Here is a 72,089-nt window from a genome sequence, read left to right as displayed (position 1 = left end):
TGCAAAGTTTCCTATTCAATGATTCTCAGTGTTTTCAGTAGGCCTAGTATAAATTTATTTTCGTTCACTGTTCACTGTTATTTCATTGACACAATACACAGTTTAAACATTTTTTGATTGTTTATTCGCAAGATGTTTATTGTGTTTGATGCAGATTGAGCTCTCTTTTGGGATATCTTTTGGAAGTGAAATAATAGTGGATCAACTGTGAACAATGGGTGGCTCAATCGTGAAATTTAGGGTATTATTTGAGCCGGCTGAGTGTCAATTTCAAAATGCCGATAAATGATATGAATCGGGGTCAGTCGCAAACACAAACATGCTCACAAGAACTGCCTAAGACTGAAATTTATCATGATGGAATCAGATTTTTGGTAAAGTTTGTCGTTAAATTTTCATTGCAGAAACATCAATTTCTGGCTCAACTAACTAGACCTCCCCCTACTTAGATAATAGAGATTTAACTGTCCTTTCATTTGGGCTGTTCCTTTCATAACAAAAGTAGCCTATGAACGCCATTAGCCTAGACATCAACAAATGAGGTTGCTTCAAGCAAGCCGCGGATAATTAAAAAGATCATAAAGATTTTTAAGCATTATAGAAAACGTTTTATTTGTAACATTGCTGAATTTGTTCAAAATTAGATAAGTAGCCCCGCAAGTCGAATTTAAAGTCATTTCTTAGAAATAAGCGCAGTTAGGCTATTATGTACACAGACGTAGTTCTTCAAACATGTTCTTCACACATGTTCAAACGTAGTTCTTCTGGACATGCAAAAACATGACATTTTTGAAATGTGGTGTCACAGAAGATACATATCAGCTGGATGGAAAGAAAAACAAATGAATTCGTTTTCCAACAAATAGACGATCAATGCAGTCTGATTAACAACATCAACCTTAGAAAATTGAGATATTTCGGACACATAGCAAGAAGCAACTCGTTGGAAAATTCAATGTTGACTGGGATGGTGCAAGGCAAACGAACAAAAGGACGACAGAAAATGAAATATTTTGACAATATCAAGCAAATTACGGGAATAAAAAGCATGCCGGAAGCACTAATAAAAACAAAAGACAACAAAATGAAGGAAGTTTGTTTGGAAGATCACAGCTGATCAAACTTTGCTTTGCACTTTGCTGCTTCTTTGCTTGAACTTTGTTAGATCAGAGTTGAGAAAGTATTGAGAGCTTCGAAATTTTCAGAATAAACCAGAACTTTTACGTAACAATAAAACAATGAAAAATCCTACAATATATAAAATCTAGCCCCACTTTGCTAAAATCAAAAAGAAGCTGCATAGGCCTACAATAACTTTGTGTGAAAACTGCTAGACTTACGTTTTTACAGTGGACTGACAAAGGCTCTGTACTTAGTGAGACCTAACTAATGAACATCACAAAATGTGTAGGCTACACTAAATCGCCATTGTTCCACAAAGGGAACAAGCATGTTTGACTACATTCTACTTCCCACCAGCATGTATTAAATGTCTTTTTACCCTACATAGAGAACTATATACCTATCTGCTATAAAAAGTTCAGGTAGACTTGGAGCAATTTCAAAACTAGAAATTTTGTTATGGATTCACAAACGTATCTAACCAATTGAAACTTTCATGAAATTGGCGTTCGTAGAAAGTTTCGCATAAGCAAGGTATGTTTTGTTAAAAATCTTTCTATGAATTTTCCAATGGTTCAATAGAAATCGAAGCTCAACCAAAATAATCGAAAAAGAAAAAGCAAACCACTACTATAGGACAAATTGACGTATATTGCAGAGCTTTCGCTACACAAGTACACAAATGTAGCCTCAAGTTTTCTTTCAAATATTATTCCAAGTAAATGAATTCCTGTTTACGTAAAAATAATATGTAGACCTACTTGTGTGGTGAAAGCTTTACATTACTTACAAAACACTTAAAGTGTGGTGCTCTTTATACGTAGGCCTACTGTCATTTAATGTGGTAGCCTACTCCCTGCTTTTTTGGGTGAAAACTCGAAAAATAAAAACATAAAAATGAAAAGTTAAAATAAAAGTATTTTAAAAATTCTACCTGGATAGACTACAAAGAATGACCTGGATAGACAGTAATTTCTGTGAAGATCGGCGTAGTGCGTTATCAATTATTTTCATAATCGTGAGAGAAGCACATCTTGATGTGTTTAGCTCATCACACGTATCTCGGGCAACAGTATGGACGACAGGAAATTAAGCTTCGGTATCCATGAAACGCATGAATGACATATGTTTGTACGTCGAGTTTTTTCCGAATATTGATCTGTTATTAAGTTGTAAAAGAAATGCTTCATGACAGAACTCGCAGCAAACTATTGTTTTCTTACGTCTATTCTAGAGCTGTTGGAAAATAAACTCTTCAAAATGAAATTAATTTGGAATGAAGCAAAATAAAGTTATCAGATAACAAAGTTTAGGTTCAGTTTCGAAACAATAAATTTGAAGTGTTTCAGTGCTGAAAGTAAATTATCTCACTCATAAACATGAGCAGTTGACACATTGTTTCAAATTTGCAATGAAACAAATGTTTTTTTGTTTAAAATAAAACCAAGAAAAATCTTTCATCGAAACAAAATAAGATACTTTTGTTTGAAAAAGTTCTAGTCTATCGCTTAGTTGAGAGACAAACGTTAAGCAAGAAAATGTTTAAAATAATATAAGTTAGGCTACTTTATTGCAAATATAACAACACTTTGGAGCTAAGCACAAACAGTTTTATTTCAGACAACTTGCTATTTTGTCTTTAACTGAATTTTTTAATTGTCACAAACCTTGAGAACTTCCAATAGCCTACTGTAGCCTATTAGTGCAGGCCCTTTGGGGCAAAAATGAGCATCTTTAGGCTAAACGTGTGACACGTTGTTTTTTTGCATTTTTTTGTAGTTGATGAATCTAACTTCAATTTTAGTGGGTGCCGCAACTTTTTGGGTCACGTGATCACCTCCAAATCGGGGATTCCCCCCAAGTCAATTTTGAGCTCTTTTCACGGCATTTTTATGCAATTAGATACGTTATTTTTTTACATTTGGACTGACTGCCACTACAAAATACACGAGATAAAAATGACACAAAATTATGTTATTAATGACGTCATTGTGACGTCATGTATTAATTTTTTGCTTGTTTTTTTCTTATTGTAGTCGCTTGTTTGTTGTTGGTGTTACTTTTTTGGTTACAATAAGTTACCATTGGTTTTTCAACTGATTTGATTAGTATTGAGTGTCAGTACTAACATATTCAAAATATTAAGGAATCCAACTTCCGGAAAGTGGTTATTTTCAAGATAGCTTCCAAGATGGCCGCCAAACCATTGAACATAACAGTAAATTGACCATAACTCGATCATCATATGACCAAAACATGTAGTTTTGGTGTCTATATTTAGGTTTTTATACCCTGTGAAGTCAATGAGACTATTCTCAGAATTGTTGAATTATTTGATAGCCTATAAATTCAATATGGCCATCCAAGATGGCCGACAAACCATTAAAATAACAGTAAATTGACCATAACTCGATCATCCTATGACCAAAGCATGTAGTTTTAGTGTCTATATCTAGGTTTTTATACCCTGTAAAGTCAATGAAACCCTTCTCAGAATTGTTAAACCATCTGATAGACTATAAATTTAATATGGCAATCCAAGATGGCCGCTAAACCATTAAAATAACATAGTAAATTGACCATAACTAGGTCATCATATGACCAAAACACGTAGTTTGGTGTCTATATCTAGGTTTTTATACCCTGTGAAGTCAATGAGACTATTCTCAGAATTGTTGAATTATCTGATAGCCTATAAATTCAATATGGCAAACCAAGATGGCCGCCAAACTATTAAAATAACAGTAAATTGACCATAACTAGGTTATCATATGACCAAAACGTGTAGTTTTGGTGTCTATATCTAGGTTTTTATATTTTGTGAAGTCAATGAGACCATTTTCAGAATTGTTAAATTATCTGATAGCCTATAAATTCAATATGGCAAACCAAGATGGCTGCCAAAACAATTAAAAATGTACAATAATAATGTATTGTTTATTAAAAAACCCGGTAAATTTCCATCACAGGGATTTCTATATATATTTGAGTTAACTGAGCAGGCATAAAGAGCTCATACGATGTGGTCATGTAGACTCTTGACATAATCAGCGTAAAGAAAGCAAATGGATCAAGTATTACTAATGCTCATCGCTGTCACTCTCGATGTCATCGTCTGTAATTATGTGATTGCTGTATGGACACATGAACCAGTTTGGCATGGTCCACATCCAGCATGGTATGGTAGCAAATATCTCCGGCAACTACAGTGAGGTGAACACGATTCGCAATTGTCATGATTGGAACCATCTGATTATTGTCTACTTTCCATCCCCAGTCTAGAGCATCCATACCATCGTCAGTAGCCTACCCATCCTGACCATAATCTGGTAGTAAACTCTGAGGCAGTGGAATTTGGTAAAGGATGATGTAGGTGGCAAACGTTCAAGGTAAACAAAGGATTTAGCTGTTTTAATTTTCTTGACCAATGTATTGTATCGCTGTGTTTCTAGGTTACTACTGCCATCGTTGCCAAACATAACGGTCATAGCTTTGTTTCCAAGATCCTTAATGATGTGGTCTGTCTGATTTGGGAGAATAAAGCAATTTGCACATTCTTTGATTAATGGTTGACTTTTCACTAGTTTCTTGAAAGCGTCTTCTTCCCGATACCAAATATCCTTGACGTTGAATCACAACCGGTGAATGCATGAATGAAGAGGAGCTGTAAGCATAATTATGTCTGGTCCGATGATTGCTTTAAGTTTGTTGATGTCGTGTATCTTGGTTGCGTAAGCCTTTTCGGAGCGGAAGTAGAGGTCTTTAATGTCTGGGTCAGTGTCAGCATAGCGTAGTATCAATATTAAAAGGTCCGTGTCTTCACCAATTAAAGTCGTACTATGTCGATGAGGGCTGTCCATCTGCCGTCTTGACGATGTCAACATCTGCATCACCTGGAGCGTTCATCACATTGCAGCTTCTATTCCTCAGTTGAGCAGAAATTAATCCTTCCTTGTTGGAAGCTCGAGGCAAGAACTGCTCCTTCTTTCCAATGAACTTGGTGTCTACAGTAAAGTGAACAACCGGGTGGACGTTCATGCCGCGTCTTTGATGGGTATTGTCTTTGATAGACGGACCACCATGTCCATCAAAGACCACCGTTGCTAAGCGATAATGACGAATGGTAAAATCTGCATACGACTGTGCAGTGTGCAATAGACCCATAACTGTCTCCAGTTTCAATGGCACTCGATGCAACAAGAACCCTCCATCAAGGACGTAGTGATCGGTTTTCGAGGCAGATTCTTTCACTACTTCATAATCGGCTGACATCACACTGCTGGCATGTTCTGTGATGGCAGTAGCTATTTGAGGCTTATCTTCTGCAAGAAACAAGCAACGATCTGGATGTTACGTGACTGTCACAAGTAATACTCGTCTTCCTCTCAACTGGTTTGAGTTTTTGGGAAATGACAGCAACAAAACTGCGTTATATCAACTGGTTCAACAAGCTGTGATAACTTCAGTCGACCCAAACTTGTTTACGATTGTTGTAACATCGCTAGATACAGCTCTTAACAATCAAACATTGGACATGTCTGAGGTTTTCCCATGTGATCACGAAGAGGCAGACACCCGTATGTTTCTCCCTGTGAACCATGGAAAATCCGACGCCATAGTCAAAACAGTAGGTACTAATGTGGTAATTATTGCAATTTCGTGTTTTGACAAGTTAGAAATCTGTAAACTATGGGTTGAATTTGGAGTTGGAGAAAAAACTTGCTTCATTCCAATCCATGATATTGTTTCATCTTTACCTCAATCTCCGATGATTTGCGCTTCTTTACCTTTGTTTAATGCTATCACAATCTGTGATACTGTTTCGTCTTTGGAAAAAAAGGCTTGGGATTTTTGAATGTTTAATCTTACCGCAATGTGTGGCTTATTTAACTCTCTGAATATCTCAAGCTCACCTAGTTCTATAAATGACATACAAAAGTATGTCGTAGCTTATTATGGCAATGGTCCTACACTGTTAAGTGAAAGGTGTATAAATTTCCACCCCTAGGGGTGGTCTCTGTTTTCCACCCTATGCGTTTGTAGGGTGGATCGTTCCACCAAAAATGGTGGATATTTCCACCCTTGACCAATGGTGGAGATTTCCACCCCCAACAAAATCCACCCTAAACTGTGGAAACTTCCACCCACCCTATACACTTATAGGGTGGATATTTCCATCACAAAAGCTGTAAAATTCCACCCTTCATTTGAGGTGGAAATTTCCACCTCAGCAGCATCCACTCTCAGGGTGTCTAAATTTCCACCCTTTAATAATCATTCTCTATCTCCGCTTGCAGCAGATTGCGCATCAACATGGGTTACTTGACAGGGTTCCATGTGATTTTATGAGCCGTACTGCTTCCATGCTGGCTCAAGGCAGATTGGAAGAGGATGATATGTCACTAGATTATTACCCGATTTATCCTCACTGCCTTATGCAAGAAAGAACACAATCGGTACTATTTTTGAAGTCTTTGGTATGACCCGACCTGGAATCGAACCCAGGGCTACCAGCACCAGAGCCGAAGGCGATAACCACTGAGCCACCGGTGCTCCACCCTTTAGGATGGTCCTATTTTTTACCTTATTCCTTTTGCTTGAAGTGGAAATGTCCACTCTATAATTCAGACCGTTTGTTTATCGCAAAAATTCCGTGTTGCTGTATTTTTTCGTTGTATTTCTACCTCCCAATCCGCCAGGTTGCGTGAAAAGTGTTCCTTGCACAAGTGTTTTTCAACCTTCTTTGAGCCACGGAACACTTTATGTGTCAGCACAACATGGTTTTTCATAGGGATGGTGAGCAATAGGCTTTGGCAATCAATATTTGTTTTGGTCTTGATTCTGTAAGTTCAAAGTTAGTCATTCGATATTTACATAAATTCACAATCCTTATATTGTTTTGCATCACTGTGTTTGTTGTTTCCGATGGTGAGCCAAACGTGCAGTCAGCATCGTCAAAAACCTGAACCACCGACAAAATATGATCGTACCCTACACATGAAAAATAAGTTAGAATATTTTCCGATAGATTCGTGGTTCAAATTCAATTGCTAGGAACGCTGAACGCTAATAGAAATAGGAACTCTATCAAGCTTAATTTGCAAAAAAAATTATTCCAAATTATTCATATTCGCAAGAAATCATATAACGTTGCATTAAAATTTAATTTAAATTAAAAAAAAGAATGATTACCGCAAAGCTACTGATGCTATACGTTAATTGTCTCTATTTTGTGATGTGAACAAATTTCAGATGGGTGGAACAATCCACCCTTTCCTTCATTCCACCCTTGCCGCGAGAAATAACCACCCTCAATAATTTCCAACTCAGCCTATCCACCCTCGTTGTTAACAGCGTGTGTATTTCCACAGTTTAGGGTGGATTGAATACTAAACGGTGGAAATATCCACCATTCTTTTCGCTTTCCACCCTTGCCGCGAGAGATTTCCACCCATGGAAATTTCCATCCCAAGGTTTCCACCCTTTTGATTAACAGTGTACTATCACGGATGTAGACGAATGCCGTTATACGATGTTTACGAATGGTTGCACTATTTAAAAGCTGCCACCAACGTCAGCTGCTCTGATGCAGCATACACGCAGAGCGATATATCAAGCTGAAATACGGAAATCAAGCCTCGTAAATGTTCAGCAACTACCTTCTCCTTTAGCTTGGGGTTGGAAACATAATGATGCAAGTCAGCTTGTTCCGTTTTGTCAGTCTACTTGTGGCTCTCGATGTTCCTGTAAGAAAAAATCCATAAAATGCACAAGTCTTTGTTCATGCGAGTACGAAACATGCAATTCGACCACAAAATATCCAATCCTCTCTGATGTTTCATCTCCAATCCACATTGACGTTTCATCTCCAATCCACACTGATCATTCAAGAAATGCTTTTGACTTTCTAAACTCTATCTTGTAACTTGAAAAAACTTGTCGTACACGAATTTTTTTAACATCAAATTACGTATGGTAGGAATTTAACATCGAAAACCGCTAGTTTTTTCATCTTGAATTAACAGTGTTAAGACTCTGACATTGCATCATCTGGGGTCGTGTATTAATTTGATTTGTAGATCATAATTAGGCCTACATATTGTTTTAAATTTTAAAGTGTCATGACCAAAAGGGAAATTCACTCCTGGTAGCTGCTCTTCTGGTTATTCCCTTGATGACGTCGTTATTGCGTCATACTGTACTGGAATTATTGTTATTGCTTGCAATTGTAAAATTTTAAGCATTTGTAAAACTTATAATGAGAGTATTTGATCGCTTTTTTTGGAATAAACTTACCTTTGGTTCCTGAATTTGAAATTGTCTAGTTTTAATAATGTAATGATGACGTCATAAAAGATGCAATCATGACGAAACTACTTTTAGGAATTGTAAAATGGTTTTAGTAACCGGTACTCCAACTAAAACCAACAGCAAACGACCAAAATAGGTTAAAAAAGCAAAAAAATATATGTGATGACGTCACAATCACGTCATCAATCAAATTATTTTGTGTTTATTTTGTCTCACTTATTTGTATGTGCTTTTTAAGTTAAAATATACAAAAATCAAATATGTAATTGCACAAAAATGACGTAAAAAGAGCTGAAACGTGATTTCTGGGGAAATCCCCGATTTGGGGGTGATCATGTGACCCAAAAAGTTGCGGCACCCACTAAAATCAAAGTTGGGTTGATCAACTGCAAAAATATGCAAAAAAACAACGTGTAACACGTTTAGCCTAAAGATTCCCCTAAGGGCCTGCACTATATAGACCAGGGCTTCCCAAACTGGGGGTCGCGACCCCCAAGGGATCGCGTAACGAACTTCAGAGGTCGCAGAAAGTATACCAATTTGCACAAGATACTGCATATTTGCACTTCTGTGCAAGATGCTATGAAAGTTATTAACTTTATTAAGAGTAGTGCAACCAATAGGCTGCCACTATTTTTGAAAATTTCTGAGGTGAGATGGAGTCGGAGTTAAAAACTGTTTTACTGCATCGCGAAGTGAGGTGGCTTTCAAAAGTCAAAGCTTTAAAAATGGTTAGCCAATTGACGTTGAAAACCGAAATCGTGATTTTTCCAACAGAACAAAATTCAGTCTTGGTCCACCATTTTTGCAATGACGTCTAGCTTTTGAAATTATGCAAAATATCAGATTCTCTTGAAAAACTGAACGAATTTAATTTGTCCCTCCTAGGAAAAAACATCAATATTTTGCATTGCAATCTAAAATTGATGCGTTTATCAAAAAATTGAACATCTAGAAACAAAAATTTCAAAATGATTTATCTGAAATGTTCTCACTTCGCCAACCGTTCCAGTCTAAACAACATTGAAACCGCCCTGAGACCTGCATTAACAAACACTGAGCCACGGCTGGACTTGCTTTGTTCACACTGAATAAATGTGTTTGCTTTTCCGTTTTGTTTCCAGTAGGCTGCCCATAGGCTTTGCTATTATGGTCAGCAATAAATAAAAACAAACTGAACTGAGAACGGTAAATTGTTTTTGGTTTTCGTTAGATTCAAGTTTTTCAATAAATATCTCAAATGTATATTTCGCACTGTTCGTCATTTTAATCGTAAAGGCCTAGAAACGTTTTAGGACAGGGGTCACCAACCTTTTTTGCATGCGGGCCACTTTGGCACTAAGGAGAGCTGTGGCGGGCCGCACTAATACAATTTTAGGTAGGTTGACTCTCATGCTAGAAAATAACAGATTTCGCACCCAGTATCCAGCGTTACATGTTGTTAATATTTGTCTTAGAATACCGCAGCAACACAATTAGTCGAACAACGCTACAATTAGTCGAACAACCAGGCCAAGCTCGTTTAGCAACACTTTTGACTTCTTTAACAATGTTTAATAAACGAGGCCACTTGTTTTGCGCAGTTATAGCGAGGCGAGTGGTTTCATCAGAATATTCATCGCCAAGCAAGAGTGGTGTTGTCACTTCGCTTCACAAATGATATCTTGCAATTAACAATTTCAGCAAACAAGGAAATGTTTGACACATCGCAATACAGGCAAAAATAGTGACCTGCAAACATATCTCCAATAACAGGGAAAAAGGCACCAGGCACCATGAAACAAACGTTTGTGGAAATCAGCGAAAAATCGTAATTCTATCGTAATTCATGAACAGTCTTCCCTCAAAAAAAGCAATGAGTTGGTTTTTCATCCTTTTTGTGAGAGTCTATAAAACCGTCTTTCTTTTATTATAGACAACTGTCACATGTGGTGCTTATTAGCGTGGCAAGAATTTGTTGATTAACAACATTTTGCAGTACTTGCTTTGGCAGTACATATACTAAAATTGGAACGATTCAGAGAAGATTAGCATGGTCCCTGCGCAAGGATGACACGCAAAATCGTGAAGCGTTCCACGTTTTGCCAATTTATTATAAATTGAGTTGACACACCGACCTATTTTGCCTACAAAAACTTGCATAAAGAGAATACTGCTCGTGAAACACAATAAAGGTGAAACGCACACTAGTGTTTACATGATATTTGCAAACTTAACACTTTGCTCCTCAAAGGGAGGCCGGATTTGGCCCCCCCCTCATATTTCCTTTAATTATTTGAAGCACAGTAACGCCATGCACTTGGTTTTTCTTGACTTTTCCTAAAATTGCCAGGCGGATCTGATGATATTAAATTTGATGCTAAAAGTTGTGTAGTTTTCTTGTAAATTCAAGATTTTGGTGAATTTTTGCTATTTCTAGCTAACTTCCAGCAAAGCGTGAAATGGATTACATTGCGATGACAAGCCATAAGCTCATAATTGCTTCGTGCATCGATATGCGCGAGCAGAGAGAAGCATTCTCTTGCTTTCTTTTGTTTGGTTTGACCTCAATAATACAAAGCGCGTTATTTCTTATGCTACAAAGAAAAGCCAGTGATCGCAAAGCTGTTAATTAGAAACAATAATAGCAAACGTTTTTTGCGTTATCAGCTCTACAAAGAAGAATAGCAATCCACGATCAAAATAGTAGACTATGGAGGCCACAAACTATTCAAAACAGTTGTTTCAAGCAGATAATATTCATTGACGAATAAAAAACGTTACAATAAGAAATCTTCTCTTGGATAAAGACACGAAAACTTGGTTTCGAAATAAACGTTCTATGGAAATGCTCTCATTGACAAAACTTGCAATTGAGGAAATGTATCACTGCAAATGCTTTTGGGAGAAGCCGGAGAAATAGCGTTTTTGCAAACAGTAATTGTGAGATACTCAAAATTATGAGATAGGCTTCATTTACACGTAGCAGCTAACTCGATGGCGTCCCTTCACTGATTTATGTCGCCTACTTGTTGTTATGTCCTGTATTTTTGTTTCACAGTGCACTGTGTTTTGTTCCAAAGAGCGCAAAATAAAGATGATAATGCTTCATCTACATTACAAAATATTTTGTAATGTAGGCCTACAAACAAAATGTACAATGTACACAATGTACATTACAAAATATTTTGTACTGTAGACGAGGCATAAAGTTAGGCGTCACATAAGACAAACAACAAATCAGCTTTCTTCATCATTGATTCAACATCTGAATACGTTGCGCCAATGTATAAGAGGCCGGCTATTGTGAAGACCCGCCATTTAGGCTATAAACGATCCGATTATACCAAAAGTGGGACAAACTAGTGGATCAAAGAATGAATAAACAATGCTGAGAAAACTAAATCTAAGTGACGAACAATACCGATGTCTTCATTTATCTTGGAAAAATGCTGCCCAAACTTATCAACAAAAAATACCGTAAATAACGGCAAGGATCCCGAAAGCAGAATTTGCTCAACTTTGGCATGAATTTAGTCAGACATCTACAGTAATAATTCCACACATACAATAACGGGCTCTCAACTGCTGTAAGATAACACGATGGTTCTGGTTCTGGGCGATTTGTGTAACAGTTTAGGGGAAGACACTACTTGAAATGATGCACCACACAAAAGATTTTCAATGAAGACTGAGTCTAAAAACCGATGTGGATTGTGCTGCACAATGACTTCAAGTTCAGGACAGACAAGGCACAAAAATATCACGATAAAAATAAAGACCTTGTGGGAGATTTTCGAGAATCATAACACGATGCAAATACCAAAAACGCATGGTTTGCATGCTGCTCTAAGCTGGCCGGCAACCACAAAGGTAGACAATACAGGCAGTTTATAATTCGATAACAGCGCAATAAACATTATAAATACGTAAACCGACAATTTTCTTTTACAAACGTTTTACGTCTAATAGTAAATTTTCCCTCAACAATTTTTTGTGAAGCACTTGCAAACCACGGTTTTATAAAATAATTCATCATTATTATTTTTTACTTCTCGGATATTGTAAAACGTCATCAGCAAAATCACAAAAAAAATTTCATTACTTCAATGTAGTAGGCCTAAGAATTTCTTATAGAATTGTAGCCACGTTGTTTCAACAAAGAAGCCATTTTTTAGCAATATAGAGTTATAGAAAATAATTTGCAATCATGCAAATGGTTGGAAAGAATCTAGGAAGTCTTCTCACAATCTGGCACAAAATGATTATGTTTATTGTATCTCTGTAAAATGTTTTACGACAAACTTTGAAGCTTCGTTATAATCATTTTTATCTTTGAAGTCAAAAGTTATTTTTTTTTTTTTGGCCAGAAACATAATCACTGCCTTGCTGATGTTGTCGATATTACGCGTATTTTTAGTGCTTCAAACAATAAGGACCCAGTCAGCAATCCAGTCCTTTTACATTGATTCAACATTTGTAAACGTTAAATTTATGTAGATTTGCTGACTGTGGGTTATTTCACATTTCCTTTGTTTACGCACGTTCCTCAATTCGCTGTTGCATTATTTCGACGCTGGCGGCAATTCGCTGTTGCATTATTTCGAATTGATTGACACAATCTTCAATAAAAAGTGAGCTTCGAACTTAGCTTTGTTGATATAAATGCTGTATTTTTTGTGGATGTAATTTATGAGTCATGTTTATAAACACCCGTAAGCGAAATGACTTATGATGTGGCCTGCATGATATTTGTGATGCGACTTGACACAAATCCACAATTTCAAAAGCACCTAATTTGAACTTAGAAATTTCAGATAATTTCAACAACTTGTTCAACTGTCTTCTCTCTACTAAAAATATTCATACTACAAACTCAATTGTAGACCTAAATACACAAACGAAGATGTAAACAGCTATTCAAGCAGGCTAAGGTGTTACTTATGAGAAATTTGGTTCCATAAAACTAGAAGCTAGCCATGAGTTTGGGAATGCATTAGTTTAGGATAAAAATGTAAGACAACAAACGCAGTTTTGTTTTTTTTTCAAATTCGTGTAACAATGTTACTTTGATTGTAACTATTTTAGAATCAGTGAGTAGCTTACAATAAGATTTGCTCGCAAGTCGTAAATTCTAATCAATGCAATGATTCGGCACACCGCACACACACTTCGTGCGTTCGATCGAGCTCTTTGTTATTCAGAAGTTTGCATGAAATCGGATTAGCACGGTAATTAAATAGCGGCAAGTTAAATCAAAATTGTCGTTTTTGGGTACCTTTGCAAAAATTGAAATATCAAGTTTAACATATAAAATTTTAAAATAATGACTTTTCAAACTTATATACAAATGATTTGCTTTCACACCAGTGCAACTTCTGTTCAAATAGCATCAGCGGATAACACGTAACAGCTGATTGAATTTGATCCAAAAACGGCCCCCCCTTGAGCAGTTAACTTCCAAAAAAACGTTGAAAAGCAAAGGGTTAAAATAAGCAACTCTATGCTCACAGAAAATCAAAACCAGACGTTTTAATCAACCACTGGGTCAATGTGGCTGGACATCGCATTGGAATAACTTTAAGCAACCCCCATCTAGAACTAGGCTATAATCTGATTGGTCGGTCGGTGGAATCGTAATCATTGCGAAAATATGCTTCCCAGAAAGTATTTTTTGCCTTCGTGCTCTTTAACTCCTCAAAAAAAGTATTTTGGGTTATACTTGTACGCTGATACTTTCCGCGGGCGGCAGCGATACAGCGTGGCGAGCCGCATGCGGCCCGCGGGCCGCCAGTTGGTGACCCCTGTTTTAGGAGATTAAAAGGGGTCGCGAGCACAAAAGTTTGGGAAGCCCTGGCATAGACTGCTTGTTCGTAAAAGAGGTTTTAAAGCATTAGGCTACATCTACAAAAGATTAACAATCATCTGTTCTGTCTGGAAAATAAACTACATTTGCAGGTAGTTGCAGAATTTCATAGGATTGCTGCTAACAGGAAAAATGAAAAAAACTACCCCACGTGATATCTTCCTGAATGTGCCAAATCTCATTGGTATGTTTATCAATGATGTTATATAGGCTATAATTTTCTACTAGCATCAGACTATGGCGTGGTTATGATATTTGCTTCAAGTACCATGGAAATGAAATATGGTGTCATTTAATTGTTGTTAGATGTTTTGTTTACAGAAATTGCAATCGCTAATAATGATTAACTGCTAGTAACTCACTAGCAAATTGTTGATGCACAAAACTCACTGTACAATCCAGATACGGTACAATAGCTAGCACCCCACTTTACTGGTTTACTAGTTTAAAACCACCACTTCGATTCCGCTTTGACAATAAAGTGAAAAAACAAGCTATAAATTACAAACACTTTCGGCTATGCACATGTTAGCCTGCTATATCAAGTAACAAAATGACTGATCCTATACATAATTTGAAAATACATAGCTGATCTACATACAACGATTCGAAAAAAGAAATACACATCACAATCAAGCAAAGACGATTAGCAGATAAGAGACACTTGTGGCACACAGCTGCCTATTGATGCAAGGATCGCAGGATTGTATGAGCAAATCCTCATGGAAGTAGTATCAAATCCGGTGAAGCGTTTACTTATAATTCTAAAAGACTCCAGAGGTGGTTTATTGTTCAAACAAGTTTGGCAATCGAGTGCATGATCTGTATGGCACTTTTTCAGTTTTTAGAGTAGTTTAATGCAAGGGGTTATGTTTTTGCTCATTTTATTGTATTACTGCATGTGCCCGCGCAGTTGTTAGGTTGTATTTGTCATGATTCAAGAAAATCGTTTGTTTATCAAAATTGTATATTAGCCTACATGATTTCATCATCCTCGAAGACGAGGGATAGCCATCATCATCATCATCATTACAGTATAGGCTACTGTAGTATGGTGGCATTACTAACTCTCTAACCTATCTCAGGTTATGTCAGAATCATTCTAGCCATCATCTCCTTTCATTACATGGGTACTGATCATATAAAAGCGGCTAGCTGTTATTTGTTGAATGTATTTCTTGACGAATTTGATGGAATTGCCGCACGACTTCTGAATCAAGTAAAATGTTTTCACTGTTTGTCATAAAAAACTGTACTTTAAATTTTAGGATATTTTTGTTTAAATGGAAATATTGAACAGCTGGTTGAAGTAGCATACAATGATTTTTGTATCTTTTTGTGAGTAGACTTTAACTCTTTCCAAAGAGTCGTATTTATGTCATAACCAGGGCTAGTCCTGCAAAAATATGTAGGCCTACAATTCCAAAGGGTACACAACACTTTGACTCGGCCAACTTTATGAGAAACTATTGACTTCGGATGACTTGTGGCAAAGAAAATTCGCCCCAAGGAAATTTTACCGCGAGACCATTTCAGGCAAAGTCTATTTTCCATTGAGCACATGTTGTCTTTAACAGCAGTTATTCATGCTTGTCATTGTTGATTGTTGAATTTTCATCACAAAATATTTTTACTGATTCTGACCGGGCTCAAGGGACTATGGAGAGGTAAAACCTTTCACTGACTGATGCGCAATACAAAGCCTCTCGTCTGTTACTGGTCCTCACAAACCAGGCGAAAGGACATGCTGAAGGGAACTTCAGCCTCTACTTGTGTAGGAAGACCGTCCCAGCTAAAACCTGGGCGACAAGGAAAAATCGCTGGCAGCAGGGCGATGGATTTCTTGATTTATAACAGTTCTGAACCTTTTCTATTTAACTCCAGGATGAAATATGGCTGGGTAATAGTATGAAATGATTTTGTAATTTTTATTGTATCTATCTTAAAAATAGTCCGCCATGATATCCTATCCGGCATCTTTTACCTCATATTGCACATGTTTTACCGCTTGGATGAAAATCTTTTTAACCTCATTCGCCTCAAAAGTAAATCAAAGACTACAATAAGCTTACGAAGTATCATAGAATTTCAATACGCCGATGGTAACTGTGTAGAAGTATTGAGTGAAAACCACCCACAGAAAATTCCAAATAGGCTCCATCAAGCAAACAAGGGGCTTGGACTTAACGTTAATATTAACAAGACTCAAGTTCTATTTCAACCACTTCTCAAAAATCGTAACAATGCTTTTCCAAAAATCCTTCTCGATGGTACACCTCTAAAGAATGTGAAGCACTTTTGCTATGTAGGAAGGAAAATTTCAGATAGCGTTAACTTTCAGGATGAAATACAACGTCATTTAAACTGTGCTCGCACTGCTTTTGATAAACCTCGCTCACGAATGTTGGAATATCATAACATACGAAAAGATACAAAGCTCGCTGCTGTTTACAATGCAGTATAGTTCTCACAACACTACTGCATGCTTCCGAAACTTGGACTACCTACCGGAATCACATTACAACTGTCGAAAGATTTCATCAACAATGCTTGCAAAAACTCCAAACATCAGATGGAAAGAAAAAAAAAAAAAACTTGAGCGTGCTACAAGAGGCTGAAACAAGACGCATTGAGTCCTGCCTTATTTAAAATCAACGCAGATGGTGCGGGCATGTAGTGCGAATGCCAGATCAGCATCTTCCAAAGCGAATGCTTTACTCAAAATTGGCTTGGTAGGTGGACACAAGAAGCCACGTAAAGATTCTTTGAAGAGTAATTTCCAAAAGGGCAATATCAATTGCACAAACTGGGAAGAAGCCGAAGAAGACGCTACTTTGGAGATCTTCCATTTATGACGGTGTTGCTGCGTTTGAGAAGAGCAAATCTCAAAAGTTAAAGGAAAAAAGAATACAAAGAAAAAACGTCAATTACACCCAAACCCAACTCTCACAAAGGATTTTAAATGTCTCAAATGTAACTGAATTTTTAAAGCCAGGGCTGGACTCATTAGCCACTTGAGAACTTTTTGTTAGTATTTAATAGCGAAGGCCATCATCCACAAAGATGGGGGATAACCATCACAATGTTTTAAAGAATAGTTATAACACAATACAAATATCATACTTTGCGTTGAATCCTCACCACAGAATAATTATTAATTTGAAACTGTTCTAGCAGTAATTTGGATGAAAAGGTGTTGATAAGATTTACAATAAATTTTGTTAATTAGCTTTAATGAAATTTGTGAATACAGTTTTATAACAAAAAATAGAAGTTGGAAGGTCTCTGCGTACCGCTATATGCCTAGGCTACCATAGGTTGAGAACTACTGTCTCAGTCTGAGTATTTTAAAAATTTGTAATGGTGTTATATTTAGTCGCCATCTCTGCCTGAAGCAGATTGGGCATCAACATGGGTCATCTGCCTCCATGAGTCAGGGTTTTGAGCTATCTCGCCCAGAATCGCCAAGTGTTAATTATTATTATTTATTTTGTTTGCCGCAGAGTACGAAGTTTGGAGCGGTGTTAGACATGTTGACCGACCGAGTAGCCAACGCCTGTCTTATGGTTACACTAGCTGCACTCTACCCTGCGTATGCCTTTTGTTTTCAAATCAGGTAGGCTAATATTTTCTTTTCTACCAAGACAGTCTACTAGTCATTCGTTATAGCTTACAGTGATCGTACAAATAACTTGTGACAAGTATGTTTTGAGTGTGCAAAAATGTATAAGTAGATTTTTTCATAGTTGTGGGCTACTTCCTTCATCATATCCAATCAGCTTCCTGACAAACACGACTTCACGTGCTGATTATGTGAAAATTTACGCTGCAACTGCATTAAATAAGAGTGTCCATATTCGAATAAAACATGAATATCCTAAGCAAAAATCAAAGGCATACAATTGGCGCCTTCTCAATTTCCCTCCCGCAGAAGGGACACAGCTGTTTAGGCACCCATTCATTTCAGTCTGTTTAATGTTTTTTTACTATTTAATAAAGAAAAGTGCTGCTACAGAAGCTCAACAATCAAAAGCTTAAAATTAAATCATGCGAGGCTGTATTTATTGCATCCCAAACCCCTGGATGCGTGCCCATCTCCTTATAGGGCCAACGCGTACTTAGTTCGTGCAGCGTTTTTCTGCTTGTAATTTTAAATGTACTTTTAAATATGTAGCCTACTTTATTTTGTATTTTTGCAAAATTTTCTCTGTCGCTTTGCTTGCCTTTATATTTTAGCTAACCGGTTAACCGGTTAATATACAGCAACTGTATGAAACCGCTCTTTCAAAATTTTTAAAAACAGTGGCTTGTAAAATCATCTAACGTCACACAGTTGATTGTCAATGTCCACACATGCCATGTAAATGAAAAAGTAGCCTAACACATTTTTAATTATTCTGCGACATAATTCTTATGAAGCACATCGCATCGATTGTTAAATCGTGTAACCAACCTACAGGAGTTTTGTTTCTGTGGATCCGATTTTACAAGAATTTGTATTATCACATTTTTCGCTATTGCCATTTCTTGATCATAAAAAGTAGCTCAAGATAAATGGTTTTTGCTTTCAAAATGACTGAATTCCGTTTCGATATCTCTAAAGTTTAATCAATTCAAAGTGTGCACTTGAATTCAAAACTTCTCGACTGAATCCCTTTATAGTCCCTATAGTAGGGACGTTGTGCACTTCTGTGATTTTTAGTGTTAAAAGTGATTAATTTTTGCTTTATTCATTTTCAGAAATATTGAAGGATGACAAAAAATTATAGTTTCAGGTTTTTGACCCTTTGGAGAAGGGGCCAGGGTCCCCAACTCTAGTCTGGTAACAATTTATTTTATTACGCATTTTGACTCTAAAATTAGGTTTGCATTCGTTGAATGAAATGTTTTTTGTTCGAGTGCAATGTAGTTAATGATAGGTCAAAGGTTCAAAACTATAATAAACAAACAAAGGAAATTTTTATTATTTTTATGATTTTCTCAATTGCTTTCAAAAAGATATGAACATGTGCGATTAATGTTTGTTTGTCGATAAATACATTGAACGTAGATTTTGAAATCACATTATTTTACAAACATGGTATTATTAGGAATGTTTTAGCATAAAAGTATTGTCTTGCTGGAGTAGAATGAGGAAAAGGGGCCCACTCTAATTTTTTTCACTATTTACAATATTTTTCAAGTTTATTACACATAGAAACACAAAACTACGCAACAAATTAAGTATCGAACGTTTTCGACATCACAAGATGTCCTCTTCAGAAATAATATACATACAACCAGTGTTGGGCGCGATAACTCATTTTTCAGTTAAGCGTTAACGATAATCGATAAACGAAAAATGCCTAAAGCGATAACGATAAACGATAAATCAAAAAAAAGTTTAGCGATAACGATAAACGATAAATTATCGCCGATAATGTCCGATAACGATAATTTTTTTTTTTCTTGATTAGCGCTGCCCCATCCCATGCAGCACAAACTGTTTTCATCAACATGACGAAAAATTGAACATAATACACACTGTAAAGGGACAAAACTTTTTGTAAGTTATGCATGAATAGAATCGCAACAGCGGCAGTGGGTATCGAATCTTCAACCTCTTGATCCAAAATCAAACCACTGAGGTAACCGCCGTGCTTATAATTATACCTTCAGATACCAGTTGGATGCTTTTATCAATTGAGTTACACTGCCGCTTACGTGCAGTAAGCAAAATAATTAAATCAAATGAAAATACCATAAAAAATTCCAAACTTTGTATTTTGCTTTCTGCTTAAAGGGTTGTTTACAGCAAAGTCAGCAATAATTGAAAAAATTCCAAAAAACGCCAAATGCTTGAAAATTTATCAGTAATCTTAAGCGTTATTGGTAATAAAAATGTGCATACACTGTGAAATCCATCAAGCTTGTGAAATTTGATAATGGATTTGCCTAGCGTCTTATATGTAGGACGGTTTTTTTCTCAAAAAGTACAAACACAATTAGAAAAAAAATAATTGTGATATGTTTTTAGGTCATAATTATGCAATATTTAAATTTTCCGAAATTTTTTTTAAGTAGCCTACTTTTATTTTCGGCACAAATGGGTTAACTTTTTAAGTTAAATGGCACTTACGCATTTGGTTATTGTTTTTGGATTAAAGTTATATTGCCAAGCTAGAAAAAAATCGATCATACTGTCTATTATTATTATTATTATTATTTATTTGCGTCAGACAAAGTTGTCCATATCCAAAACAAAAACAAGGAAATAATACACAAACTGCAAATGCACAAAGGTTACAGAGAGCCACTTTGGATGCCGTCAGTTTAAAAGCTCACTAAATGGGCTATCTACTGTTACAAATTTATATACAATGAGCGTTGGAAGAATTAAAAGTATTCAGAATGATAAAAACAATCAGGTGACATCAGGTCTGATATAAAGCGATTTGAGGAGTGAATGCAACGGTTGATAAACGAAAACATGTTTTTCCTCAATAAAGCATCAAACGTTGTTATATTATACATTACTTGATATTCACGGGCACTGACATAACGAGGCAAGTTGTGCAATATTCTAAAAGAATTATTGTAAGCAACACGTAATCGTTTTATACTAGAAGATCTAAACTTGTTCCACAACTGGGATGCGTAAAAGGACATACAATAAGAGCGAAATACAATGTTTTTCACAGCGAGTGAGCATTCAGCAAAATGAGATTTTGCATTGTTTGCAGCACAGTAGGCCTACTGAGAGCGTACCTGCCTTGAAATATCATTTTCATCTGAGAGAGAACTTTCAATAAATACACCCAGGTATTTTACAGAGTCTGTGAACACAATTTCAAATTTCCCTAGATATAGCAGAGGAGCACGTGAAAGATAAAAGTTCTTTGGCGAAAATAACATACCAAATGACTCTTTAGAATTGAAAGTAATTTCATGTTCAACAGCATACTTGTGGCAAACATCTAACAAATTTTGTAAGCCACACAAACTAGGCGAGATGCAGCAAATGTCATCAGCAAACATAATATGGTTTAGACAAGAGTTGCCAACATAGCAACCAACTTTTGTTTTATTGAGCTCATAAGAAAGCTGATCAATACTATAACCGATCTTGTGTTGTTATTGTGTGTGAATTTTGTCTTTTAAACTGAGTTTGTGACGTAACCGCACGTCTCAAGGCAAGTTCTTGCAATTTTAGTTAATCTATACTCATCTAAAGATTTAATGCACTTAAAACAGTAAGTTTCATGTTTTGACGAGAGAGATTTTATTTTTTTACGACAATTACTAAAAACTAACACTTCCAACGAAAAAAGAAAACACAAGAATAAAATAGTTGATAGTGAGGTGGCGTAAAAGACCATGTTTCCGATGTAAAAGCGGCCTCGTATTGCGACACTTTCACAAACCACTTGCCAATTTCTGTCGCTTCGCTTCAAAGGAATCTGTACCGCCTGTGCGCTTACATTTTCATTGTAAAATTCACTCGCGATTGCCGATTGCAGCAAAACAACAAGAGACTTGTTGCATGCATTTCATTGCATTGCAATTTGCAACTCTAAAAATTATTGTGTTGTCAGGGCCGTCGCTGCAGAGGGGCGTGCCCCCTCCCCTGACAACGACCTGTGCATACACACTTCAGGCACTGAAGAAGAACTGGTTTTAATTTTAGTTTCATTAACTAGGTGGCTAGTAAAAATATTACTTTTCATGGTCTTTCCACTTGTGCGTTGGTCCGAAATAAAATTTATCGGCGATTAAATCGGCGATAATCAAATATTGCCTTTGGCGATAACGATAAACGATAACTGAAAAAATAATTGAGCGATAACGATAAGCGATAAAAATTTATCGCCGATAAATTATCGCCGATAATGCCCATCACTGCATACAACTTAACTACATCTGAATAAAATACATTGGTTAAACTAAATCTATAAACAGGAAAAGACAAAAAACTGCACAGTACTTCTGACTAGCTCAAACTCAACCATAGGCTGATGATTACAAAAGGTGGCCACTATCAGCCTTCAGAATGGCCAGCTTTTCAGCCAAACATAGGCCACAATTGTTACGACCACCACCACTATAAGGCCGAGCACAGCTGTGGATGGACCAAGTTATTTGAGAATCAACACCCTTGTCCTTAAGGTCCCAAACTGCCTTAGATAGTTCGGTACTGTTTCGTTTAGACCTATCCATGAAGGTACATTTATGGTTGGAAAAACGTCTTCCTATCTTCATGGATAGGTCTAAACGAAACAGTACCGAACTATCTAAGGCAGTTTGGGACCTTAAGGACAAGGGTGTTGATCCTCAAATAACTTGGTCCATCCACAGCTGTGCTCGGCCTTATAGTGGTGGTGGTCGTAACAATTGTGGCCTATGTTTGGCTGAAAAGCTGGCCATTCTGAAGGCTGATAGTGGCCACCTTTTGAACAAGCGTTCGGAACTCGTTAGGCTGATGATTATGTGATCTGTTTAACACCTTTTGATGCAGTTACCTTTGGTTCTCGTGGAGCCTATCGTTGAGTTTGAGCTAGTCAGAAGTACTGTGCAGTTTTTTGTCTTTTCCTGTTTATAGATTTAGTTTAACCATTGTATTTTATTCAAATGTAGTTAAGTTGTATGTATATTATTCCTGAAGAGGACATCTTGTGATGTCGAAAACGTTCGATACTTAATTTGTTGCGTAGTTTTGTGTTTCTATATGTAATAAACTTAAAGATATGCACAATATTGCCTCGCAAAAAGCAAAACGCACCATATGTGTGGTCTGGCAGTATAGAAAAAATTGACAAGACAACGTTGATAGGCATAGCCGTAGGAGATGGGGGGGCAGGGGGGCGGTCGCTCCCCCGCTGAAAAAAAAACGCCGCGAATTTGGGCAAAAATCTGCACTTATTTGGGCAAATCAATCTTATCATGATATTTCGACATTTTACCAGTTTAGAAACTTTACGTAATTGTTATAATTTATGAGATATATACATTAATATTTTCCAATCAATGTAAAATGCATTTTCATCGATTTTGAAAATTGTTGCATGTGGTATTGCAATTTGGGCACAATGATAAGTTTCGATTCAACACCACCTGCAAAAAGTAAAGTGTAAAAGAACATAATTGGCAAGCAAAGTTAAGCTTATTAGTACCGATATTCACCAGCATGTACATAGGCTGCATTTCTTCACAGGTGAGATTTCTAAGCTTGCTGGGTAGCCTGCTAATAACCTTATGAGGTTTTTGCTTATTACTTTATGTGCATTTTGTATGTAATATATACATTAACATTTTTCTTTAAATGTTAAATGTAGTGTCATCAATTTTGGAACTTTTGTATTTGTTATACAGTATTGCAATTTGGGCAAAATGTTAAGCTTCGATTCACGATTCAGTATATATCTGCAGAGTGTCAATGTAAAAAAATGCAATTAGCAAGCAGAGGTACCGGTAAGCTTATCACTGAAGTTCATTTGGAATTAGGATATACACTACAGTACATTTTTTCGCTGGTGGAATTTTGAAACCCTGCTTTGTACTGGTAATCTTATGAGGTTTTTTGCTTCTTTCTCTATATTCTACTAATGTATGATAGCCTATTTATTTGTAAAAATATTTGGGCAAAAATGTTCAGTTATTGGGCAAATCAATCTTACCATGAGTTTTCAAAATCTTTCTAGTTTAGGAATTTGTTTATAGTGTTGCATTTTGTATGAAATACATTAACATTTTTTTTAAATGTTAAATGTAGTGTCATCAATTTTAAAACTTTTGTATTTGGTATATTGCAATTTGGGCAGAATATTAAGCTTCGATTTAGTATATATATGATATATCATATCTGCAAAATGTAAAATAATGCAATAAGAAGGCAGAGGTAAGCTATTACTAATAATCATTAGGATATACACATTTCTTCATTGGTGGAATTTTGAAACCCTGCTTTGTACTGGTAATTTTATGAGGTTTTTTGCTTCTTTATCTATATTCTACTAATAAATTTATTTGTAAAAATGTCCAGTTATTGAGAGAATCAATCTTACCATGAGTTTTGAACATCTTACCAGTTTAAAAACTTTGTATATTGTTATAGTGTAATATTTTGTATGACATACATTAAAATTTTCCCATGAATGTAAACAGTGCCATCTTCAATTTTGGAAAATATTGTATTTGGTATGTTGCAATTTGTGGAGAATGTTAAGCTTCGTTTTAGTACCTGTGAATTTTCCAGTGTTTGATTTCATGTTTTTGTGGGCTACAGTTGAATTGTTTTCTATAAAAAGAATTTTTTGTATTAACTGCTGTTTGTGTTTACTGGTCCTAGGGTTGATATGCTCAGCTATTTACCATGAATGACACAGTATGATATTATAGCAATCAATGATCAAATATACAGGCAAGTGTTATGTTGTTTTGGCATCCAATTCATGCAGTTAATATATCGGGCAATGTAGATGTAGTATGATATTGATGATGTTGTCTGTATTTTCTGGCAAGGATTGAGTTTGAAACTACTACCTATAGGATAGGCCTATGAGTTGTTTTAGTTCAGTGCCTACGATTTCAGTAGTTGCTTCATCATGAACTTAAAATATCTTGGTAATGATGTTAATGAAAAAACATTGGCTACAACTTCACTGTAATGAGATCAATATTCATACTAATTAATAGCAACTTAGCTTTCTTCAAAGGTGCAAATTTGATGCTCATAGTATGATAAATTGTCGAATTCTTTTCAGGTTGCAAGGTTTTAAGTAGCATGGAGTAAGTAATGTTACTTTAGTTTGATGAGTAAATAGGTTGTCATTTTAGATTTTTTCAATGCAAATTTACAAACCTTGAGTCTTGAGATTTTGAAATGATCTGAGGGCATGGATATTTAGCCACTGCTGTCCAGTTATTGTTGAATTCTCAGTTTAATTTGTTGTTGAATCCAGTTAGGCCTGTATATATATATACATATTTTTGTGCCACAAGAAAATTATTTCAATTTGATGGTTTATTAAGCGTAAAGTTAATTCAGCCTTGTTTTGCTGCCTGTGTTTTTATAGTACACTGCCAAGTTGATGAATGTTTTTTGAATTTGATGACTTATTTCAATTTGATGGTTTATTTAGTTTAAAGTTAATTCAGCCTTGTTTTGCTGCCTGTGTTTTTGTACACTGCCAAGTTGATGATTGTGGAGTTCTTAGACTACACTATCTCAGAGGTTGTGAGTAATATTGTGTTTTTCACAATATGTTTGCAAAGGCAAAATTTGGGCAAAGTTTGGAAAATTTGGGCAAATTTTGTTCGCCTCCCCAAAATTTTTTACTCTCCTACGGCTATGTTGATAGGTCCTGGCAAAATATATTTGTCCAATAAGAAAGAGAGGCAAGAATTTCTAACAAAACAATCTTGGATAGTAAGTCGCAGCTGAACAAATACATTTTTATCATTGCCTTTGCACTTCACAAGTAGTTGTTGCCCATGTCCAACAAGTTCTTCTTGACCGTGTTAGCCCCTACGATTACCAAAGTATTTTAAGTACATGTTATTTAAAGCAAACAGCAGTATAACCAGTGACATAGCTAGAAAGAAAATTTTAGGGGGACAAAAGCAACTACTGAGGGGGGAAAACATTCTAATATTTTAAATAAAAAGTTTATTTTAAAATATAGCCACTGAAAATGCAGCCAAACATTATTTTATTAAACGTTATTAAATATCCAATATAATGTCATCAAAACGTTACAATGGCATTAAAAACCAATTTTGAGGAGGAGGGAGGCAAGATGGATTTTGGAGAGGGGGACGATTGCTTCCCCAAGCCCTCGGTGGTGGCTATGTCCTTAAATATATTTGTATTTCAACTTTGCAAAAGCTGCACCATAGTAGGCCTATCATTAATTAATTATTATCATTAACAACCAATCAAAATCACCTTTACCTTCCTGTGTTTCAGTTTCAAACAGGTCAGGTAGCCTATGTGTATCTATTTGATTGTTAGCATAATCTTCAAAATACTCACACATCTCAATGCAGGAAAAGTTTTTAGAAAAACAAATACACTTGCGAAGTCATCCTATTTTGCAACCACGCTTCAAAAAGTTTTATATTGCTTCTGGGGTAGGGGTTTAAACAGTAAATAGATATTCTGAAATGAAAGGAGTTGCCAGCCATAATTAGTTGGGAAAGGAAGACATGTAGTTTATGACATCCAATTGATTTTCTCCATATCATGTCAATGAAACGTGATTGCCAAATGTACAATAACAAAGATGAAGAAGTTGTGGGGCGACCTTCTGCACCACCATTAGAAAACAGGAATGAGCGGACTTCTTTTTTTACTTTTGTTAGACCCGTAAGATTTATACAATAAACGGACGAAGCATTTTAACTGCGCACACATTTTTTCCCTGTTAAATATGAACAACCCAGAGAATTGAAGGCACCGAAAATCTTTTTGTCGTAGTTCAGGAGTATCTTCATGTGGATCCCTTGCTATTTTAGCAAACTTTCTTGTCATGTCACTTCCGGTGAATGCGTGAAAGCCAATCGATGCTGTTAAGTGTGGTTCACCGATTGCATCGCAAATAACTTTGAAGGATATTTTTCTTCTCTTTTTACCTCTTCCTGTAAGAAATGTAGTGGCAGTAAGCAGTTATAGTATTATAGTCCAACCAAAAGGATAAGCACATCTATATCTGGTAAATCAATGACAACTTTTGCATGTTTGTCAACAGAAAAAGTGTGCAAAATTAATAAGGTATCTGCTTCTTCGTAGTCGTGAATATATTTTCAGAAACATGAAGATTTCCTTTCATCTCAGTTTCCTATGTCACAAGAAACTTTTAAAGTTGATTTGGATGAGCTCGGCTGTGCAGCACGCACTTTTCAGCCAAGTATTTTGTAAGTTCAGATCAGGGATTCAGATTTAGTTTTAGTGTTGGACAGACAATCCTTTCAATGAGATTTTCTGTATGCATGTGTGCAGTCTCACACAGTAGGCTACAATATGTTGATTATCCTCTAGTCCGCTAGCTACGCAATTTTTTTTTCAGTGAAATACTGATGTATCGATTAAACAACAACCTTACTTAAAAAGAAAAAGTAATGTTGCACAGTGCTTCTTAAAATAACTCTGCAAAGTGGCTGCATGTGTTTATTTGATCAAGTTTCTGAATCAGAGCCATTCCATTAACAATGATAATTTTTGTGTTGAAATTTCAGTGAAAAATGGAGACATTGTCAGTGCAAGTTTCACAAGAGGCAATATGCTTTTTAATTGCACTTTTGGTAAGTTTCGATTGACCAATTTAAAATCATCTCTCGAGGCAGATCTGATTTTCAAACTAAGATCATGGAAGCCTCAAGAATCAAACGTAACCATCCATCTCTCAACCTCAGTTATTCGCCTGTGGCTCATCGTTCCTTTTTTGTGTGTTCTAACTGTTTGTCAAATGCCCGTGGTTTACACTTCATGTGATCTGTTTCCCACCGTCTAATTTACTCGTAATCATTCTTGTATCATTTTTTCAGTTTGTGCTTTTGAGTCCGGAGTGTCGTTACAGTTATAGTGCAAAGTCAAATTTATCTTACAAATTTTCGTTTTATATATATTGCAGATTTAATTCCTGATGAAATCACACGTAGGCCTACGTGTTGAAAACGTTTGAGTTATTATGTTATATATTTTGTTTTGTGTGTAATACATTATGTTAAACCCGCTAAGGTGACTTTGTTTTGCTTGTCTATTGTTCAAAAATGCAAACTCTCCACCAAAGCTTTATCATATAAAATTGCCTCTAACAATAAATGCTATTAATATACCACAAAAAATGCTCAATGCCAAGCAGGAAGGGCAAGCAAAGCAAAATACATCAAATCCAGTTACTATTTTCAAATAACCTCTCCAGTCTGTTTCACTCTCACTGGAGATCATCAGCAGGTTCTTATTCAAGTAGAAGAACCTTCTGATTAATTTTGTTTTACAATTTTCACCATAGCCTACAATCCTTCCGATTTCGACTTGCATGGCAACAAAACAATAATCGCTTGCTTTGCCAAGAATGGGTAGGTTTGCATTTGTGAGCACCAAAATTCTTCCACAGTTTTTGAATGAAATTCAATGCGTAATAACTCTTTCGATCTCAAATCAATTAACTTAGTTAGATCATCTTTACTGAGATCGTCATCGCTAATGTTGTTCAAGTCAAAAAGAAAAGGATTTCGAATCCATGTTTTAACTTCGTTCGGCAGGTGTTCTAAATTAAAATAACGTTGATATGAGATTTGCAGGGTTTCCAAGTATGCGCAAAAATTTTCTCTCATAGAGATCAAAAGAGTACATTCTCTTTGAGTTTCATCCATCAAGATAAGATCTTCTAGCATTGAAAAGTTAGCATAATTACCTGCTTCCAATCTGCGTTTCCAAACCGGCAACTTGGCTAAAAACGCTTTCAGTTTTTCAGCTGCATCTATTATTGTCAAACCTGGTCTTTGAATGCCAAGATTAACATTGTTAATATGACCGAACATATCGGCTAAGTAGGCCATGCCGTATAGAAAACTTTTACTCTCAAACAATTTTGAGAGGGGACTTCCTTTTGCTTTCAAAAGAGTTAATACCTCATTTCTTAGCTGCTACAGTCGTTTTAAAACTTCTCCTCTAGATAACCAACGTACCTCAGAACGATACAAAAGTACTTCGAAATCTGATCCTGCTTCTTGACAGAGCGCTTTAAAAGTGCGGTGGTTTACAGCTCTGCTTTTGATTAAATTAACGACTTTCATGCAATTCGTCAGAATTTCTTTGAGATTTGCTGGTAAAGTTTTTGCTGCTAAGGCGTACCTGTGCAAGTAGCAATGGGTAACAACCACGCGAGGAGCTTCGTTTTTTACTAAAGCAGCAAATCCGGATTTGTTCCCGAGCATAGCTGGTGCTCCATCCCTGCATATAGAACAAAGCTTTTTTTTCAAAAATTATCATCAAGGTAATCATGGACCCCCAAGGGGTCCGCGAACCCCAGGTTAGGAACCACTGTTTTAGATGATGACGTGTTTGGCAGATCAGAGATATTGGGTGATTATTTTGTCCGCGGAGAACTGATTGTAGAGGATCATGTCTTTTCTTATCTCTAGGCTGTAGGCCTAATCAGTTTTTCAGCATATTGCCGCTTACCCAAACACTTCCATATTCTAAGTGCAAAGAATTGCTTTGTAACAAGTTGCGTTACATTGTCGTAAGCAGGGGCGGCGCCAGCCAAAAATGAGTGGGGTGGACAAAAATATTTCGAGGTAATATACTACCGTAAAGTATGGTCACTAATACTGTATTACCGATTGCGATGTGATTCACTGCAGCTCGGTTGTGAAATTTATTGAAAAATAAACAAAAGAAATTGCAAGGGGGCAAAAGCTCGTTTTCCATTGAGAGCACTCTGAATTCTGTACAATAGAGTAGATAAAACGGAAATGATCCGTTTTATAAAGTACGAAGGTATCAAAAATTACCAAAATCTTGGTGACATAAGCTATCAAAATTCAGTTTTCGCTGGTTATAACCAGTGTTTTATAAGGCGTTTTATGGGGCCAAGCGCTGCCATACATTTCCTCTGCGGTCTATAGAATTGCCGACTATACGATGTTGATGTTAGCAAGCATTTCGTTATTTCATGTGATAGAGCTGCTGCAATGATAAGCGGCCTCATAAAAAATTATTGGGTGGCCCCTTAAGCAGAATTTTAAAAAGCCTCGCTACTACCCAATAATACTTATAGCCATAGGTTAAGAATCACTGCATTCGCACTGAGGTCTACTGAATTCGCACTTAGGTCTACTACTTTATATGTGAATAATAATAGCAATATTAAACCATTTAAATTAGGCTAACATGTGCAAGGTTTAAATTTTTTCGACAACTAAAATAAAAATTTCCAGCTTCGCTTTCATGACTTTTAAAATGTTATACGCTATTCCGATATTATAATGCTTTACAGTTTTCTATCACTAGTTTGTTCTATTAAATTTCAGGTAGGGAAGTTGGCCTATACCGATAAATTGAAACTCGAGCAAAAGAATACTGCTACATAAACTGTAACAACATTACTGTAGGTAGCCAATAGCCCAGTGGTTCTTAAACTTTTTGAGACACGCCTCCCTTTTACAATTCTAACAAAATTCGCGCCCCGCCTTGTTTCAAAACAAAAAACATTAAGCAGAACAGCAATTCGTTTCCAGGTAGTTTGTATTAATGCTAAGGATGTATCTATTTTTTGGATACTAAATATTTAATTCGAGGATTAGTAGCAGAAAATGCACATCTCAGATCGGCTTCACGGTCAAGTTTGTGTCTATATTTTGTCTTTAGGTTATGTTCATGAGAGTAGAAAAAACATTTCCGCACAAGTAAGTGGATGAAAATGGAAGAAGTGTGCGTATAGCCACAGCACCCACACTCTTGTAAATGTCTGTACATGTTTCACTCAGAACTCAGTTAGTGGCATTGCTTTAAAGTAGTTCCTTTCAGTAGAATTTCATGTTAGCTCCAAGAATTCCTCTTGTAAATTGTCTGTGAGTTTCTTCTCCCGAGCTATCATGTGAGCAATTCCGAAAGACCCTTCTACAACTTCCGCCGACAACGATTGGCGAAAGCACTCGCTGCTTGCAATCTTTCTTTTTTTAAAAGAATCTTTCTTGCATTGGAAAAAAGCTAAAGGTTTATTTTGATGGTCAAGGTGTTTTTTTTTTCAAGATGACGCTGCGAGCAAACGAGTTGGTCTCAAACCGTCGTTGATCAGATTTTGAATACATATGACACATTGTGGTACAACTTGGTCTTTTACTTATTTACTATGGCATCTATGAAGTCAAAATTTAAATAATCTTCGTCATACTTTCTCCCTTTTCCACTCATTTTATGTCAATAGAATTGATTAATTAAAAATAAACCTAATTAAATCAATGTTAAAAGAAAAAAGTTTACGCTTGTAGAGTTCGGGATACTGCTGCACTTCTAGCCGCTGTCACCTATCAGTCAGCCGCTGTCACCTATCTATCAGTCAGTGAGCCTCACACGCCCCCCAAGGAGGGCGCGCCCCTAAGTTTAAGAACCACTGCAGTATAGCCTAACTGGGATAACTCAATGCCATAGCGATCAGAAAGCGATAAACTTACCAAGCGTGCCAAAACATGGGCAAATAAAACAAAATGCAGCATCTTTCGAAGTCGAGTACTCCACCCACCCAAACCCTGAGTATGAATACCATTTCGTTTGAAATCGGTAATTCTTTTTGCACTGCTCCGACTGCGGAAAAACTATCAGTGGCTGAATCGGGCCAGATTTAACAACAAATTTGCGATTATCGCTGTGTATCACTTCAGACGCCGGATCCCTTTCAGACATTTCGATAAATAACAAGACAGCAATATTCCAATTACCTCTTCGAGCCAAATAAAATTGACCTTCACTTAAACTTAACTCATGAATGATTACTGATTTAAGATTTTGACTTCTGAGGGTGGCCAGCATCGACTCTTTCCATTAATCTATATTTTGATTGTTAACTCACAATTACGGAACAAACAAAAAAACGTGGTGAACTAGCAAATACCACAAAGCTTGTGTCTCAGCTGTGACGTGACAAAAGCCATCACCTCCAAATGGTAAAATTAAACTATACAATCATCAATCAATACAACAGAGCGGCCGATAACAATGAAGATTCTTCATTTCTTCGTATAAGTCAATACTGCAAAAGTAATAGTAATTCATACGTAAGAAGTTGAAATTAATTTATGACGCTGTCACTAGGCTCCCCTAACCCCCCGCATACACCCCCCAAGTTTTCTCATCGGATCTCGACGAATGAGAAAATGACTCTAAATACGAGTGGGTGGACATATCCACCCCAGTCCACCCCGTGGCGCCGCTACTGGTCGTAAGGTATTAAAAAAAATTAAAAGGTTTTTAAAATAACTAAAATTTGTGATTTTACTAGAGTACCGTTTCTGTCTTTTGAAGTCACCCCATTTGTAGCCTTCATGTCCTGTTTGATACGAATTAGAGGATAGGTAAGGTCGAAGGAAGAATTTAATTTCTTTGTGTCTAAAAAACATCTCATTCTAACGGATGGTTTGTCCTAATTGGTCATTTTGGAGATATTTTTTTAAGTTACAGTTTTTAATTAATGTTTTTGTATGAGGTATTTTTCCAATCGTGTTTCAAGCTTTTCAGCTTGGAAAGGATTTAAAGTTGTCCATCGTGGAAGCTAACGTTGTTGAAAAAAGTGACAGAAGTTAGTGACTTGTGCTATATTTGTTTTATTTGTGTTTGCAGCCTTGGTATTGACATTGTGAGCCACTGGATGCACATGCACAGCTTGGTTATAAAAGGGGCCGATAGTCACAAGTCTATGGACTTCACTAGCAACCCTATCTTGCGGATATACTACACATCAAGTGTAAGCGGCCAATAAAATACCAGTCCATCTGCTGATGGTTTTCATTCTCTAATAAGATATCTTGAATCAAAACATTCTGTTATGCTCGTTTGTTTGACTTGTGGTTTTTACGCCATCTACTGTACAAAATTATTTTTTCTAAATAATAATTGTAACATTAATGTAATATTTTTTAATTACTTTTTTAATGAAATTTTTTTACTCTTAAAAAATTATTCTCTTTAAGACTAATAAACCTGACGACTTATGATTTCCTGCAGTTAGTATGGATAGGGTAAATTAGTTAATATTTTGTTTAAAAACGCTGTAGGTTTAGGCTATCTTATGTCAATACTAGTCAGAGATGAGCAAGATCACCAGTTTTGGTAATCTTGAAAAACTAAGATCAAGATCACCAAGGATATGTAATCTTGAAAATCAAGATCATATCTTCAAGATTACGATCACTTTTTTGTCTAAGTTGTTGAAAAACTGTAGTTTTTGAATAATGAGGTTGCATAAAAACAAACTTTACTAGTAAGCAAATCTCGTCAAAGGTATGGTTGGGTTTGATAACTTTTGCTTTTAACTACTCAATGGCTGGTCTAAGACTTGGGACTGTTGCTACTAGGCCAATCAATCGTTGTCATAGTTTGAGTAGAATTGCAACGTCACACCCAAGGACGAGGGTTATTAAAGTACGGTACATAAAGAGTCACAAAATCTTTAATTAGTTTTATAATTTTTATTTCATATGAAAACCCCTTTGAACCACACCATTTTTCACCGAGTTTTTGATTTATGTGGAAAGCCTTTGTTCGTGTTACTAAATAGTTTCAAGCTTCACTGGATAATATCAACATTTACGTAATTATATCAATATTTTATATCTTATTGATTTTCAAGATCAACAAAATTTACACAAAAAGAGTGATCTTTGATCAAGATCACCAAAGTTAAAGTGATCTTCAAGATCAAGCTCTTCTCTGCTTATAGTCAGAGATGGAAAAGATCACCATTGTTGGTGATCTTGAAGATCAAGATTACCAGGTTTATGTGATCTTAAAGATTAAGATCTGATCACATTGTGATCTTCAAGATCAAGATTGCGCTCATCTCTGCCTATAATAAACTTGGTGACCGAAATATTGTGAAATCCAAGAACATATTATTTGATGTTTTCGTAGAAATTATGTCTCTTTCCTTACTTTTCATTTCAGCCATGCCTTTCTATCATGTGTATTGGCAATGAGGTATTTTTTATCATGCTTTACCTTCTCAACTTCACCGAAGGACCACCAGGTAAATTTATACTGTTTATATTATTTAAATTTATATTTGGTGCACCATTGCAAGATTTTTTTTCTCCAAGTCCGTCGTTTCGTTTGCGTTCTTTTATGTTTTTCTGTTTAGGTTGCGCTTTTTACGTTTTTTTTTGCATCTCATCGTTCTTACTGCTTTTGCTTGCAATCTAACGTTCTTGATGTGTTTCTTACGGTGTCAGACAAATTGTTCGTAAGCAATTGTTCGTAAAGCAGATGTTCGTAAGCAATTGTTCGTAAAACAATTGTTCGTAAAATTAATTCTTCGTAAAACAATTCTTTCTAAAGCATTTTTTCGTGCATGCAGTTAAAATTTGATGTATACGAAGAAATGCTTTACGAAGAATTGTTTTACGAATTTCATTTTACGAAAAACAGTTTACGAAGAATTGTTTTACGAACAATTGCTTACGAACGATTGCTTTACGAACAATTGCTTACGAACAATTTGCCTATAACCGTTTCTTACTACCCTCTTTATTGCGTTTTAACTGTGTTACTTTGTTTATTGATTTCTTATTGTGTATTGCAGCCCCGGTGGTGATTTACAAGTATCCATTTGGCCTTCAGAGAAATTTGAGTTTGATACTCTTGGTCTAAAGCTTCCCGCATTAGGTCAACAAGTGTCTAATTAAGAAGACAATTATTTTTTCTCGTTTTGATATCAACTAGTGCAATAAACCTTTTATCAGCTAAGTGGGTAGTGAAATTGTACACAATAACTTTGAGTGCTTGGATCGTCAGGTATTTTTAAAATCTACCAAGAACCCCCACCAAAATCCAGAGTATTGATGTCGTGATTTTCTTTATTGCAGTGGCTGGTATTGGCCTGGTTCACATCATTTTCTACCTGAGTGCCCCTATCATGACTTTGAAAACCCTGATCAGTATCATTCAATTGGTGGAGGCTTCCATCAGGATTGCCAGCATTGATGCCGACGAAAGGGACAAGGAAAATTGATGATAATATAACCAAATTAATACATTATATTATGCGAATTCAATTAGCCTGATGGCGCTTGTACTTGAAATTTTCTTTATTTCGTGTTTTTGATAATTTGATTTGTTTACCGCTTTGATCACAAATGTCTGGCTTCCCTGCTTGGACCATTACAGCTTCTAACACTTTATGCCGCCCTTGGTCTCGATTAACATTTCAGTGGTTTTCTAGAACAGCTAGTTCTATAGGCTACGTAGGCTAGTCCTACAACCATTCTGTCAAAATTGAATTACAGCCTTTTTGGTACATAGCCTACTCAGTTTGTTTTTATGTCTGAGCATCACAACGAAAAACAATGTAGTGCATCTATGCCAAATATAACAAAGGTCTAGAAAAAGGTAGAAGAGACAAAAAGGCAAACTTAACGTGCTTGATACCGAAACAGGACAGTCATTTTACAATATGGCACGGCCGCAACACTTTTACTTCTGGAGCACATTGTAAAGCAACTCGAGGTCACCAGTGTGAATAAATAGTTCTGTGAGCTTCCTTTTGATCCGGGCTTACTTCCGGTGATTGAAGATTTACATTAATTGGAAGAGAAGGCAAGGTAGCTAGTCTTCGTGTCCCCCTTCAGGCATGTCTTTAAGTGTTCTGCCAAAGATGCAGCCGCATTCTATTGAGCGGTGTCGAACCGACACCCCTTTGATTTCGATTGCCGTTCCAAGTCTTTCACCACTGGTAATGCTTTCACTGGTAATTCACCACTGATAAGTTACCCTACAGCTGCTAACGCAGTGTTTCCAAACTTTTTTAGACTTTCAGCACCCTGCAAAAGAGAAAATTATTTTGTGACGCACCAAACAATCTTTGACCTCGAATGCAGCATCTTAACCTTTTCATTTCAACACTTTAAAAAAATGATAGCTATTCATAATGGTATTCTTCTTTGCTTCACGTTCAGCCTTGTTGAGAAAACTAAGAAGTTCGGTTGTTATGTGTTCTCACAACTGATAGTTATACGTGCTCACTTTCAGAAATCAGCATAATATTGATAGCCTAACACTTCAATTTTACTTGAACATCGAATGCGACTGTAAAATTTTGACAGAAAAAAAAGTAGAGTTTGCTTATATCAAAGTCAGTGTAACCTCTGAAGTGAAACAATACTGACCGGGTATGTAGTGAGCTCACCGATACTGACAAATCCATATTTGACATGTACGATTCAAAATAACCTCGCTTTTTGCAATAGCGTGGTTGATGGTTAGCTTTAGTTTGCACAAACCAACGTATAGGCTACATACAACCGCTAGGTGAAGCATTTCGAGTGCTTTCCTATTGCTAAAGCCCAGTGGTGCCGAAGTAAGGGGGGATGGGGGGATATATCCCCCCAATATTTTGGCAGTATCCCCCCAATAATTCAGAAAAAATATTTGCTATGAAGTTGTACTTCGATTTAGTTGTTTGCAAGCATCTCGAATTGCTGTTGTTTTTTTTTTATTGATGTTTGATCACAGTTCTAAATTGTCCTGGATTTGACGCCAGACAACGAAGTACCTTAATTCGTTGAAGGTATTAAGGACGAGTTGGACCAGGCCACTGCACTGCAGTAATGAAGAAACTGCAGAAACATATTTGGGACTTGTGCTGATTTTGAAACCTTTGGCATTTATAGAGCAATTTAGTATCACGTTGCAAGTAGAAAAGCTTGACATTGACTCTTGTGAAGAGCTGTTTCAGACCCTGAAAATCACTCGAGAGAAATAGCGTGATTCGGAGTTTGAGAACAATTACAAAAATGCAGTTTCACTTCTGGAAAAGTTTGCTGCTAATTTTATCACGCCCTTGCAAGCACCACGGCAAAGAAGAGTTCCTGAAAGATTGGGTGGAGGCTCGATGGAAGCTACTGCAGACACTCAACTGCATTATAAAATACTTTACAATCAGTTCATGGACAGAGTTATCTCCAGGGCCGTTGACAGGATTTCTCGGGCCCGGTACCTATTTATTTTCAGGCCTCCTTCATCGAAAATGTTATGATATAAAGGTTGTGTACAAACTTTTATTGATGTGCTGTTAAAATGAGGATGACACATGCCGTTCAAAGTAGAAAATTAGAAATATCATTTATATATTCTCAAAGATTTGTTGTATCCACGAATTTCCCCAACTGTGCAAATACGCGTTAGGGATTTCTCCGTAAACCGCAAAATCCTTGCTCTCAATCACGATCTTCGTCGGTATGTTTAAAATTGTTAGAGTTTTCGGTTGAAATTAATTCTTTGTAAAGTAGAGTAGCCCTAGGAGAGTAAAACATTTTGGGGGGGCGAACATACTTTGCCTAAATTTTGTCTTTGCATATATATTTTTAAAAATACAAAATTACTCACAATCTCTGAGAGTCATCAACTTGGCCGTGTACGAAACACAAGCAAAAAAAACACGTACAACAGCAAAACAAGGCTGAACTTACTTTAATCTACGTTCATAGACCTGTCTGTGTCCCAATTGAATAAACCATCAAATTAAAACATTCTTGTGTATCACAAAAAACAAACAGTATATTAAGCCTAACTGGATTCAAAAAATTTGAACTGAGACTTCACCAATAACTGGATAACAATAGGCTAATTGCTGAATATTCATGTCACCAGATTATATGACAATCTCCAGCCCAACTTCAATAAACGGCCTGGCCAAAAGTAGCTCAATCTTTTCAATTCAAAGATAGTCCAAAGACTCAACTCAATATTTGTAAATTTGCATTGAAAAAAACTAAAATGACAATACGTTTACATTACTTATCAAACCAGTGTAACATTACATACTTCATCCATGCTGCTTCAAATCCTACAGCCTGAAAAGAATTTGACAGTTTACCATGCTATGTGCATCAAACTTCCACCTTTGAACAAAACTACTTTTGATACGGTACCAAAAATATTGATATTATATTACAATGAAATCATAGTCAATGCTTTTTCAGAAGATCATTACAAAGATAATCTTACTTCACAATGAAGCAGCTAGGCCTACTCAAATCACAATTCACAAGCACTGAAGAAAAATGACTCCCAGTCTCCCAGATAATAACTTCAAACTCAATTGTTGCCACAAAATACAGACCACATTACCAAAACATGACACAAAAATAGCACTGTTTACAGTGCCTGAAATATTAACTGCATGAATTGGATGACAAAACAACATATATAACATGTGTCTAGTGTCTTTATATTTGATAGTTGTTGCTCTAATACTGTGTCATAGATAGTAAATAGCTGAGCATGTCAACCCTGGGACTGGCAAAGACAAACAGCAGTTCATACTAAAACATTCAATATAGAAAACAGTTAAACCATAGCTCACAAAAACATGAAATTAAAGCCAGGAAAATTCACAAGTTGTTTCCATTTAATATACTTTTTCACTTTGTGCATAACTATAGTTCAGTGGTTTCCAACCTGGGGGTAAATTACCCCCGGGGGGTAATTTGCCTGTTTTTGGGGGGTAACGAGACCCGATTTAGAAACAGTGAAGCAAGTGAAGGTTGTGAACTTTATAAAAGCAAAGGAATTGAACAGCCGTCTTTTCAAAGAACTGTGCAAGAAGATGGAAGAAAGATACGAAGCATTACTGTACCACACAGATCGCCTTACCGATTACTGTACCACAAGTAGCCTACGATGGCTGTCTCATGGCAAAGTGATAACCCGTCTGGTCGAACTTCGTGAGGCTGCCCATGTTCTTCGGTAAAAAAAAAGTCCGACTTGGCTGAATACTTCTCTAACCAACAGTGGATTTCCCAGCTGTACTATCTGGCTAATATCTTTGGTGAATTGAACAAAGGCAATCTTTTATTTCAAGGCAAGAATGTAGGTAATTGTGATCGACACCAAAGTAACCGTAGCAGCATTTATATCAAAGGTTAAATTGTGGAACAACCGAGTTGGAAGAGGCACAGTTTCACACGCTTGACATGTAGCCTACCTCGAAAGCAATGGACTTGATTTGACAGCGGCGTTGAAGGAAGACATAGCTGACCACTTAGGCCAGCTAGCCAAGAAAATGGACAACTACTTTCCGAATTTGGACACGGCTAGTCTCCAATGGTGCACTGAGCTCTTCACATGTGATGACAGCCAGGTGGATGATGACGACTTTCCGACTAAAGAAGAATTTATCACTCTCCGAATGAACTAGGAGTTGAAACTTGATTTCAAGGGGGAAGGTTGGAACCCTTCTGGTTTAGCAGACTCCAGGGCACAAAAACATTAGCGACACATGCATTAAATATTCTGACATCTTTTTCAACAACGTATGATTATGAACAAAGATTTTCAACTGTCTTGGGAATGAAGACAAAGAAGCGCAATCGCCTGGATGTCGAAAGCGACGCAAGAATCGCCCTCAGTACCACAAAGCCCAGTATCACAAAGCTGGCGGCTGAAGTCCAGGCCCAACCTTCCCATTGAATGTTTACCACGCATTTTTATCTTGTATTCAGTATTGTATTGCATTTTGATTGTCATAGTTAGCCCTTTGAAACACATAGCAAATCCCTGATAGCAATAAACACTTTTGTTTTTGAAAATTGATCGTGGGGGTAGGCTAATTGGCTCACTTCAGGGTGGAGATTAGGGTAACAGCCAAAAAAAGGTTGGGAACCACTGCTATAGTTAGTGGCCGGGATCAATGCTCACAAAAGTGGTGTATATGTGGCTTCACAACTGTTGATTATTAAAGTTTATAACAAATGCTTATTTTGTTTGACCATATCTCAAAATGATAAGCTATCTTTGTAGTATTTAAGTCAAGTTTTGCGAGCACAGCATAGGCCTAACTCATGGTAAAATTGACTTATCTAATAATTGGATGTTTTTGCCCAAATGATTTTTATAATCAACTACATTAGTAGGATATTGAGAAAAAACAAAAAACTTCATAAAGTTACCAGTACCCAGTAGACTTTTAAATCTTACCCATGAAGAAATGCAGCCTACATGTTAGTGAATATCAGTAGTAAGCTTACCGGTACCTCTGTTTCCCAACTGTGCTTTTCTACAGTTCTATTTTGCAGTTGTCGAACCGAAACTTATCATTCTGCCCAGATTGCAATACCACATGCAACAGTTTTCAAAGTCGGTGATAATACATTTACATTCATTGGAAAATATTGATGTATAATATATCTCATAAATTACAACAATTATATTAAGTTTCTAAACTGGTGAGGCGCCGAAACATTGTGGTAAGATTGATTTGCCCAAATAACTGGACATTTTTTGCCCAAATTTGCGACATTTTTTTCAACGGGGGAGCGACTGCCCCCCCCCTGCCCCCATCTCCTACGGCTATGTAATGTAGATGCAAGTAGCTAGAAGTGATTATCACCAAAAAAAATATATATATTCAGAATTAAAGAGTGGGTGAAGATAAATATTTCGTGTTTTTGAAAAATTAAATCATGGTTAGGGAAATCACTATACCCAGAAGGGAGGCCTGGTACTTTACCATCTGACGGCTGAAGTGGCTGTTTTAACCTTTGATGGCAATTCCTTTGGATCTGATTATATTAAGATCTTGATAATGTTTGAAGTCGCGGGGAATCTTTTAAATCTGGGCCCCCTAAATATTCCGGGCCCGGGTCCAAAAGTACCACCTAGACCCCCTGTCAACGCCCCTGGTTATCTCTGAATTGACCGAACGGTTTGAAAGCCTGAATTCCGATTCGACAAAGAATAAAGAACTTGCACGAATTTTCAAGACCGGCTTAGTTCCTAAAATGGTCAAAAATTATCCAGAGCTGAATAGCAATCAATGGGTTATCAAATTGATTCATTAAGCAAGGTAACAGGAGAAAAATCTCTGTACGATGCTAAAAGAGCTTACCAGGCTTTGTCCGAGTTGGAAAAACATCTCTATTCTCAAATACTCCAGCTGATTAACCCTTTGAAGGTTGGGGAGGCTGTCAATTCAACTTTTTTGTATCAACAGTTGTATCCAGTGGCGTACGCAAGGGGGGGCCATTGGGCCATGCCCCCCCCCCCCCCTTAAAAATGTTTTAGTAGTTAACGACGTAGATTAATGCATTTAATATGTTTTGCATTGCTCTGTCAAAGCAATTACTGTAACAATGTTGTTTTATAAACTAAGCCAATACGAAATACATGGCCCAATCCACCTACCCCACCCCAGGTATGCCAATGTAGCATAGTGTTCTGTAAGCCTATTATAGTGATTAGTGAGAGTGAAATGGATAAAGTCTAAACTAAAACCACACTGGGATATCATAAAGACGTCTAGGATATCAATGGCCAGTGGCATAGCCAAAGGGGGGGGGGGGGTGGGCCTTGGGGGTTACAACCCCACTTTAACACGCGTGTGACGTCACGATATTGAGAATGATGCTTTCAGTTTCTTTATGCTTGGGAATGATGGTTTTAGTCTAAAAAAAACTTGCCTAATTTTAAACAAAGCTGCATTAAAAGAGCGAGTTTTGCCAATACCAAACATTCAAATATCTCAGCCAGAAATTAACAACAAGAAAACATAGAGACTTAGCTTTATTTCCGAAAAATGCAGAAGAAAACCTGATCTTATCCTTTTGCTATGCCACCTGACAGCACCATTTTACAGGAATATTCATACCCACATTTTTGTTGAAAATGCTCTCAGAATGCACAGTAATTTTTCAAAAAATTCTTAAATTCAAAGTAATTTTTCAAAATTTTGTGGGGGAGGCCCCCCAGACCCCCCGCCGCTGGGTGTCATCTTAAGCGAAAACGCCGTCGGGCTTCGCTCGCCGGTCGTCAAAACCCCCCCTTTCAAAATTCCTGGCTACGCTACTCTCAATGGCCCCCCCCCCCCCCCTTGAGAAAATCCTGCGTACGCCACTGGTTGTATCTCTAAAACCACTGAGGCTGCGACTACGAGATTTCTTGACTTTTCCTAACTTTTATTCACTTCTATTGAGCTGAAATTTTGAGCGAATAAAGGTTATAAATTGAGAGATACATATAATGCATTTCTCATCACATCCTTTGAAATATTTCATATTCTATTGTTCAAAATTTTCCCAACAACTGGATGAATGTAATTAATTTGGCCCATGTCTCGTTAATCCTAACTGTTTAACAGCGTGAAGGGAATTGGCGGTATGTAAAATTATGTAAAAATTTTTTAATCACAACATATTGCAATGCATGTTCTTCATTACTCTACCAAAAAATAATGTGTAAACTCACGCTACAATTACAGTCATAAGTCACCTCAACATTTCAACGTATATGAGCAGTTCTAAAATTCACATAGTTTTAATTTTTGGATGTGCTCAGCGTGAATAATTTTATAAAGTGAATCCAAAATTTTGAAACCGTGCCTTAAAAAATAACAGAGATATCACTCCTAAAGCATAAGAAGAATCGAAAGCCCCACCCCCAAACTGAGCAAGACTCAAGGAGCCCAACCTTCTAAGGGTTAAGATCGTCTTAATTTTCCCGGTAAGCTCTGCTGCTTGTGAGAAGTCGTTTTCCAATCTTCGTTGATTGAAAACCTGGCTGAGAAATACTTTGGGACAGAAAAGGTTGAATGCTAGCATTGTTTGCAACATTCACCAAAATATTCTTAATGACATCAGCATAAATGACAGTACTAATGAGTTTTCAATGCGCACTACCGTAGGACGCAATATGTTCGGTTGTAACAAGTTCTTGTGATGTGTTTGAAAGTTAGTATTTTTGTCATAAATTTGCAGATGTTCTTCTGTAGCATCGATTGTTTTCAGTCTTCTGACTAGAGACTTTGTCCAATAGTGCACTAAGTGTAGTGATTTTAGTAGCCTAAAGGAGAGGGCAAGAAGAAAAGTATAACTTCTGTTTTTTTGTATTTTTTGGAAAAACCTAATATTCATTGGAAGGTCATAGGTTTCGAATCCCGCTGGAGGTACCAATTTGTCGTTGCTTGTTCCTTAATCTTGCAGCAGTCATTCACAAGAGCACTGATAGCGTTTTTATCTCCATGATTTCTTGTCTGTATATTGTGTTGTCAGCAGCTAATTTACCGAGGTCCGGTGATTATTTAAGAAACTTAATACCAGTACCACTAAAATTGTGTATAAAAGTATGCATCCCCCCCAATGTTCAAAATCGTCTAAAATTTGATAAAACTTTGATTTATCCCCCCCAATCCTCAACTAACTTCGGCACCACTGCTAAAGCCTTTGTAACGTCTGAATGCATAAACAATACAGTTACCGTACCCTAGGTCGAGGGTTTACTCTAAGGGTTTCAAGAAAAAATAATTGAAAAAGATAGGCACTGGAGTTTCAGGCGTCTCGCGTCCTCCCACAAAATGGCTGGCGATCCCCAATTTGAAAATCCTTGCAATAGAATCTATAGAAGGATTTTATTACTTCACAGCCAGCAATGACAACTGGGTCACATCTGGGTGAGAAATGGGCAATATTTTAGGCCACAACCAGGCTACCCAACTGGGTACCAATTAAATTTATCCGCGGATCCTAGTCCTTATCCAACTGGGCAGGCCAATTTGAAAATGTTTGAAAAAATGCTTCTCAACTGTATCAAACTTATGTCCTTTAAAATCTGAATCACAGACCGTTGCGATGCGCCAATAAACCTGACGCAACAATCTTCGAATTCAGAGGTAATGAAAGCAGCTTTTGTTCTAGGTGAATGACTAAAACGCGTTTTACTCGACCGGACAGGTGAATAACGTCATAAGTCTATATTCACAAATTCACAACTGTATTGGCCAGATTATACAAGATATATAACAACATAGGGTAGATAGCCTATACAACAATCTTATATAAGATAGGCTACGTAGTTTCTTGATAAAAAAATCTCATTAGCTCACCCCCAATAAGTTGGCATGCTGTCATTATAAAAAAAATGGTGCATAAAATTACCAATCTTTTAAACTGGTGTGGGAAATGCAACTCAGCCTAAATTCAGTAAAATGTCTTTTTGTAAAATGTCTCTTTCAGTTTCAAATGGACTGTCCAGAATCAACCTACATTTCACATTAATCCTTGTAATTTGGTGTGAAAGTAAATCTTTACAAACCACCCAAAAGTGATAGTAAGGGGATCAGAAGAAACAGTTGTTAAGAACAAGTGCATCCATGTAGGCTCCAACACGTGGTAATATAGTGATGGACAGTGTAAAAAGTGGACGCATAGAAAATGTGTCAAGAGCTACAACTGGTCACAGCGGTAAACTATATATCTCCGTGGGAAAGTTGTAGGATAAAATTCCCAAATTCTTCGTCTGTATGCGATGACTGAAAAAAAAAACTCTTCTGAAAAGGTCTTTCACGAATTGTATTTCAAGAAAACACAGCAACACAGGATGTTGAAAAAAGAGCGCCACGTACGCACCAACGACAAACTGTCACCATAAACAGATTTCCAGATAAATAACGGAAAGTTCGTTGTGTTATTACCCAAGGCAGAACTGTTTAATATCTGATCAACTTTCACAGCGACACTCTACAAAATGAGAGAATTGATTGCGATATTTCAAATGCACGTAACCCGCCTCTATGACGTAACAGTCCATATGCATTGTTAAGCAATTCCACAGGTATTAAAAATGATTGATGCAATACCTTATCATTCAAGATGATGCAATAGTTTATAATTCAAGATGATGCAATAGTTCACAGGTGTTACAAAAGAATGATGAAATCTCTGCTCATTTTTTAGCAATATTCCATGACGTAAGACGCCAGGTTAAGTAGACTTTAACGGTTTTATGTGACGTTTGATTTGGGGAGCGATTGTTCGTAACAACAACAAGATAGGCAAGTGTTTTTTGGAAAAAAAAGTAATAAAGAACAGCATTTGGTGGAGAGTTGCGATTAAGGTTTCTGCCATTTTCTCAGAAAGGCTTGAGATTTTTAGGTGGATGGAAAGAGCAAACGAAGATACGAAAATTAACATGGAAAACAGATGGAAGATGAGACAGAAAAGATTGGTTAAAGGTGGGATGCGGTAAAAAAAGAAGTTACTCCCCCTATTTTGATGGTGTCAAGTTGATTTTTGTTACTGTAATAAGCTCTTACGCAAGAGCATAGGCATTTCCCTTAGGTCAGCTGCACCACTGTCGTACTCGGGGTGTTGCTGCATTGACTGCAGCTGTGTATCATCATCATCATTTTCAGCCTGTGAGAGCCCACTGCAGAGCGTAAGCCTTCCCATTTTCATGCCAATTTACATGATTATGTGCTAGTTGGTACCAATTGGTTGTATTGCATTGTTTATCAATGTCGTCCCTCCATCTTACTTTTGGTTTTCCTTTCTTTCTTTTGGTTTCTCGTGGTGTCCATGTTGTTAATTTTTTAGTCCATCTATTGTCCTGATATCTTGCTATATGACCTGCCCATGACCATTTTAATTTCTTGATTGTGCTCAATATATCTCGTAATTTTGTTTGATTTCTGATCCATTCGGCAGTCTTTTTGTCTCGCCATGTTAAACCCATCATGATTTGTTCATGTGCTCTCTGCATAGTTCTTAGATTAAGTGTTAATTTCTTTGTAAGGTTCCAATTTTCTGCACCATATGTAGCGGTTGGAAGGATGCATTGATCGTAGACTTGTTTCTTGAGAGAAAGAGGCAGTTTTGACTTAAATATTGAACTTGCTCTTCCGAAGGCTTGCCATCCAAGTGATATTCTTCTTTTGATTTCATCTTCTTTATTGGAGTTGGTTGTAATTTTTTGGCCAAGATATATATAGTGATCAACTTTTTCGCTCCGTCCAAAAGAATATTACTGTCGGTGTCTGCCAGTTTGTTAAACATAACTTTCGTTTTGTTAAAGTTCATATGAAGGCCAAATTTTTTGATTTCTGTATTGAGTTCACTTAGCATTGTTTGTAGTTGTTTAGGTTGCTCAGATATAAGGATAATGTCATCAGCAAAACGTAAATGGTTTATGTATTTACCATCAATTTTGATTCCTTTTTCTTCCCGGTTAAGTTGCTTAAAAATTTCTTCTAAGGTTGCTGTAAAAAGTTTTGGAGATATTGTGTCACCTTGACGTACCCCTTTTTGAATCTGTGTATAGGCAGCTGTGTATAGGCGGATTAATATCAATTAGTCGGCTGCATAGCCAAGTGGTGAGAACCCTGAAGCGGCAATCGAAAGGACGCCGGTTCGACACCGCTCGAGCATGCGCTGTGTCTTTGGCAGGACACTTAAAGGCATGCCAGAAGGTGGACACGAAGATTGGCTTGCTTGCCTTCCCGTCCACTTAATCTAAATCTTCAACCACCGGGTGTAAGCCTGGATACGACAAACAAACAAAAAAAACACAAATAAAACAAACTATCAACTAGTTAGAACTCCCATCATGAGTTGTCATGACGCTTTGCTCTAGAGTCGCTGTGGCCGGCGTTTTGTACAGCTGCTTCATCCGGCCGCTGTGCGATTTGTTCCCCGTCTTGGCTGTATTTTGTTATATCCCGTGGTGGCTAACTGCTCCTGAACCATCAGCTGCTCCAAAAATGATCAACTGTTTTCTAAGATAACCTCATAAGCAAAAAAAAGTTCAGGTTTTTTGCTAAAGGTCGGGGGGCAAATGGTGCACCCTAACGGATATAGCGATATTGACAGGTGTTACGGCCAATCTCTGTACAAATCAAACGTCATATAAAACCGTTCAAGTCTACTGAATATTACGTCATGGAAGTTGCTAGAAAATGTGCCAAAATTGCACCATCGTTCATAGACTTGTGTCAAACTTGTTTGGACTTGTTTGGGCCTGTTTAAACAGGAAATATTACATCAGCTTTAAACACCTGTTGGAATGACTTCATAATTGTCTTTCATTTATTGCGTCACAGTTACTTTCTACGTGAATTTGAGATATTGATATCTATTTTGGTCATTCGTAAAATGATTGTTTGAAAGTTGGCCGCACATTTAACTGTTGGCTTAGTGCTTGCTAGCTGGACAAAGGTTCCGTCTTTTAACCAAGTAATCTGTTCTGTAGTGACAGTTTTCAGTGGTGTACGCGTTGCACCCCCTCGTTTTCGGTAGCCGTGGGCTAATTTTTACAGAAATACACTTTTTGAAAAGAAGTTCAAGTGTGTGTTTCTTCGGTCATTATATGCAGACGAAAGGATCCGGGAACTTTAAGTTACAATTTTCCCACGAAGAAATTATGGTTTACCGCTGTGACCATAAAAAATAAAAGACGAAGTTAGTTAGTTGGTAGGCCAAGAAGCACTTAGAAGCAAAGAAATAATAAAAGAAGATCTTATTGGTTGGTAGTCTAAAGAAGTAAAGAAAAGTAAAGACATTTATTCTCAGTTTGGTACAGAAGAAAAATAACTTTGACATTTATTGGCAAGAAAGGAGATTAAAGGCAATCCATCTGTGCTTGAAGATTCAAGTGGAAGAATCCAAGCAAGTTTTGTGGACGTTTGGACTTCACATACTCGTACAGCTACGGTATCGTGCATTTAAATTCTTTTTTGTATTTTTACGGTCTTTGCAGTTAAGTTTTTTATAACTACTGTAATTTGTGTGTTTGTGTAACTTAATTTTTTAATTGTTAAATTTAGCCCTAACATTTAATATGTCTACACTCGGTGGTGACAGGGACTCGACCGCCGTCGACTCGACTGAGTTTAAGCCTGATGATGTTCTTTGCGGTCGGGCAGGCCATTCTGGGGAGGGACCCATTAACGATGAGGCTAAGTCAGTTCGAGAGGCCCGGCATCTTAGACGGGATATTTTGACTCAAATTGGGAAACTTTCTGTAGCCCTAGGTTCTTTGAGTGATAAGCAGGAACTGTTAATTTTTAGATCTAAGTTATCTACTTTAGAAGAGGAATTACGGCATTTCCATGCTCTTTTGAGTAAAATTGTTAACTCTGCAATCTTGGCAGAACTTCGTGATAGGGTAGATCCCGAATTTAACTCGTTAAAAAATAACTTCGAACAAAAAGAAAGTGAGTTCTCAGATAGGTTGGATGCTGACATACATCCTGAGGATAGCGCCTCAAATGTAAGCACTAGGATGTCTGAGAGCTCGTCACGGATAGTTGCACAAATTAACCTACAGTTAAGACGAGAGGAGCTCCAGATCCAAGCTGAGGCCGAAGCAAGAGCTGCTGAGGCCATCGCAAGAGCTGAAGCCATACGAGCTGAGGCTGCCGCGAGAGCTGAGGCCGACGCGAGAGCTGCTGAAGCCATACGAGCTGAGGCTGCCGCGAGAGCTGAGGCCGAAGCGAGAGCTGCTGAGGCCGCACGAGCAGAGGCTGCCGCGAGAGCTGAGGCCGAAGCGAGAGCTGCTGAGGCCGCCGCGAGAGCCGAAGCTAGAGCTGCTGAGTTCGCACTCAAAGACGCTCAGTTGAGGGCCGAACAACGTAAAGAGGTAGTTTTAGCTGAATATCGTTCTGAGTTGGGCTCCCGGCGTAGTTCTAGGAAGGGCTCTTCTAGGCATTCCAGAAGTGAACATCAATCACAGTTTAATTTACCTAACCTTTTCCAGACGCCTGTTCAATCTGTAAGTGGACCTGTACAATCCACATGTTTTCCAGCTGTTTCAGGAGGTCTCGGGGCCGCGGCTAAGGGTCTTCCGAAGGCTGTAGAGCCAAGGCCTGCAAATTACAACCGAACTCCTCCCCCAGAGCGTACAGGTCACGGGGCCGCCATTAGCAGTAATGCTTTGCCCCCTTCACAGTTTTCAGCGCCGCTAGTTTTTGATCGCCCAGCTACACGTAATTTGGGTGGTTGTGAGAGGCGTATCGCGTCTCCTGATTTTAACGTGTGTGAGGATCGTGATCGGGCTGTGCATGTGACTGAGCCCACTCAGCCCCTTAAGGGATATAGCTTGTCTTCTCCCGCTAAATCGAGTTCTCAACAGCAGGATTGCTTTTTTGAATACCAAAATAGTAGGACGTTCTTCGATAAGGCGGCCTTGATTGGTTACGATGGTAATAATATGCCATTTGTCTTCTTTAAAAATCGTGTTATGGCCTTGATGGCAGCTTCGCCCTTTAAGGGAACTCGTTTGACTTTGTTGCAAGCAGCTTGTGTTAGAACAGCTGCACAAACGATTGCTAATTTGGTTTCTGACACTCCTGGCTTGTCAGAGGAAGACAGGATAGAAATGTCGTTAGCTCGCTTGTCCCAACGTTTTGGAGTTCGTGGAGGTCTTTTCGCAGAACCAGAAATTAGAAAGTATCGCTATGGTAGCAAATTGACTTCTATCTCTTCCAGTGATTTGAAAGAGTTTAAAGATGAATTGTCGCAGTGTTTGCTTTACGCGAAAGCTTATGGTCAGCGTGATAAATTAGAAGGACGTTTTGTTTTGGATTTGGCTAAGCGACTCCCGTTTGACGCTAAGCAGCGTTATCTTGACTTTTTAGGTGATCAGTATGGTGGCACTGAGGAACCTACCTTTCAGAGTTTGTTTGAATTTGTAGTACGAGAGGAAACGCGCAAGTCGACTGATTTTAGCATTATGCTAATGGGCGATTCTGGTGAGTCGCAGCAATTTAAAAAGTTTGGCAAAGGAAAATTGCCTTCATGTCCGGTTAGGCAGACGTCGGTAAAACCCCATGATAATGTGATTTCAGGGAGTTCGCAGTACTCGACTGCTGTTGGCGCACCGCGCGGCGGTGTGGCCAGACGTAGTGACATACCGGCATGTTTTTGTTGTTCATCACGTGGTCAAGTTGAATATCATTTTTTGTCTAATTGTAAAGAATTTTTGCGCTTGACACCTAAAGGTCGGAGAGATGTCATTGTGAAAGCTGGCAAATGCTTGAATTGTTTGCGCCAGCGTATGGTTAAGGACTGTAATCATGCAAACAACTGTCGTCAGTGTGGGCCTAACAACGATAGGAAACACTATTTTCTTCTGCATGATTTTTATGTGACGTCACGTGATTCTCTGGATTTGGTCGGTAAAGATGATGCTGGTGCCAGAGTTCCTGTGCGTAATGTTAAGATTGGAAATGTTAAAGCAGCCTTTAACCGCGTTACTGCTGCTCGTGTTTTGAATCCAATGACTGGCAAATCGAAGTTGGTGTATTGTCAGCATGATCCTGGTTCGCAGTTGACCTTTGTTTCGAGTGACTTGGTGTGCGAACTTGGTCTTAAACCGTATGATAAAGCGTCGTTTAAAATGGATACTCTGGCTGGTCAGAAACCTACTTGTGCTGACCTTGTTAAACTCAACATCCAGTCGTTAGAGACTGATGAACTGTTTTGTGATATAACCTCGGTGGTTAACCCAGCTTGGGCTGACGATGTTAAGACTTTACCACATAAGCAGGATTTAAGTAGTTTCCGTCATTTTCATGACGTGAATATGTTTCATTTGAATGATTGTAGTACTGTAGATGTACTGATTGGCAATGACAACGCTTATTTGATGTGGGCAAAAGAAGAACGTGTTGGTGAAAATCGCAGTGAACCGCATGCTTTACTCACTCCTCTCGGTTGGTTGGCTTGTGGTGGTAAGTCACCCTTAGTTGAAAGCGTTGCTAAAGTGTGCAGAGTGCAGACGTCTTCAGAGTCGGATGTCATCTCTGGCTTTCAGCGTAAAATTGAGTCTCGCGATATGGAAATAGCAGACCTGAATAAAGTCATTCAGGATTTGACTTTGCAAAATGAAACCTGTGAATTGTCTCGCAATGATATTTTGGCTAGAGAACTTGTCGAACCGAATATTGAGTTGAAAGATGGTCGATTTGAGATACCTGTTTCGTTGAAGGAAGATATTGATCTACCTAACAATTTTGTGTTGGCGTCAGATAGAGCTTTAAGAAAGTCTGCTGCTTTAAGAAAGAAGGCTTTAAAACAACCTGAACTTCGTGATTTCCTTACTGACACCATGAAAGATCTTAAATCTAATGGCTATATTGAGCGTGCTGGTGAAGCAGGAAATGTCAAGGGATTTGAATGGTATTTACCATACTTTGTGACGTCACAATTAAAAAAGCGCATTGTTTACGATGGCAAGTCTGAATTTCGAGGAACTTGTGTTAATGATGTAATGTTTTCGGGTCCTGACTTGTTAAACCCTCTGGTAGATGTCTTGGCTAGATTTCGGCTTGGTAGATTTGGTCTCATGGCTGATGTGACTAAATGCTTCTTTCAAATAATGTTACCTGAGTCGCAAAGGGATTTGTTTCGTATATTGTGGTTTGAAGATGATGACCTTGAAAGTGGAAAGATTGTACCATTTCGTTTTTGTGTACACCCTTGGGGAATAAAGAGTAGCCCATATATCGCTTGCTTGGCTATAAAGAAAATGGTCGAGCAGAACCCCAGCGGTGCTGGTGAACTAACTCTCTGCAATATTGCAGATAATATGTACATGGATGATTTTATATTTTCGGCTGATAGCTTAGAGGAAGCTCAGCAAATCACTCATGAATCAATTGCTTTGTTTGATAGCCGTGGGTTTAAACTTGTTAAGTGGAGTGCTAACAAGGAGGCTATGATTGTCTTGTCAAATTTGGATAATGAGATGCTTTCACCTTTGATTCGTGACATTGACTTTCAGACTGAAAATATGACTTTGCCATCAGCGAAGACATTGGGTTGTGTGTGGCAAACCGAGTCTGACGAGATGCGTATCGCATGTTCCTTAAAGCCCTTAGCTAAACACACGCGCCGAAGTATGCTCAGTCAGCTTGGACAAAATTTTGATCCGCTAGGCTTTGGAGCGCCATTTTTTCTAAAAGCACGCCTTATACTTCAGCAATTGGCGATAGACAAGTTTGATTGGGACACCGAGGTCCCTGATAGCTTTGTTAAAGAGTGGGAGTCGTGGCTTCGCTCTTTGGACCTGCTTAAGGATTTTTCGTTACCGAGATGGTATTTTGCAAACTCTGGTGTGTGCAGTCCTGATGATATTGTTTCATATCAATTGCATGGGTTTAGTGATGCTTCGAATCAAGCTTTCTCTTCTGTTGTTTACTTACGTAGACTGGTTAACGGAGTTCCGAGTGTGTCTTTCGTTCTGGGTAAATCTACCATTGTTGTAAAAAATCAGTTTTCTTGGCCGATAGCTAGGAAAGAGCTTGTTGCCGCTTTGAATACAGCAAGACTCGTGAAGCAGGCCTACGAGGCATTGAAGATGCCCGACTGCAGTAAGTATTTTTGGTGTGATTCTCGGACTGTGTTGCAGTGGGTTAAGAACCCTGATTTACGTTTGAATAAGTTTATTACGCGTCGAGTTGAGCATATTTTATTGTTGTCTGGAGCCCAGGATTGGCGTTTTTGCCCTACCGATATGAACCCAGCTGATGTTGGCACAAGGCCAAATCTTATTACAAAGAAAGAGTTTCGAGAGTTGTGGTTAAATGGTTCTAGTCTTCTCTATCAGTGTGAAGAAATTCCATCTGTAGAAAACCCCACTCCAGTACCTGTCCATAGCCTATATCTTCGTGACGAAGAGGGGTCGCTTGACGTTGGACAGGGTGGCCTTCACAGATTGATCGAGGCCGCACCTTCTTTGTATGTTATGAAAAAGAGAATCGCTTATTTGGTTGCTTTTGTTGAATTTTTGTGCTGTAAAACGAAAAAGCGTAGCTTTATGAAGCCAAAACTGGACGCCTCTTATCTTAATAGAGCCTTAGACTTAACTGTGAAGTTTGTTCAGAAAAGCGTGTATGGCGATGTGTTACATTTAATGACCAAACGATCGCCGGATGCACTTGAGGAAGTGATAAAGCGGGGTAGTGTTGGCGCTTCGCAACGTGAGAAGGAACGCTTGAAAGGATTGCGTTCACTTAAAAAGTACAGACCTTGTGTAGATGATGCTGGTGTAATCCGCATTGAAGGGCGCTTAAGTAATTCTCCCGAGATTTCTCTAGAAGCAAAGCATCCGATTGTTTTGCCTTCGAAGCACCCCTTCACTAGGCTTGTTGTACTGTCGCATCATAATCGAAATGCGCACTGTGGAGTACAGCACACTTTGTTGTCTACGCGACAGAAGTTTTGGATCGCTAATGGTAATGCTTCCGTGAAGAGGTATCTTAATGATTGTGGTGTATGTGCGATTGAGAAAGCTCGGCCTATAAGGCAGCTCATGTCTGATTTACCTTTGTCTCGCACAACTGCCCATAGGAAACCCTTTTTTGATTGCGGCTTGGACTATCTTGGACCACTGACCTTTGTTGAAGGTAGGAGTCACAAAAAAGCTTGGGGACTCTTATTCACATGTATGGCATCTCGCGCTATTCATGTTGAGCTGGTTACGTCATTGTCGCTGAGTGAATTTTTACTTGCCTTTACAAGGTTTACAGATTTACGTGGGCAGGTTAATGCTATCTATTCCGATAATGGAAGTACCTTTCAGGCAGCATCTAAGAAGTTACCCGAGTTGATAGAATCAGCTGAATTTCACAACGCCCTGAGACAGAGAGAGATAAACTGGGTATTTATACCTCCATATGCTCCGGCGCAAGGTGGCGCCTGGGAAGCAATGGTAAAACAATTTAAAATTGCATTTTTTCACATTTTGGACTCTTCAATACGTAAGCCCAGTTTTATTGAACTGCTTACGTACACCAGTAGTGCCGTTCGGATCGTGAACGAACGCCCTTTGGTACCTTTGAGTGACGACCCTAGGGATTTTACTGTCATCACCCCTGCCTCACTTTTGACCCCATACTTAGACCCATACTGTGCTGTTGGGCAACCACATGATCGTGACCAATTAAGAAGGGATTATCGGTTCAATTTGTCACTTTCTCAGCAGTTTTGGAGTAAATGGATCGATTTTTACTTGCCAGGTCTTCAGGGCCGGAAAAAATGGCTAAAAATGGCCGAGAATTTGGAGCCTGGTCAACTTGTAGTGGTAGGATCTCTCCAAGACATTGGTAAACGTGGGAAGTATCAACTTGGGAGGGTGCATGAGGTAATTCCACAAATTAGGAAAGGGAAGCCTGTGGTTCGTAGAGCCAAAGTTGCCGTCTGCAACTATGATGAGAGTACGGGGAAAGTAAAAGTAGACTACGTGTTGAGGGATATTTCGTGCCTCGCCCCCGTAAAGAACACCTAAGTGTTAGGGTTTGAGCTTGGTTTTGTCTGCGGTGGCCGACCCTTGTCTGAGCCCGGAACAGTCGGTTATTAGCGCAACCATTGTATATAGCGTCATTTTAGCGTGTACCTATGGTACCAATTTCATGTATCGTGTATTATTTCGTATTGCTGTTCATTCTTTGCATGCCCTTTGTATTTGCGTATTAACTTAAACGTGAGTGATTCAAACAATTTGTGTATCATGTGTTTTTATTCATTGGCTCACGATTGTCCTTCAATTCTTTTTTAGTTATGCCATGTTAGACTGTCATAACTAGGGGCCGCTATGTTACGGCCAATCTCTGTACAAATCAAACGTCATATAAAACCGTTCAAGTTTACTGAATATTACGTCATGGAAGTTGCTAGAAAATGTGCCAAAATTGCACCATCGTTCATAGACTTGTGTCAAACTTGTTTGGACTTGTTTGGGCCTGTTTAAACAGGAAATATTACATCAGCTTTAAACACCTGTTGGAATGACTTCATAATTGTCTTTCATTTATTGCGTCACAGTTACTTTCTACGTGAATTTGAGATATTGATATCTATTCTGGTCATTCGTAAAATGATTGTTTGAAAGTTGGCCGCACATTTAACTGTTGGCTTAGTGCTTGCTAGCTGGACAAAGGTTCCGTCTTTTAACCAAGTAATCTGTTCTGTAGTGACAGTTTTCAGTGGTGTACGCGTTGCACCCCCTCGTTTTCGGTAGCCGTGGGCTAATTTTTACAGAAATACACTTTTTGAAAAGAAGTTCAAGTGTGTGTTTCTTCGGTCATTATATGCAGACGAAAGGATCCGGGAACTTTAAGTTACAATTTTCCCACGAAGAAATTATGGTTTACCGCTGTGACCATAAAAAATAAAAGACGAAGTTAGTTAGTTGGTAGGCCAAGAAGCACTTAGAAGCAAAGAAATAATAAAAGAAGATCTTATTGGTTGGTAGTCTAAAGAAGTAAAGAAAAGTAAAGACATTTATTCTCAGTTTGGTACAGAAGAAAAATAACTTTGACATTTATTGGCAAGAAAGGAGATTAAAGGCAATCCATCTGTGCTTGAAGATTCAAGTGGAAGAATCCAAGCAAGTTTTGTGGACGTTTGGACTTCACATACTCGTACAGCTACGGTATCGTGCATTTAAATTCTTTTTTGTATTTTTACGGTCTTTGCAGTTAAGTTTTTTATAACTACTGTAATTTGTGTGTTTGTGTAACTTAATTTTTTAATTGTTAAATTTAGCCCTAACATTTAATATGTCTACACTCGGTGGTGACAGGGACTCGACCGCCGTCGACTCGACTGAGTTTAAGCCTGATGATGTTCTTTGCGGTCGGGCAGGCCATTCTGGGGAGGGACCCATTAACGATGAGGCTAAGTCAGTTCGAGAGGCCCGGCATCTTAGACGGGATATTTTGACTCAAATTGGGAAACTTTCTGTAGCCCTAGGTTCTTTGAGTGATAAGCAGGAACTGTTAATTTTTAGATCTAAGTTATCTACTTTAGAAGAGGAATTACGGCATTTCCATGCTCTTTTGAGTAAAATTGTTAACTCTGCAATCTTGGCAGAATTTCGTGATAGGGTAGATCCCGAATTTAACTCGTTAAAAAATAACTTCGAACAAAAAGAAAGTGAGTTCTCAGATAGGTTGGATGCTGACATACATCCTGAGGATAGCGCCTCAAATGTAAGCACTAGGATGTCTGAGAGCTCGTCACGGATAGTTGCACAAATTAACCTACAGTTAAGACGAGAGGAGCTCCAGATCCAAGCTGAGGCCGAAGCAAGAGCTGCTGAGGCCATCGCAAGAGCTGAAGCCATACGAGCTGAGGCTGCCGCGAGAGCTGAGGCCGACGCGAGAGCTGCTGAAGCCATACGAGCTGAGGCTGCCGCGAGAGCTGAGGCCGAAGCGAGAGCTGCTGAGGCCGCACGAGCAGAGGCTGCCGCGAGAGCTGAGGCCGAAGCGAGAGCTGCTGAGGCCGCCGCGAGAGCCGAAGCTAGAGCTGCTGAGTTCGCACTCAAAGACGCTCAGTTGAGGGCCGAACAACGTAAAGAGGTAGTTTTAGCTGAATATCGTTCTGAGTTGGGCTCCCGGCGTAGTTCTAGGAAGGGCTCTTCTAGGCATTCCAGAAGTGAACATCAATCACAGTTTAATTTACCTAACCTTTTCCAGACGCCTGTTCAATCTGTAAGTGGACCTGTACAATCCACATGTTTTCCAGCTGTTTCAGGAGGTCTCGGGGCCGCGGCTAAGGGTCTTCCGAAGGCTGTAGAGCCAAGGCCTGCAAATTACAACCGAACTCCTCCCCCAGAGCGTACAGGTCACGGGGCCGCCATTAGCAGTAATGCTTTGCCCCCTTCACAGTTTTCAGCGCCGCTAGTTTTTGATCGCCCAGCTACACGTAATTTGGGTGGTTGTGAGAGGCGTATCGCGTCTCCTGATTTTAACGTGTGTGAGGATCGTGATCGGGCTGTGCATGTGACTGAGCCCACTCAGCCCCTTAAGGGATATAGCTTGTCTTCTCCCGCTAAATCGAGTTCTCAACAGCAGGATTGCTTTTTTGAATACCAAAATAGTAGGACGTTCTTCGATAAGGCGGCCTTGATTGGTTACGATGGTAATAATATGCCATTTGTCTTCTTTAAAAATCGTGTTATGGCCTTGATGGCAGCTTCGCCCTTTAAGGGAACTCGTTTGACTTTGTTGCAAGCAGCTTGTGTTAGAACAGCTGCACAAACGATTGCTAATTTGGTTTCTGACACTCCTGGCTTGTCAGAGGAAGACAGGATAGAAATGTCGTTAGCTCGCTTGTCCCAACGTTTTGGAGTTCGTGGAGGTCTTTTCGCAGAACCAGAAATTAGAAAGTATCGCTATGGTAGCAAATTGACTTCTATCTCTTCCAGTGATTTGAAAGAGTTTAAAGATGAATTGTCGCAGTGTTTGCTTTACGCGAAAGCTTATGGTCAGCGTGATAAATTAGAAGGACGTTTTGTTTTGGATTTGGCTAAGCGACTCCCGTTTGACGCTAAGCAGCGTTATCTTGACTTTTTAGGTGATCAGTATGGTGGCACTGAGGAACCTACCTTTCAGAGTTTGTTTGAATTTGTAGTACGAGAGGAAACGCGCAAGTCGACTGATTTTAGCATTATGCTAATGGGCGATTCTGGTGAGTCGCAGCAATTTAAAAAGTTTGGCAAAGGAAAATTGCCTTCATGTCCGGTTAGGCAGACGTCGGTAAAACCCCATGATAATGTGATTTCAGGGAGTTCGCAGTACTCGACTGCTGTTGGCGCACCGCGCGGCGGTGTGGCCAGACGTAGTGACATACCGGCATGTTTTTGTTGTTCATCACGTGGTCAAGTTGAATATCATTTTTTGTCTAATTGTAAAGAATTTTTGCGCTTGACACCTAAAGGTCGGAGAGATGTCATTGTGAAAGCTGGCAAATGCTTGAATTGTTTGCGCCAGCGTATGGTTAAGGACTGTAATCATGCAAACACTTGTCGACAAATTAGCAATCCTAGTGGATCTTACAGCAGCCTATGACACTGTGTGGCACCGTGGTCTTACTATGAAGCTATTACAGCTCATTCCTGACCGACACATGGTTAAGTTTCTGGTAGAGACCATCTCGAACCGTACCTTCATACTGCATACCAACGAGGGAAAACCCAGCAGACCACGCCGCCTGAAAAATGGCGTCCCCCAAGGGTCAACACTATCGCCACTCCTATTTAATATCTATATAAGTGACCTCCCATGCACTACATCGCAACAGTATGGCTATGCGGATGATCTAGCTCTTCTATATGCTCACAGGAACTGGCATGAGGTGGAAAGAAAACTTGAAATTGACCTGAAACTGGTGGCTGACTATCTGGACAAGTGGAGGCTCAAACTGAATGCGTCGAAAACAACAATCTCTGCTTTCCATCTAAATAATCGGGAATCTCAGCGTCAACTGTCTGTCTCGCTAAAAGGAAATCTTTTACCATACACTGCAAACCCAACTTACCTTGGAGTAAAACTTGACCGGCAGTTGACCTACAGACCCCACATCGAGTCACTCCGTGCCAAGGTTACCTCGCGAAATAACCTCTTGAGAAGCCTAGCAGGAACAGGATGGGGAGCCCGAGCATCAACCTTGCGTACAAGTGCACTAGCCTTGGTCTACAGCTCAGCCGAATGTGCCTCAGCTGTGTGGAACCGCAGCAGACACACAAAAAAGATGGATGTATGCATTAACGACACCTTGCGCATCATCACTGGCTGTCTCCGCCCCACACCTACTGCTTATCTGCCAACTTTGGCTGGCATTGCTCCTGCTCATGTCCGTAGGGAAGAAGCCTCTTACAAACTGGCTCTACATGCGAGACTCGATCCTCAACACCTTCTCCACAGTCACTCCCAAACAAATGGACCAGTCAGACCTCAACGCCTATCATCAAGGCGCCCATTCCATCGATACGCTATACAACTTGTGGATAAGAACTTCAGCTGCATGGAAACATGGGCCCAAGAATGGAACGAGCTGCCACATATCCCTCCCCAGTTTTCAGTTATGCCAGCACTCTCCATCCCTCCTGGAGCAGACCTCTCAAGAAAGGCATGGGTCACATTGAACAGGATCAGATGTGACGTTGGCTGTACTGGAGCTAATCTGTTTAGGTGGGGGTTGCATAATTCGCCGATATGTGTCTGCGGAGCGGTAGAACAAACAATGCAACACATACTCCACGAATGTTCCATCTTACGACCCCCAAGTGGAATCACTGGTATTCGACAACTGGACCCAACTACCGTATCTTGGCTGCACGAGGAGGCATTGCCAATCTAAGCTGCTACAAGTCAAACGAGAGAAGAAGAAGAAGAAGATCATGCAAACAACTGTCGTCAGTGTGGGCCTAACAACGATAGGAAACACTATTTTCTTCTGCATGATTTTTATGTGACGTCACGTGATTCTCTGGATTTGGTCGGTAAAGATGATGCTGGTGCCAGAGTTCCTGTGCGTAATGTTAAGATTGGAAATGTTAAAGCAGCCTTTAACCGCGTTACTGCTGCTCGTGTTTTGAATCCAATGACTGACAAATCGAAGTTGGTGTATTGTCAGCATGATCCTGGTTCGCAGTTGACCTTTGTTTCGAGTGACTTGGTGTGCGAACTTGGTCTTAAACCGTATGATAAAGCGTCGTTTAAAATGGATACTCTGGCTGGTCAGAAACCTACTTGTGCTGACCTTGTTAAACTCAACATCCAGTCGTTAGAGACTGATGAACTGTTTTGTGATATAACCTCGGTGGTTAACCCAGCTTGGGCTGACGATGTTAAGACTTTACCACATAAGCAGGATTTAAGTAGTTTCCGTCATTTTCATGACGTGAATATGTTTCATTTGAATGATTGTAGTACTGTAGATGTACTGATTGGCAATGACAACGCTTATTTGATGTGGGCAAAAGAAGAACGTGTTGGTGAAAATCGCAGTGAACCGCATGCTTTACTCACTCCTCTCGGTTGGTTGGCTTGTGGTGGTAAGTCACCCTTAGTTGAAAGCGTTGCTAAAGTGTGCAGAGTGCAGACGTCTTCAGAGTCGGATGTCATCTCTGGCTTTCAGCGTAAAATTGAGTCTCGCGATATGGAAATAGCAGACCTGAATAAAGTCATTCAGGATTTGACTTTGCAAAATGAAACCTGTGAATTGTCTCGCAATGATATTTTGGCTAGAGAACTTGTCGAACCGAATATTGAGTTGAAAGATGGTCGATTTGAGATACCTGTTCCGTTGAAGGAAGATATTGATCTACCTAACAATTTTGTGTTGGCGTCAGATAGAGCTTTAAGAAAGTCTGCTGCTTTAAGAAAGAAGGCTTTAAAACAACCTGAACTTCGTGATTTCCTTACTGACACCATGAAAGATCTTAAATCTAATGGCTATATTGAGCGTGCTGGTGAAGCAGGAAATGTCAAGGGATTTGAATGGTATTTACCATACTTTGTGACGTCACAATTAAAAAAGCGCATTGTTTACGATGGCAAGTCTGAATTTCGAGGAACTTGTGTTAATGATGTAATGTTTTCGGGTCCTGACTTGTTAAACCCTCTGGTAGATGTCTTGGCTAGATTTCGGCTTGGTAGATTTGGTCTCATGGCTGATGTGACTAAATGCTTCTTTCAAATAATGTTACCTGAGTCGCAAAGGGATTTGTTTCGTATATTGTGGTTTGAAGATGATGACCTTGAAAGTGGAAAGATTGTACCATTTCGTTTTTGTGTACACCCTTGGGGAATAAAGAGTAGCCCATATATCGCTTGCTTGGCTATAAAGAAAATGGTCGAGCAGAACCCCAGCGGTGCTGGTGAACTAACTCTCTGCAATATTGCAGATAATATGTACATGGATGATTTTATATTTTCGGCTGATAGCTTAGAGGAAGCTCAGCAAATCACTCATGAATCAATTGCTTTGTTTGATAGCCGTGGGTTTAAACTTGTTAAGTGGAGTGCTAACAAGGAGGCTATGATTGTCTTGTCAAATTTGGATAATGAGATGCTTTCACCTTTGATTCGTGACATTGACTTTCAGACTGAAAATATGACTTTGCCATCAGCGAAGACATTGGGTTGTGTGTGGCAAACCGAGTCTGACGAGATGCGTATCGCATGTTCCTTAAAGCCCTTAGCTAAACACACGCGCCGAAGTATGCTCAGTCAGCTTGGACAAAATTTTGATCCGCTAGGCTTTGGAGCGCCATTTTTTCTAAAAGCACGCCTTATACTTCAGCAATTGGCGATAGACAAGTTTGATTGGGACACCGAGGTCCCTGATAGCTTTGTTAAAGAGTGGGAGTCGTGGCTTCGCTCTTTGGACCTGCTTAAGGATTTTTCGTTACCGAGATGGTATTTTGCAAACTCTGGTGTGTGCAGTCCTGATGATATTGTTTCATATCAATTGCATGGGTTTAGTGATGCTTCGAATCAAGCTTTCTCTTCTGTTGTTTACTTACGTAGACTGGTTAACGGAGTTCCGAGTGTGTCTTTCGTTCTGGGTAAATCTACCATTGTTGTAAAAAATCAGTTTTCTTGGCCGATAGCTAGGAAAGAGCTTGTTGCCGCTTTGAATACAGCAAGACTCGTGAAGCAGGCCTACGAGGCATTGAAGATGCCCGACTGCAGTAAGTATTTTTGGTGTGATTCTCGGACTGTGTTGCAGTGGGTTAAGAACCCTGATTTACGTTTGAATAAGTTTATTACGCGTCGAGTTGAGCATATTTTATTGTTGTCTGGAGCCCAGGATTGGCGTTTTTGCCCTACCGATATGAACCCAGCTGATGTTGGCACAAGGCCAAATCTTATTACAAAGAAAGAGTTTCGAGAGTTGTGGTTAAATGGTTCTAGTCTTCTCTATCAGTGTGAAGAAATTCCATCTGTAGAAAACCCCACTCCAGTACCTGTCCATAGCCTATATCTTCGTGACGAAGAGGGGTCGCTTGACGTTGGACAGGGTGGCCTTCACAGATTGATCGAGGCCGCACCTTCTTTGTATGTTATGAAAAAGAGAATCGCTTATTTGGTTGCTTTTGTTGAATTTTTGTGCTGTAAAACGAAAAAGCGTAGCTTTATGAAGCCAAAACTGGACGCCTCTTATCTTAATAGAGCCTTAGACTTAACTGTGAAGTTTGTTCAGAAAAGCGTGTATGGCGATGTGTTACATTTAATGACCAAACGATCGCCGGATGCACTTGAGGAAGTGATAAAGCGGGGTAGTGTTGGCGCTTCGCAACGTGAGAAGGAACGCTTGAAAGGATTGCGTTCACTTAAAAAGTACAGACCTTGTGTAGATGATGCTGGTGTAATCCGCATTGAAGGGCGCTTAAGTAATTCTCCCGAGATTTCTCTAGAAGCAAAGCATCCGATTGTTTTGCCTTCGAAGCACCCCTTCACTAGGCTTGTTGTACTGTCGCATCATAATCAAAATGCGCACTGTGGAGTACAGCACACTTTGTTGTCTACGCGACAGAAGTTTTGGATCGCTAATGGTAATGCTTCCGTGAAGAGGTATCTTAATGATTGTGGTGTATGTGCGATTGAGAAAGCTCGGCCTATAAGGCAGCTCATGTCTGATTTACCTTTGTCTCGCACAACTGCCCATAGGAAACCCTTTTTTGATTGCGGCTTGGACTATCTTGGACCACTGACCTTTGTTGAAGGTAGGAGTCACAAAAAAGCTTGGGGACTCTTATTCACATGTATGGCATCTCGCGCTATTCATGTTGAGCTGGTTACGTCATTGTCGCTGAGTGAATTTTTACTTGCCTTTACAAGGTTTACAGATTTACGTGGGCAGGTTAATGCTATCTATTCCGATAATGGAAGTACCTTTCAGGCAGCATCTAAGAAGTTACCCGAGTTGATAGAATCAGCTGAATTTCACAACGCCCTGAGACAGAGAGAGATAAACTGGGTATTTATACCTCCATATGCTCCGGCGCAAGGTGGCGCCTGGGAAGCAATGGTAAAACAATTTAAAATTGCATTTTTTCACATTTTGGACTCTTCAATACGTAAGCCCAGTTTTATTGAACTGCTTACGTACACCAGTAGTGCCGTTCGGATCGTGAACGAACGCCCTTTGGTACCTTTGAGTGACGACCCTAGGGATTTTACTGTCATCACCCCTGCCTCACTTTTGACCCCATACTTAGACCCATACTGTGCTGTTGGGCAACCACATGATCGTGACCAATTAAGAAGGGATTATCGGTTCAATTTGTCACTTTCTCAGCAGTTTTGGAGTAAATGGATCGATTTTTACTTGCCAGGTCTTCAGGGCCGGAAAAAATGGCTAAAAATGGCCGAGAATTTGGAGCCTGGTCAACTTGTAGTGGTAGGATCTCTCCAAGACATTGGTAAACGTGGGAAGTATCAACTTGGGAGGGTGCATGAGGTAATTCCACAAATTAGGAAAGGGAAGCCTGTGGTTCGTAGAGCCAAAGTTGCCGTCTGCAACTATGATGAGAGTACGGGGAAAGTAAAAGTAGACTACGTGTTGAGGGATATTTCGTGCCTCGCCCCCGTAAAGAACACCTAAGTGTTAGGGTTTGAGCTTGGTTTTGTCTGCGGTGGCCGACCCTTGTCTGAGCCCGGAACAGTCGGTTATTAGCGCAACCATTGTATATAGCGTCATTTTAGCGTGTACCTATGGTACCAATTTCATGTATCGTGTATTATTTCGTATTGCTGTTCATTCTTTGCATGCCCTTTGTATTTGCGTATTAACTTAAACGTGAGTGATTCAAACAATTTGTGTATCATGTGTTTTTATTCATTGGCTCACGATTGTCCTTCAATTCTTTTTTAGTTATGCCATGTTAGACTGTCATAACTAGGGGCCGCTATGTTACGGCCAATCTCTGTACAAATCAAACGTCATATAAAACCGTTCAAGTTTACTGAATATTACGTCATGGAAGTTGCTAGAAAATGTGCCAAAATTGCACCATCGTTCATAGACTTGTGTCAAACTTGTTTGGACTTGTTTGGGCCTGTTTAAACAGGAAATATTACATCAGCTTTAAACACCTGTTGGAATGACTTCATAATTGTCTTTCATTTATTGCGTCACAGTTACTTTCTACGTGAATTTGAGATATTGATATCTATTCTGGTCATTCGTAAAATGATTGTTTGAAAGTTGGCCGCACATTTAACTGTTGGCTTAGTGCTTGCTAGCTGGACAAAGGTTCCGTCTTTTAACCAAGTAATCTGTTCTGTAGTGACAGTTTTCAGTGGTGTACGCGTTGCACCCCCTCGTTTTCGGTAGCCGTGGGCTAATTTTTACAGAAATACACTTTTTGAAAAGAAGTTCAAGTGTGTGTTTCTTCGGTCATTATATGCAGACGAAAGGATCCGGGAACTTTAAGTTACAATTTTCCCACGAAGAAATTATGGTTTATCGCTGTGACCAACAGGTATCATCTTGGAAATTGCTTAATATAACAAAAACGGTCAGGCTAGTGCAAATAAGAGGTATATTTTTGAAATCTACACAAAATTTCAGTCTAGAAACACTTGTCAAACCTTACTGACCCTGACAGTCAAATAAATCGACCTGGCTCCCGTCTATAAGGTTGATTTTAAGATTGGGAAGTAAGTCAGACTTGACCTCTGATGATCTTGAGAGGTCAATGACCTAAACATGACCTAAATTACAGTTTTTCACGATTCTGATGCAGTAGGCTATGTACGTCTGTCTCGGGAATTATTTGAAAGACATGTTATGATAATTATTAAAGCATGATATTTTTACCAGCGTTAGTACATATTGTAATATCATAAGGTTCATTTTAAGATCGGGAAGTAGCCTAAGTCAGATTTGACCTTTGATGACCTTGAGAGGTCACTGACCTAAATTACAGTTTTTCACGATTCTGGTGAAGTTTGTGTATCTCGGGAATTATTTGAAAGACATGTTAAGATAATTTGCTGCAGTGTAATGTTTAACCTACATTAGACAGAGGCTACAAAATCTTGTACAGTGAGGCCAGGCGGGCCTCAGACACATAAATGTCGAGGTGTGTCACCGCACGCATAAATGTCGACATTGCCGCATAAATGTCGAGGTGTGTCACCGCAGCAGCTAACAGTCTCCCGAACATGCACATAATGCAGTGCACTTCAGTGCAGCCTTGGTGCACTTGCAATAGCCGGTACATCCCTTCTTGCAGTTGCAGTGGATTAGTTCTTGGCAAGATTTTGATGCCTCTGGCAGTGTCGTCCAGAGACTGCCACCCAGAAGCCTCCTTCGTCCGGTCCCAGTCAGATGGGCTCGGAAACTTGGGATTTAGGACCTGAGTTTGGTTCCAGCAGTTGGCCTGGAAAGAAGGCCACTCCAGATGTATTGCTGGAGTGCTGCCTGCGTAGGAGGGATGTTTTCTAGAGCTTGTCGACTTGTGTGCGAAGAGCTCGTTCACTTCCATGATGTCGCTGGTGCAGTCATACATCAGCACAACGAAGCGCTCCAGCAGTGACATTGACTCCTCACTGACATCACTTCGCATGCGTAGTGGTTCTTCGAAAGCGTCAGTCACCTCTGGGAAAACTGTCCAAATCTCCCACGCAGTCTTCTTCCCTCTGCCAGCGAATGCAGACACAGTGTCGCACCCTATGAGGGCATGAAAGACCGGGAGAGTAGCACATCGTCTGGGTTCATGGCGGCAGCCAAACGGTGAACAGTTATGTACCGGAAGCTGGACCCAGTACCAAGAGCCATCCACAGCTCGTCAGGGTTAATGTGGTTGAAGGAAGCCACAGCCAGTACCACAACATCAGTATCTACAGTGCGTATGGTCACCTTCCTCATCCCGTTCTGGACAGCATCTTCCACGTAGAAGCATGCGTGTATCCGCCTCCTCCTGAGAACATGAGGAGAGGTTGGTCAAGTCGTACTCGGCAGGAGAGCACAGGACATCAATTCCACAGGTCGCATACATTCTCTTGCCATCAGCAATTGAAAGACGAATGGTCTCTCGTGACAAGAAACCAAAGAGTCCAGTCTTGTTTTGGTCAACACGAAGGAAGTCCTTTCAATTCTTAGGCATAACGGTAAAGGGAGCCACTCTTTTCCTAATGCCCTTACCCTTCCTCTGTCTGGTCGTCGCCTTCATGCTGTCAGGCAGATATACCTTCCAGACGAGGTCCAGTCTTTGGACCTTTTCCAGTTGAGTGAAGATGTAAGGTGCAAAAACTGTGTTCATATACTCTTCAAAGGTCTTTACCGCAACAGGATTAAGCCTTTGAACAATAGCGGCCCCATCAAGGATTATGGCATCAACCACGTGTGCTCTTGTGGTTTCAGTTTGGTCTGATTTCAGGCAGTGTAGTAGATCTGCTTTGGCTCCAGTGCGCAGTTGGCCTTCTGTTGATAATGAAGGTGGAGCTGCCTGGTTCTCATGGGAGAAGAACTGGTCAAGATTCCCGTCACGTGATTAACATGCAATATACAGTCTCAAGAAGAGACTGCAGTCACTCTTCACTGCTTTGACTGCGTCTTGGTCTGTGGCCGACTGAAGAGCGCCAACTTGTTCTTGGTCAGTGTGCCTGTAACTGGCTTCGTGCATGGCTCCAGCCTTTCTTCAACAAACATTGTATATTACTTCTCACCAAGGGATTCAATCTTCCTCACAGTTTTTGCCACTGGGGTTTCCACGATGTCCCTCGTGTCAAAGACCAGTAAATCTTGAGAGCTCTCTAGAAAGGGATTTCCCATCTCTTGAAACACTTCCATAAGTACCCTGACATCCTTTACAAAGGCTGTCTGTACTCCAGGGTTCTGGTCAAGGTGAAGATGCCTGATGTCGTCATGTCCTCTCCTCGTGGCCTGCTCTTCAAACTCTGCAATGATTTTGGCTATTTCTGGCCCTGCCACCATCCAGCGCCTAAGTGCTCCAGGATTTCCTGTCAGTCCAATAGCTCCACCAGATCCTTTGACCATAGCGTTGTTCTGCTCATGACATTGGTCGATCGCCATGGCAGAGAACTTATTGCTGGTCTTGTGTACCACAGAGTTTCCAGACTTGAATTCTGCAAGAACATCTGGGTGCTTGTCAATGAGGTTTATCATATCACGGATGTGTACAGAAAGTTACCTGGAATAGTGAATGTGATCTAAGGCGAACATCCAGGGCATGATCTGTGTCAGGGTTGCACATAGAGCTCAAAGTTTCCTTCACGAAGCGATCGAATGTACACCAGCAAGAGAACCTCTAGTAACAGCGCCGCAGACTATGTAGGCAGACCATGACACTCATTCCTCTATGGATTGCTTCTCTAGAGCTGACGTCACTGTCCTCATACTCTTCGTGTACAGCAGCTTTGGGAGTCAGCAGGTCGAGAGGTCTTGTCGGACGTTGTACAGCCGGTGCAGTGAAGTGCTTTGTTTTCATGGCAACGGGTGGCACTACACTGAAGGCAGAGGTGTTACCGTTTTAGAAATAAAAATGTCTTACTCAAGCACCAATACACCAAGGTCGTGTCCACCATTTATATGTGATGGATGTTGCATTAAGGATATACCAGTGCCATGGAAATAATCCTTGGCCGTAGCAGAGCTAGGGTTATGGTCAATATTATCAACATCCCCAGTAGTGAACAGCCCCTGGCGCAGCTTGGGTGGGCAAACAACTTCTTCCATGTTGAAGCGCTGGCAGACGCCATTGGCAATGTCTGCTGTGAGCTGTAGTAATCTATCATACGAAACGCATATCCCTAGGCCGAAGAGTGTGTCAATCAGTCCTCTGCTCCAGGTCACAGCGTGAATCTTGAGGGTCAGGTAGAGTGGGAATGGGGTTTCTCTCTCGCGGTTGTGGCGCACTGAAGTTGACTCCATGCAGCATGCATGCTTCACACTGTTGAGCACCAGTAGCTGCGATAGTGTAAGCTCAGCAGTTGTGTTGGTTGTGTGGCCAGCTGAATCCGGTGCTTGATGTTCGCCCTACCGAGGATCATGTTAACCAGAGCAAGGAGGGATGTTGTCACAGAATTTATCTGAAAATCAGCTCGGAACGCACTTGCTCAGCTCGGAACGCAAAATCAGCTCAAAGGTGAATCTTGTCTTACACATTTTTCTACGGACTATCTGTGCTGCTCTTATTAGGTACATCATATCACTCTCATGACCATAGGCCTTCATCAGGGCGGGAGCGAGACTTATGTCTTTCTCAAACAAGAGAAATATGTCTCGGCCCTGCGAATGCGCTCTCAGATCAGGAAGTGCAGAAAGAAGCCTAGCCTTCAGTCTGGTTGTGTGTACTCTGTTGGTTACCGTGGCACCCAGCTGCTCTAATCTGGTCTTGTAGAGGTTAGCCAGGTGGTAGAGTTTGAATACAGGGGCATTGTCCTCATCTTTATGCATGTCCTCAATGAACACCACCAGCTTAGCAAAGGCTATACCAAGCAATCGATCATCGTTCTCGTCTTTGAGTGATGCTGGTTTGATTTTGTTGTATAATGCACGGAGACAGTTGCGATGATATTTTGCCTCGATGGCAATCAGGTCTCCTGCAGACAGAGCTTGGCCAGCAGTTCAGTGTCCTCCAATTCAGTGGCACATCTTTGAACGTTCTTGTCAATTCCCATTGTAGCTGCTTGATGCAAGTATGCTGTGCCAGCTGGCTTATTGCAGAAGGAAACAGATAGACTCGGTTGACTGTGGAAGCCTGTGGGCAGCTGCTGATCGTGTGCTGCGCAGGGTTGGAGTACAGTACCAAATTGTTGTCCTAAAGCGGATTCTGCTCTGTTCTGCTGGTCAAATATTTTTTGTTGAACTTTAAGTGCCACTGAGCACTGTGTCTCCTCAAGTTAGCTTCTTTGCCATCGCCATCATTCAGTCTGTTGGCGTCGAGTTCCATTGGCATGTGACGAAGTCCCTTGAACTGGATGAGGTCTTCTTTCAATGATGCATAGCCAACACCTCTCGGTTTCATGGTAGATCTTAATGGGCACTGCAAACTAACAACCATCGCTACAAGAGCAAGAATGCAAGACTTCCATCCTTGCTGCCTGCACACTCTGCACATGCGCGTTAACTAATAACAGTCACCACTACTGAATGAATAAAAGACAAGTGTTGCCATTGTTGTTTCAATCTTACAGAATACAGTAAGCTAAATGCAACGGGCCAAACAAAAAATTTGGAGCCAAACCAATATGAAAAAAAGCCAAAATAAGGTCAAAAAGCCAAACCCAAATTTTTTGGCCAAACAACTTCAAAAAGGACCAAATTTGTGAAGTTTAGCCGTAAAAGGGCCAACCTGGCAACTCTGATAATAATGACCAACACACTAACACAGTTAACGCTCTGTAGAATGTGTAGGCACTTTTATTATAACACATATGCATGGTTTGTACATCATACACACCTTTAGGGTTAACCAATGACGCCAAATATCAATATTCTGATACTTTGAGGTCATTGACCTCTCAAGGTCACCAGAGGTCAAATCTGACTTACCTCCTAATCTTAAAATGACCCTTATGGTATGTGATAACACTGGTGAAAATTTCATGCTTTTATTAGTCATAATTTGCACAATTGATTTGATTATGAGAGGTTATCAGCTGGAAGGTATGGACCCATGACCATACCTGACCCATGAGTCACCCCCTTCCAAATTCGAATAAAACCTTATAGTAAATTTTTTATCAACCAAATAAGTCGCATTTAGTTCAATAGTAATTCTTAGAAAGTTCTGGATTGAATCTTTTAAAATTTTGCAAATTAGAAGGTGGGGTGTGATTTTGAGGTGTTTTAGTAAAATTTTTCATTTGCGTTTGGAGCTTTGCAGAAACTTAAATAGAGCTATAGCATCAAGATATAAAATTCAGAAATTGTAATGGGCTATATAGTGCAGGATTAAGCACAGTTCTTTTAGACTTTACTTCATTCTAATTAAGTAAAGCTAAGATGGAACTTATAGGGGCATTGTCCTAAGATGGAACTTTGTCACAAACAGTTCTGACCCATGATCCAACAAAAATGTTGTCCCTTGAACCATAGTTCATGGGTTAGCATATGCCTATGTTACGGACAATCTCTGTACAAATCAAATGTTACATACTGTAAAACCGTTGTCTACTGAACGTGACGTCTTATGTCATGGACTGTTACTAGAAATGAGCAAAGATTGCATTACCTTTATCACACCCGTAAAACATTACATAATCGTTAAATCTTAATTTTTTTAATTGTTAAATTTAGCCCCAACATTTAATATGTCTACACTCGGTGGCGACAGGGACTCGACCGCCGTCGACTCGACTGAGTTTAAGCTTGATGATGTTCTTTGCGGTCGGGCAGGCCATTCTGGGGTGGTACCCAGTAATGATGAAGCTAAGTTAGTTCGGGAGGCCCGGTATCTTAGAAGGGATATTTTGACTCAAATTGGAGAGCTTTCTGTAGCCCTAGGTTCTTTGAGTGATAAGCAGGAACTGTTAATATTTCGATCTAACTTATCTACTTTAGAAGAGGAATTACTGCATTTCCATGCTCCTTTGAGTAAAATTTTTAACTCTGCAATTTTGGCAGAACTTCGTGATAGCGTAGATCCCGAATTTAACTCGTTAAAAAATAACTTCGAACAAAAAAGTAAGTGAGTTCTCGGATATGTTGGATGCTGACATACATCCTGAGGATAGCGCCTCAAATGTAATCACTAATATGTCTAGGAGCTCGTCGCGGATAGTTACATAAATTAACCTACAGCTAAGACGAGAGGAGCTCCAGATACAAGCTGAGGCCGAAGCAAGAACAGCTGAGGCCATCGCGAGAGCTGAGGCCATTCGAGCTGAGGCTGCCGCGAGAGCTGAGGCCGAAGCGAGAGCCTCTGAGGCCGCCGCGAAGGCCGAAGCGAGAGCTGCTGAGTTCGCACTCAAAGACGCTCAGTTGAGGGCTGAACTACGTAAAGAGGTAGTTTTAGCTGAATATCGATTAGAGTTGGGCTCCCGGCGTAGTTCTAAGAAGAGCTCTTCTAACTATTCCAGAAGTGAACATCAATCGCAGTTTAATTTACTGTACATTACCTTTTCCAGACGCCTGTTCAATCTGTAGGTAGACCAGTGCAATCCACACGTTTTCAAGCTGTTTCAGGAGGTCTCGGGGCCGCGGCTAAGGGTCTTCCGAAAGCTCTAGAGCCAAGTCCTGCGAATTATAACCGAACTCCTCCCCCAGAGCGTACAGGTCACGGGGCCGCCATTAGCAGTAATGCTTTGCCCCTTCACAGTTTTCTGCGCCGCTAGCTTTTGATCGCCCAGCTACACGTAATTTGCGTGGTTGTGAGAGGCGTATCGTGTCTCTTGAACTTAACTTGTGTAAGGAGCGTGATCGGGCTGTGCATGTGACTGAGCCCCCTCAGCCCCTTAAGGGATATAGCTTGTCTTCTCCCGCTAAATCGAGTTCTCAACAACAGGATTGCTTTTTTAAATACTAAAATAGTAGGACGTTTTTCGATAAGGCGGCCTTGATTGGTTACGATGGTAATAATATGCCATTTGTCTTCTTTAAAAATCGGATCATGGCATTGATGGCAGCTTCGCCTTTTAAAGGGACTCGTTTGACTTTGTTACAAGCAGCAGCTTGTGTTAGAACAGCTGCGCAAACGATTGTTAATTTGGTTTCCGACACTCCTGGCTTGTCAGAGCAACACAGGATAAAAATGTCGTTAGCTCGCTTGTCCCAAAGTTTTGGAGTTCGTGGAGGTTGGTCACAGCGGTAAACCATAATCTCTTCGTGGGAAAATTTTAACATAAAGTTCCCGGATCCGTTTGTCTGCATATAGTGACCGAAAAAGAAACACTTCTTGAAACGTCTATTCAATAAGTGTATTCCTGTAAAATTAGCCCGCGGCTATCGAAATGGGGTTGCAATGCCTACACCTCTAAAACTGTCACTACGATACAGATTACTTGGATAAAAGACGGAGAATTTGTCCAGTTAGCAAGCACCAAATAAACCAGTTAAATGTGCGACCGACTTCCAACAAACAACTTCGAGAATGAATCAGAAAAATTTGTGATAACTCAAAGGCACAATGTTTAAACCGGTTTCAACAGGTTTGACACGAGTCTTACGGACGATGGTGCAATTTTGGCTCATGTTTTAGGAATTTCCATGACGTAATATTCAGTAGACCCGAACGGTTTCTACATGACGTTTGACCAGGCGAACAATCGTCTGGAACATAGCGGCCCCTAGTTATGACAGTCTGACATGGCATAACTAAAAAAGAATTGACGACAATTGTGAGCCAATGAATAAAAACACATGATACACAAATTGTTTGAATCACTCACGTTTAAGTTAATACGCAATACAAAGGGCATGCAAAGAATGAACAGCAATAAGAATAAACACGACGATACATGAAATTGGTACCATAGGTAGTAGGTACACGCAAAAAATGATGCTATATACAATGATTGCGATAATAACCGACTGTTCTGGGCTCAGACAAGTGTCGGCCACCGCAGACAAAACCAGGCTCAAACCCTAA

At 39.3% G+C, this 72,089-nt stretch overlaps 1 protein-coding gene and 1 non-coding gene across 2 annotated transcripts; both read left to right on the top strand.

Moving 5' to 3' along the window:
• The first annotated feature begins 10,410 nt into the window (after window positions 1–10,410).
• Window positions 10,411–10,517, top strand: LOC145765768 (U6 spliceosomal RNA). The gene has a single exon (XR_014288642.1). It is a non-coding gene; the product is annotated as a U6 spliceosomal RNA (small nuclear RNA).
• A 3,857-nt stretch (window positions 10,518–14,374) lies between these two features.
• LOC145765197 (CDP-diacylglycerol--inositol 3-phosphatidyltransferase-like) lies at window positions 14,375–35,154 on the top strand. Its single transcript, XM_082576978.1, has 6 exons — window positions 14,375–14,462; window positions 15,364–15,497; window positions 17,782–17,894; window positions 32,598–32,721; window positions 33,921–34,002; window positions 34,838–35,154. The coding sequence occupies exons 1-6, from the start codon at window positions 14,411–14,413 to the stop codon at window positions 34,981–34,983; spliced, it is 651 nt and encodes a 216-aa protein (XP_082433104.1). The 5' UTR covers window positions 14,375–14,410; the 3' UTR covers window positions 34,984–35,154.
• Window positions 35,155–72,089: the final 36,935 nt, after the last annotated feature.

Source organism: Aplidium turbinatum, chromosome 2 (assembly GCF_918807975.1).
Source record: "Aplidium turbinatum chromosome 2, kaAplTurb1.1, whole genome shotgun sequence".
In the NCBI taxonomy this organism is placed as follows: Eukaryota; Metazoa; Chordata; class Ascidiacea; order Aplousobranchia; family Polyclinidae; genus Aplidium; species Aplidium turbinatum.
Note: the sequence above shows the minus strand (reverse complement) of the source record. Positions and strands in the feature narration are given on the sequence as shown.

Bases quoted from the DNA above. Each gene is read 5' to 3' on its own strand.
- LOC145765197 (XM_082576978.1), top strand. From the start codon at position 14,411: ATGAAAAAAACTACCCCACGTGATATCTTCCTGAATGTGCCAAATCTC. The intron at 14,463-15,363 runs GTATGTTTATCA...AACCTATCTCAG, and splicing joins GAATGTGCCAAATCTCATTG to GTTATGTCAGAATCATTCTA. The intron at 32,722-33,920 runs GTAAGCGGCCAA...TTTTCATTTCAG, and splicing joins GGATATACTACACATCAAGT to CCATGCCTTTCTATCATGTG.